Source organism: Pipistrellus kuhlii, unplaced genomic scaffold (genome assembly GCF_014108245.1).
Source record: "Pipistrellus kuhlii isolate mPipKuh1 unplaced genomic scaffold, mPipKuh1.p scaffold_m20_p_5, whole genome shotgun sequence".
Classification (NCBI taxonomy): domain Eukaryota; kingdom Metazoa; phylum Chordata; class Mammalia; order Chiroptera; family Vespertilionidae; genus Pipistrellus; species Pipistrellus kuhlii.
In genome coordinates, this window is record NW_023425551.1 from 65,752,284 (window position 1) to 65,824,372 (window position 72,089).

The following is a 72,089-nucleotide window of genomic DNA, read 5'->3' on the forward strand; positions in this document are numbered from 1 at the left end:
CGTGGCCAAGCTGCCATGTTGCAAAATCACATTACTTAACACAGTTGCCATGGACAGGCGGTGATTTGTGACTCCCAGACAGCGCCTTAAATAGCAAGATCCACCGAGACAAGCGGTTTGGATTAACTTACTGATTTAAAAGTCTATACATTCTTAACAAATGCCCTTATCATTTTTGGCATCAAGTAACATATTGGCCAAACTGACGATGTTTTTTTTTATTTTTTCTATTTTTTTTTATTTTTTATTGATTATGGTCTTACATAATTGTTCTTATTCCCCCATCCCCATTCCAAAACCCTCCCTAGATATGCCCCCTCCCCCAACCCCCGTTGTCCATGGCCACTGGCTAGGCCCATATGTATGCACACAAGTCCTTTGGTTGATCTCTTCCCCTTACTCCCATCCTCCCTTACTATCCCTCTGAGGTTTGAGAGTCTGATCGCTGCTTCTCTTTCTCTGGGTCTGTTTATGTTGTTTATTATTTCCTCTAGATGTGTGAAATCATGTGATCCAAGAAATACCCTTGTGAGGAGCAAGCCCATGGAGCCACAGCTCCCCAAGGAAACAAAATGATTGCCTTACCATTGGCATTAATTGATGTGATTCGTTTGAAGAGAAGGGAATATGCCATCGTCACCCTTCCCCCAATTCTCCCCCAATACCCCCACCCCCACCCCCAAAAATACTGTGAGTCGCCGATATTTTGTTATAGACCTGGGCAGGAAAGATACATCTATTCAAAAACATATTAAGTTGCAAACTCAGAAAGAAAAATTAAGAGGAGATTCTTCAGGAATACCTAACTAGAGAAAACTAGTCTTCAGAAGAAAAAAAACAACAAGGTAGTTAATCATTCACCTCCAATGAGGACATTCAAAGATGTGTTCTTCCCTTCTTTCCCTTTTAGGAAAGAGACTTTCTCCAAGTCCCACATCAAACTTCCAGTGCCGTCTCATTGGCCAGAATTTAGTCACTTGACCAAGGGAACTTAGAAAAGGTAATCTTTCAGCTAGAAAGGAGAAAGAAAGAAAGAAAAAAAAGAAAGATGAATACCGTAGATATTAGGAAATTTCTAGAAATATCTATTACAACCAGAACAATCACCTAGATAAAGTAATGAAAAAATAGATAATTTGGTGTTGTTTTTTTTTAAAGCTAATGAAAATAATACTCCCAGGAGATGCATATTAGGGTATAAAGAAAATTAAGAAATGTTATTGAAAGACAGAAATGAGACTTAAATGAAGGCATTGGATGACCCAGAATTCAAAGATTTCTGCCCAAATTGAGCAATAAAGTAAATGTAATGCCAATCACATTTGCAAGAGAATTATCTTATGAAATTTTTCAAAATTGTTATGTTCATATGGAGGATCAAGTTCACAGTATGGAAGATAAAATTCACAAGAAGATAAACATTGGCAGAGAAAAACAGTGAAGGAACAATTGCTGTCTCAGATATCAAACCTACTCTGAAGCTGTTACAATGAAAATTGTGTAGTATTTGACTTAGAATAGACACGTAGACCAATAGGACATTGTATTTATGAGAATCTATTTATGCTCATTTAATATTTGTTAATAAGAAAGCATTTCTTTTTATGTGGTAAAAGATCATTTTTTAACAAATACATTGAAACAATTAGAAAAACAATCAGGCTGGACCTATATGTTTTCTTATTTAATTCTCAACTTCACCAGTTATGTGTTACATTAAAATGGGGCATTTAACTAAGGAATGACAGAAGCAGAGAGAGAGAGGAGATACACTGTATAGTTCTGCTGACACTTTCAATTATATTGTCTGTGGCTACCTTTCAGACATATGATTTTCGTGTGATCCCCTCCACTAAAGTTATGGTGCATGGAAAGAAAAGAAACAACATAACAGCTTTAGTTCAAGTCATAAATAAAATATGCATTTTGCATATGGACTAGTGATCAGATGGATTAATGAATGTCAGATCTATGCAAGAAATGATAATAAGCAGCCCCAAATGAAGAGGATGGACTGCATTTCCAGGTGAGCTCCAGGTCCCCTGAGTAACTGCCAGCCAGGTTAGAATGTGCCTTCTTTAATCAGAACAAAACAATCACGGTTAAAAGAGCAGGATTAATATCTTACAATTCTAGATGATTCCCCAACATTCTATTTCTGCCCCTATCACAAGGACTGCTTTATTTGATATTTTTTGTGTGTGTGATTTGATTTTAAAAAATATATATTTTATTGATTTTTTTACAGAGAGGAAGGGAGAGAAATAAAGTGTTAAAAATAAGGATGAGAGAAAAACATCGATCAGTTGCCTCCTGCACACCCCCTACTGGAATTGAACCTGGGACCCTTCAGTCCACAGGCCGATGCTCTATCCACTGAGCCAAACCGGTTAGAGCTGATTTGATTTTTTTTTAAATCTTCATAAAATATAAAGAATGAAAGATTTTTATCTTTTATTATATAAATGTCTATATTGTTTTACTCTTGTCTTTTTCAAACATTTGTTTTAGCGTAAGTATTCAAAACTCAATGTCTCTGAATCAGCCCGTTTCTTAACTTTCCTGCCTTCACTGGGATCCAACCTTACCACCACCTCACCTCTGTTTATCAAAGATTCCTGAAGAGCTTTCAGGAAGGAGCGATGCCTGGGCTCCATCTCAGAACATGGAAGTAAGAATCTCAGGGGTCTGCAGAACAGCAGCATCAATAGCACCTGAGAGCTTATTAAAAATGTAGAATCTCAGGTCCCACCCAGACCTATTCCATCAAAATATGCATTTTAAATCATATCCCCCTGGTGATTCATTTGCATAGTAGAGATTAAGAAGTACTGACTGTTTCACTTATGGGCCTAGAGTGCACTCTAGTTTGCTCAACTGTGAAATGGGGATGGGGGAGGGGGATATCTGTGAAAGGAAACTGGCTTACATGTGTGAAGTGCCCAGTGTCCGCCTGGCACATAGTAGTTTCTCAGTATGTGGTAGCTTTTTTATGCGGGCTACTTCAACCTTGCACCTCAGAAGTAGAGGCTCACTCAGTTGACCTCCACTGGATAATCCTGTGCTCTCCATTCCCTCTGAGAGATATACTTCCAATGCTTGGGATACTTAAGGGCTCACAGTAGTGGCTACTCTCAAGTACGCCCATGGGCTTCTGCTCCCACAAGTTCAACTGTGTGTTTGCCCAGAGGCAGCTGGGTGTGTTCTCAAATCTGTTTATGCCAGTTGTACTTGTACTTATTACTGAATCACATAATTTCATTAAATATTATATAAATCAATGAAATGTAAGCACAAAAAGAACATTGTTTCTATGAAATGCTGTTAAAAGACATGATAAACTCAAGTCTCTAAAAATGGATGTGGGTGAGACAATTGTAAAACACAAGAAACAAACAAATCATATTCACTTATTACTATATTCAGGATACTTTGCAAGTTTCTTAAAATTTTTACTCCAATGTAAAGAAACCAAAATTGGAACTCGCAATTGATGTTTTGTGGGTGAGTTTAAGAAAGACCCATTCATCTGTGCTCACACAGAAGGCCTTGGCTCTATACCAAAAGATTGGGGATGATTGTACATTTCTATGTTTTAAGTCAAAATAAAAGGTTTCAAACATAGCTAGGTATTTCTATGACAGATTTCACATATGATCTGGTTACCTAAGGCATGGCTCTCAACAGGTACAAAGAGTAAGGTCTTTGTCTTCTTTCCAACCTCTCCTCCTGTGCGCCCATTGAATGGGCTGATTCATTCCCTGTCCCTATGTGAAATCTCACACAGCTCTTTCAGTCCCTCTTCGGTGTTAAATGTCCTGAGGTCACCTTGGTCTTAAGGAAGTCTTGTTTTAGTAATCAAAATGTTCAGTGTAGTATAATAAACAAACTCCAAAATTTTTCCCTTCCCTGAACTGAAACCTGCTTCAAGCCAAGAAGCCTTGGGTGGAGTCTTGGGAGTCAGAGGCACACGGGCCATTAGAGCAGATTGGCATCTTTCCTCTTCCAATATCTTCCCTCATTAGCTGTCTTTCCAACCCCTCTAGGGTTGGGCCCGGGCAAATGGGTTAGGACAAAGGACACAGTCTTGCATGGATGGTTCCTCTGTGATCTGTTGTTATTGTTCATTGGACGTGGTGGGTGCTCAGGTTTGATTCTCTTGAGAGAGACTTTTCGCCATGGAGAGTCCCCACTTTAAGCTCCATTGGACAGGGGAGATAACTCCTCTGCCTGTCCACTTTCACTGCCAGGGCTCAATCCTCAGGCTTCTAGTTTGAGCAACCCTCTAGAATAGTGGTTCTCAACCTTCCTAATGCCACAACCCTCTAATACAGTTCCTCATGATATGGTGACCCCCAACCATAAAATTATTTTCGTTGCTACTTCAGAACTATAATTTTGCTACTGTTATGAATCATAATCATATATCTGTGTTTTCCGATGGTTTTAGGTGATCACTGTGAAAGGGGTCATGAACCTCAGGTTGAGAACCACTGTCAGGGGTTGCCTAAGACCATCAGAAAACACAGATATTTACATTATGACTCAAAATAGTAGCAAAATTACAGTTACAAAGTAGGAACAAAAATAGTTTTATGGTTGGGGGTCACTACAACATGAGGAACTGTATTAGAGAGTCGTGGCATTAGGAAGGTTGAGAACCACTGCTCTAGAAGGATCTTTTTTGGAGGAGAGGTGGGATCGATCTTCTTAAGAAACCTCCAGGCCAGCTCCCCCTCACACACCCACACAACCAATCAGAAACTTTCAACTCCCTGTCCCATAGTTCGTGCAAATACACCCCCCCACACACACACACCACACACACACACACATGCTATTGCATAACTGCAGCTCTGGCCATAGTAGCTTGCATCTTGTAGAGTTAGACACTTGAGTTTCCCAGTACAGCTGTGCAGATTGTAAACATGGTTGTCAATGTGACTGGCACCCTCTAGAACTGTGCAGTGCACAACCTGAACAGCCATCCTCAGAAATCAGACACTAGTCCACTGACTTCCAGAGGGCCCAGATCAAGCTACTCAAGTGACTCCCTCAAAGACTTTCTCATATTGGTTGAGAAAAGAGGAAGCACACCTCTCTACCAATGAAAATACAATAATAGTGGGAAATGTCATGGATCTCCAAGGACCTTCTCCATAAAAATTCTTTCTCTTTGATCTCTAGCTTTCTTCCCAACCTCCTAGCTCCATTTTAAATTACTTCTAAGGGTCACAAAAAACAAGCAAACAGATTTTTGGCCACCTGATTTACATGGGACACTTTGGAATGTGAGTTTATGTTTGTTCTTATACCTCCCTTCAAATGAGACAGAAACTACTCACGTTACATCTTGAAGTGACTTTTAAAATTAGCTGTCCAAATGTGGACCCAGTTACTACTGAACATGGGAACACTATGTGTAGGAGGGTGAGCCATCAGAAGGAAGTCAGCCATGCAGAGATACTTCACTGAAATTCTATTTTCCATGAACACAATTGAGATTGACCTTGAAACATCTGCCAGAACTAGTCTGGATAGATTGGTAAGGGAGCCAGGCTGATGGTCATATTAGTGTATAGACTGACTTTGAATGTCCATATTCACTCAAATTATGTCATCATCTCTGCTAAAACTTGGTCTGGCAGACATCGAAAAGACATAAGAATGGAGTGGTCTTACTGTTTCTTACTGCTCTATTTTTAGAAAAATAGTTTAAGAAGTCTCCGGCCAAATATTTACTAATCTGTGTCATGCAATAGCTCTGAACTCCATCAAAGGATCATGACCCTTAAACCACCTAGGATGTGGCAAGAGCCATTTGTAATCTTATAACTCCTGTCTGTTCTCTTCCTTAAATCATCATATTGTTGATTGGAATCTGTGTCTTCCTCTTCAGATAATCCTATGTCATATTTAGAAAATGCTTTTGATAAGATATAAAACAAATAGTAACTTCTACATTCAGAGAAGGGAAAATAAAAGATGACATATTACCTGCTCAACTACTATTTTTGCAAATCCCACATGGGAGAAAATTTTGATGCTATAGTTCTGCTATAGGTTTTGGGGATTGACTAGTTAATTTCCTTAGAAGCTTCATACTGATTCTGAGACTAGCATATACATAGATAAAATGACTGGCACCATGGAATTTTTTAAAGAATTGGGTTTTTCTCTTCCCTTTCAATGACTTTATCACATAATGCACTCAACTACAATAGAAAGTGCTGGGGCCAAAACTGGTTTGGCTCAATGGATAGAGCGTCGGCTTGGGGACTGAAAGGTCCCGGGTTCGATTCCAGTCAAGGGCATGTACCTTGGTTGCGGGCATATCCCCCAGACCAGTAGGGGGTGTGCAAGAGGCAGCTGATCGATGATGACTCTCATTGATGTTTCTAACTCTCTATCTCTCTCCCTTCCTCTCTGTACAAAATCAATAAAATATATTTTAAAAAACGTGCTGGGAAGTAGAAACTTTATTCTAGGTGGCAGTGGGCCTAGCTAAAAATTGGGTAATGCTATTACTACTAAATGAAAGCAGAAAAGCATTTTAAGGGAAGTAAGTATATACCTTTGCTATAATCTGTTTCTTTCTCTTTAGCCCTCTCTTCATCCAAACTCCCAGATTTTGCAAATCAAAAAGGTTTTAGCACTCATAAAGGCATCAGTCCTACAAACTGGCAGAGAAAATGAAAAATTCCAAAGTCTCCATTACCATCATTACGTGGTCTTGGTCATATGACAACATGCTGCACCTCTGTGCTGGAGCCATGAGGAGATTGCTCTCCAGGTCCATACTCCCAAGCTCAGCAACATCTCCCAAGGCTGAGCACTGCACCCGCATGGCTGGGTCCTGGTGGGTGTCAGCCCCAATGCCAAGCTTCTCCAGAGCCAGGCTCCCTTGTATGATCTCAGGCCAGTGGCCAGAATACCTCTTCTTCCTGTTGAGTTCCCCTTGGGCCCTTGTTGTCCTGTTTGGTCAGCGTTTTATATTAGGGTTAGCACTGCAAGAAGCAAATTTCCTTCAAGCCTTTCCAACTGCAGTGAATCTATGTGGCCACTAAGTAGATAACAAAGCTTTCCTTAATGGCCTGGAGATCCTAAGATACTAAGAGTAGGAATTGCAAACTCTTCTGTTTAGAAGTAACTTGTGCAACTGAAAACTATTTTAAGACAACACACAATGACCTCAACTTGCATAAGCACAAGCTACTATGTTTTGTGATTTGCAGGCAAATCAAAGAAAGGAATAAAAAATGATTGCTAAAACTTTTTTTTAAAAGGTTCACATCTTTCCTTCGAGCTTTTATACATTTTTTATAATGATAATAGCTTTTGATTATGGTGACAAAGGAGAAATATTTTAACACAGTTGAAGCTCAGACAAATAGCTGGGTGAGTGAAAAGGAAAAGTTGGCAGGCAACACAGAATGAGGGAGAGCAAATTTTTAGTCTTTCAATTAACTTTTTAAGGTAATTGGACAATGCAACTAAGGAGAAAGATGAAAATCTAATATTTAGGATCTTGTTTAATTCCAGAGTTAGTCATTAATGCAAGCAAATGGGTCATTCCTAGAGTGACAAGCTTTCCTGAGCACAGCCATATACCAGGCACCATTTTTTTAAATGGACGCTACAAGAACCTTATTTTCCAGGATTTCACAGCCAGGAAGGAGAAAGGCACATTATCATGTGTTAAGTGCCACAAGAGACAGCTATATCCATGGCATTATAAGAACACTAGAGGCCTGATGTAGGAAGATTCGTGCAATAGACCTTCCTTCCCCTGGCTGCTGGCACCCGTAACCAGACCTTCGCTCTGGCTGCCGCCTTCTGCCTTCATTCCAGCTCTGCTGCCCTTCTGTAGCTCCCTCTACTCCCTGCCTTCCCCTTCATAGCAGGCACCCCACCCTGCCCTGGCCTCTCCGTGCCTGCACACATGCACTGCCCAGAGGTCTGGAGCGGCCAGGGCAGGGCAGAATGCTTGTGTTGTCATAGCAACGATGCAAGCATCCTGGCTTGGCTGCCCCCATCTTTGTCACGTCAATTTGCATATTTCCTCCTTATTGGCTGTGGGTGCCTCCAAATTTTCTTGCAGAGTGATGTTCAATTTGCATATCACCCTTTTATTAGATAGGATGAGCACCTGATACAGTCTGGGAGGTGAGTCAGAAAGGGGAGGAGGGATGTTAGGAAAAGAGTCTATGAGAAGCAGATAATTGATGGAGAAGATGTACCATTCAAAAGCTTGTCAATAAAGAAAGTTATATTATTTTAACTCTGTATGGTCACAGGAACCAGTCTCTAACATTTATTAAGCCAACCACTTTGCAGGAAAGCAAGTTCTCCACATGACAGGCTTCTGCATTTTAGGAGGGTTGACTCCTCAATGGTGCCACAGCAGGTGAGAGTGAGTCCTCAGGTTCACATGTGGACTGTTCTTATTTGATACCTAACAGCAGCTCTCAGTGACTATTCACTTACAAGCCATTGGAGAACCATGCTCTGTGTTTTGAAAACTATATCATACTTTTAGAAGTGATTGCAATTAGCCAGTTAGTGTGGTTCAGTGTTGACCTGTGAACCAGGAGGTCATAGTTCAATTTCTGGTCAGGGCACATGCTCAGGTTATGGGTTTGATCCCCAGTAGGAGGCTGTGCCTGTCAATGATTTTCTCTCATTGATGTTTCTCTCTTTCTCTCCCTCTCCTTTCTTCTCTGAAATCAATAAAAATATAGAGAAGCTTAAAAAAAACAAAAACAAACAAACAAACAAAAAACAACCACAAGGCTTCTCAAGTTCCTCTATTTAAAATAAAGAAGAAGAAGCCCTAACCAGTTTGGCTCAGTGGATAGAGTGTCAGCCTGTGGACTGAAGGGTCCCAGGTTTGATTCCAGTCAAGGGCATGTACCTTGCATGCAGGCACATCCCCAATAGGAGGGTGTGCAGGAGGCAACTGATCGATGTTTCTAACTATTTATCTCTCTATCTTCCTCTCTGTAAAAAAATAAATAAAGTACATTTTTTTAAAAAAGAAAAAAAAAAAGAAATGCTTGCAATGAACATGTTTACTTCTTTACAAGTATGTCTTATCCAACAGTACTGCTGCCTTTAAAATGTCACAACAGAGCACGTGGCTTACATGTATCCTCTTACGTCAAGAGCCTCTTAACTATATTGAGCAGGGCCCAAGCACTACTGGCATTTCTAGATGCTATTGGCATAGGTTGTCTGAATTCACTGAAATCACTGCAGTTTCCATTAAGGTTTTACTTCATTGATCAACCTCATTGTTTATTTTCCAAAAGAGTTGAGTTGGACCTTTGAACATTCCTGTGCTTTTGGATTGATCTTACCATAATCAATACTTCCTGCTTAAAATCTGTGCTTGAATAACAAAAACATATCTCTTTGTGTCACCTTGAAAAGGCAATGCTTCCAGCCTATTATCTGAAAATTCTTGGCATGAACTCTCCTAGCCATGCCTGTCCCATTTGTTTTGTGGAGTCACTAAGAGCTCCTCTTGCAGGCAAAGATTACTACTCCCCCAGTAAAGATGGAAACAGCATCTGTTGTTCCCTTTGACCGATCCCTGAACCAGTCCTTCTGAGTGAAGACAAATAGATTAATATTGGTGTGACCCAGAAGTCAGCTGAGGTCTCCAAGCCTTTTTGATATTTAAAGAAAAGTGGGTTTGACCTTTCTAAGTCACAACCACTGGGAAATTCCATGCCCTCACCAGGATTTTAGGGAGTTGCCCAGAGCAATTACCTGTGACTCCAAGTTACTGCTCTGTTGAACTCTCCCTCATAGCCCATATCCACAGCTCTCCTGTCATTTCTACTCTGTGCCAACCTGGGTGACTTCATTGATTTCCACTCAAAATACCTATGCAGGGCACTTACATATAACAGACTCGACTGAAACTTTTGTGTCATGGGGAGTATTTACAGTGCAGAAATGCAAGCAGGTGAATATGGATCATTAGGCACCTTTGTTGTTACAGGTCCTTCAGCCACCCTGTCACCAGAAATTCCTCACTAACTTCTCATTTTCCAGACTACAGCTTTGTGTCATGTAGTATAGCCCCCGTCTCTATCAAGAATCCCACCATCTCTATCCTCCCCTGTCTTCCAGGCTGCCTCCTCTCAGCTTTTGTCCTTCAGTTCCCCTCATTTTATTGTGCAGAAGAGCTGAGCTCCTGAACTAGTCTATTGAGTAACTAAAGAAGAAAGGAACCTTTTGAAAGGCCACTGGCAGCTCACAGAACCAATGCTGGAGGGGAGTGAATGAAAAGCACCTGTAATTTTCAGGACTAGCATGCCTGAAGAACTCATATCACAAAATGAAAAGAAGCCTTTGAGACCAAAGAGGCACAGTCGTGCTGAGACTACTTTATAAAATTTGCTTGCATAAACAACAGAAACGCTATTCACCATTCATCGAGCAATTTTCTAAATGAAGTAATCAATTAATTAATCAGATATTAAGCACTACTATGTGCCAAATACTGTGTTGTTGATTGGGACTACAGTTATGAACTCAAAGTCACTGCCATCATGCAATTGAGTAATTTAAAGCACAGGCTCTGGAACCTGACAATATGGGTGCAAATTTTGGCTCCATCTCTCATCAGCACGTGCTCTAGAATAAGTGAAAGCTGCTCCAGTTTTCTTGTAAATCAGAAATCCTGTCTGTTAAAGATGGTATGAGGATTACATTAGTTGATACATGAAAATCTCATAGAAGGGTACTGTATTAGTTACCTATTGCTGCATAACTTAACAGCTTAAAACAACATCCATTTGCTATATCATAGTTTCTATGGGCCAGGGATCCAGGCAGAGCTTGACTAAGTCTCAGCTTTAGGGCCTTTCACAAGGCTGCAACCAAGATACTGGCCACTGATGTCTCATCTGAAGGCTCATCTAAGGAAGGATCCACTTGCAAGTTAATATAGTGGTAGTTGGCAGGATTCAGATCTTTGGGGGATTTGAGACTAAGGGCTTCATTTTATTATTATTATTTTTATTATTATTATTATTATTATTATTATTATTATTATTATTATTTTTAGCTGGCTGTGTTTGGCCTGGGCATCTCCAGCATGGCACTGGGCTTCATCAAAGCCAGCAAGAGAGAAAGACTGCTATGAAGATGGAAGTCAATCTTTTGTAGCCTAATCCAGAAGTCACATCCCCTCAACTTTGAGGTATTCTATTATGGAGAAAGAAGTTGCTAAATGTGAGGAGATCACATAAGGCTATAAATCCCAAGAGGCAAAGATCATTTGGGGTCATCTTAGAAGCTACCTACCACAGAGACCTCATGCAGAGTAAGTACCAATACATGCTAACTTTTGTTATTTATGTCACTTATTGTCCATTGAGGAGTTGTTGAATTGTGACATGGAAGAGGAAATAGAAGGCACTGTAGAAGCATAGAATGTGTGATAAAAATTCAAGCAAAGACTTTTTGAGTAAGTGATATTTAAGCTAAGATGCAAAGGATGAGTTAGGAGTCCTTAGACAGAATGAGGAGAAAGACCCCTCAGGCAGCTGGGAGAGCAAGTATGAAGACCTTACACAGGACAGTGAGTGTGGTATATTTGAAGCAATTGGAGGGGACTGGTTTTGCTAGAGCATGAAGAGATTGCAGATGTAGAAGAGATTGCAGATTGCAGACTTTCAGGTGGCTGAAAGTCACTGCAAGCCAGAGAAGGATTTGGGATCTTATCCTGAGGAAATGCAAAGCTGTTGAATTTTCTGCAGGGGAATTACATGATCACATTTGAAAATATCATTTCAGTTACACTGTATGGAAAATGGATGGCAGAGAAGCAATAGTGGACATAGAAAGGCTATTCAGGAGGATTTTGCACTGTTTCAGGTAAGAAGTGGTGATGTCTTGGACCACAACGATAGCATTGGGGCAGGAGAGGGAGGGAATTACAGATGTAATAACAGGATGTGGTGATTAAGCAGATTGGCTATACGAGTATAGGGTGGTGAAGAAGAGGTAAATGATGAGGCAGATTTACCCATTAAGGAACTGGGTTGTTTACTATCAAAGCGACTGTTATAGGAGGAATATATTTTGGGGGAAAGAATGTCTTTTGGAAATAATGAGTTTATGGGGCCTGTGAGACATTTAAGAGTGTATGCACTCATCCGCTGGATGCAGTTTTGAGGATCAAAGAGAGTCTAGGATAGCTCCCAAGCATTTTAATCTTCAAGTGTTGGGTAGAAGATTTTCCACTAGGAAGCTGAGCAGAAACAACCAGGGCAGTTGAAGAAAACAAAAACCAATGGGAAAAGAGCACTTTTAGTAGGAATGATTAGTCAGTCAACTGTGTGGAATACTTCTGAAAGGTCAAGTACTGCCAAATATCCAAAAGAAGTTAGTGACTCCATGTTATTCATGACTTTGGCCAACCCACTTTGATAGAGGATAACCAGAGATGCCTGCTTGGATTGAGTTGATGGGGGAAATGGGAAGCAACATGATAGGGGTAGCAGGTGTAGATACATATAACATAGTTGAGAATTTTTCTTATGAAAGAGTGGAGAGAAATATGGCATTACATGGAGGTGAAGAAATGAAGACTAAATTAAAAGTTGTGATTGTTGTATTTGTTTTAAATAGGTGAGTTTGTGTACCATTAGTGCTAGAAATTGCCTGGCAGATATAAAGAGTTGGGTACTGGTGAGGGGGGAGAATTGAATAGATTGTATCTGTAATCAAAAGCACTAGTAGAGGGGCTGGGTTTAGAAGGAGGGCTGTTCCATTTTAACAAATTAAAGAAGGAAAGACTGGGGACTTCTTCCAGGTAGAGTTGAAGATTTGGTGTTGAAATATTGAGTGCATTCTGACGGAATGGTTTCTATTGCCTTTTTGACAAACCCTTTCCCTTCAAATATTTAATAGCCAAGTACTCTAAATCCTTGCTGCTCTAAGTATGGTCTTTAGACCAGCAATATCAGCATTACCTGTGAGTTTAATAGAAAAGCAGATATTGGGCCCCCTCCAGATATACCTTATCAAAATTGATATTTAACAAGGTCCCCAAGTAATTCCTATGTACATTAAAGTTTGAGAAGCAGCATACAGATTGACTTCCCATTGGTGGTATGAGTTGAGAAATTGCTAAATTATCAGAGCTATAATCTACAGCAGAAAGGTTTATTTTGAGGACCATGGGTTATTGTCCCACTTTTCTTTCTTTTCTTTAAAAAAAAACATTTGTTTTGTTTTGTTTGCTAGAGAACCCTGTGAATTGCTATAAGAAGCAACTAGAATAAGTACAAGCAAAATATCATGATACTTTTCATCTTTGTATTTTATTCTGTTGTCAGTATTATTTTTTTTATTCAACAAATATTTATTGAGTACCTAGTATATGCTAGGCATTCTCTTGGTTCTGGGGTTATAGTCGTTAACAAGAAGTCCTTGCCTTTGGGACTTCATTTCTCTCATTTAGCTCACTTTTACACCTGCCATTGTAATAGTTCATTGTATACTTCAACTCTCTTGTCCTCTAACTTTATCTTATTCATCTTATTCAATATTCATTAATTCATTCATCCTTTTATCCACTTAATAAACAATTATTTATCATCTACTATGTGCCAGACACTGTTTTAGGCATTTGAGATTCATTAGTTTTATCAAAATAGATAAAGATCTCTGCCCTCATGGAGCTTATATTTAAGTTTATCTGTGGCAGAAGGTAGTAGGAAGTTGCTGAAGGAGAGATAGGCACTAACAATGAAAACAAATAAATTGCCCACCTTGAAAAATTCCTTATCCAGTTAAATTCAACTCTCTGGTTTGTCAGCAGCTGAATTTGGCTTTAAAAAAATACAGAGAAGCTGACGGGTCTCAGACCAACAGTATGGCTGCTATCCTCAAGTGGGTCTCCTAACCTGCCTAGTCATTCTGACCAACGTTCTCCCTCACTCTTCCAGACAATGTGATATCTTCTCCTCCTCAAACAACTGATACCACCTACTCTATCCCAGTAACTTACCTAATATTTTAATACTAGAGGCCCAGTGTGCAAAATTCCTCGAGACCCAGAGTCCTGCCACACCAGCAGTACCGAGTCCCACCACTCTGTGGGACCCAGAGACCTGCCATGCCACAATTTCATCAATGTACCTCCTAGTGACCAGACGTTTGGTTGTTTCAGAGTTATGGTCACTGGCCTTTTATAATATACTGTAGATTTTCATAAAACTAAATTCTGCTAAGATTATACTCCCCAAATGCCACAACATTCTTTCTAATGTTGTGGGGAGAAATATGGCATTATTGCACACTTTTTAAAAACATAAACATTAATAAGTAGGCCCCATTGCTTTAAGGATAAAATCAAATTTCTAATACATTGCAGTTATCCAGACTCTTTACCCATGTTTCATGTCTCCAATATTTCCAGCATATCAACCATAGCAGTAATTGAATGCTTGCATGTGGTAGCTACTCTTTAAATGTGTTTTTGATTGAAATTTTTTTTTAGATTTTCCATTTTGCTTCCAATTGCGTTCATAACACTACCTCAAATAATATTCTATTAAAAGGAGTGTTGTTCCAGTAAAACTGAAAGTAATCATCTTGAACCATTGAAGGCAATAGTGTTGGTTCCAACACCTATTTCTTTGAAGGCCATTTTCATCATCATTCAGCATTATCATAAATACTGATACAAGGCTGATTTTTATCATAGTCAGAGTAGAGTTTAATGCTGTGGGCCTTTGTTGGAGTTGAAGAGGTGGAAACAAGAAGGATCCTTGGGAATCATTCTTTATTAGCTTGATATAAACCATAGAATTAAGTACTCCTGATTTACTTCTGATTCATTCTGAGTCAGAGATCTATGGGTGGAAGCAAAGAATGAAAAACACAACAAAAATAATTATCCCTACTAAAGAGCTGGCTGTAATTCAAACAGAATGGGTAACTAAGATGCTATCCAATGAGTTGAGAGGTATCAGAAGAACTGAAACCGAACACTTAAGAGTCTTAAGAGTTTTGGAAAATACTAGCGATGATCCAGTGCAAGGTCCCAGCCAGAGTGAGAGTCCCCTCTATATCACCCCAGTCCCATAGCTTCTTTTACTTCCATCCTTTTAATCATTGGAAACTGGCTTCTTTTCTTCATTAGAACCCAGTTGTCATCAGAGTTTTCTTTCCTTGTTTTTAAATCAGTTCCCCGGAATGTCTACCCATTGGGCCTAATTTCTGACACATTAAGCTACAAAAATTGTAAATGAATGTCCTTGCTGCACAACACCCCCTAAAACACTAGCACTCAGAAGTCTCATGTGTCCCAAGTCCTCTCTTAGTCCTACCTTTTTGCAGATGGACCCAATATGCACAGCTCTGAAGTCCTCTTCATTCCAGCACCTTCAGGGTGCAGAATAATTTCTCAGTGTGCCAAGGCATCAAGGCAATACTTAACATGAAGAAAAATCAGAACATTTATTTTTTTATGACTTTTATTAATTTTTAAAGATTTAAAATTTTATCTTTTAAAGGGAGAGGAGGAGAGAGAGGAACAGCCATGTGAGAAGGAAACATTGTCGCTGCCTCCTACACACCCCCTACCAGGGATGGAGCCTGCAACACAGGCATGTGCTGGTTTGTCAGCAGCTGATGGCGAATCAAACCAGCAACCCTTTGGTGCACAAAATGACACTCAACCAACTGAGCCTGGGCCTGAACATTTATTTTCCATGATCTCTTTTTTCTATTATTGCAGCCTAATACCAAGCTAACTTTTTTAGCATCCATTTCACACTCTTGGTGCCTATTAAAAGCTTATGGTCAATTATAATTCTCTGAATTTTCTTTTTCACTTGCAGTGTTGCCAAAGTAGATATTGTTTCCATCCTGCATGGGTACCAGAGTATGTGTTAATCCTAGACCTCCCTATGAATCACTGGATAATCAAGGACTGGTCGTGAACTTCACTCTATGAACTAGACATTGACTCTAATGATGCAAGTGCCATATATTAGGTACCATAGACAGCACCTGGTCCTCCCTAAACATGTGCTCTTCTTTTAAAGAGCAGTCCATTTATAAACTCAGTCTTTTCCAGGACCTGAGGTCACCAAGTGACTTACCTTTCTAGAAGCTAATTTTTATCCACAACCTTCCTTTCCTCTTATGAAGTACATTCACTCTAATCCAGCTCCCATCAATTAAATACACACCTGATTAATTTTCTTTCCTCACACCAAGATTGATTGCACTCTTTATTTTTTTAAAAACACACAAACAAACAAAAACAATACACAAAATCGATTCCCCCTCCGGCTGGTGTGACTTAATGGTTGATCATCAACCTATGAACCAGGAGGTAACAGTTTGATTTTGGTCAGAGCACACGCCCAGGTTTCCGGCTCTATCCCCAGTTGGGGAGGTGTGCAGGAGTCAGCGAATCAATAATTCTCTCTCATCATTGAGGTTTCTATTTCTCTCTTTTCCTCTCTGAAATCAATTAAAAAAACACACACACACCAAGGAAACAAAAAACTACTGGGCAGGTCAAGAAACCCAACTCCCCTCCTCCAACCAGAGCTCCGCCCTCTGCTCGGGTAGCCTGAAGTTGAAGGCCAAAGAGGGAGAGGAGGACTCACACTGCTGCTGGGGCGACAGTGCAGGCTCAGCTGCTTCAGCCAGTGGGACTGCAAAGGGTCACTCTAAAAATTGCTGCTGGGGCTTGTCAGGTGGCTGCTGGTGGCTCCCCTTCTTCCTTCTCTCCCCACAGATTGCTTCCCAAGGGGAGTCTGCTGCTGACACTTCATCATCACAAGTCGGGGACACCACTCAACACAGGAGGGTAAGGAGCTGGGGCCACACTCTCCAACGCTTGTCTTCCAGATTCTGGGGGTGTGTGGCTCTGTGGGTGGGAGAGGGTGGCGTGTCTGAGTGTTTGCAGAGCGATTTCACTGAAGGAGTCTGCAGCTGGGTCAGATTGCCCAGGTCCCTGATTTGAATTTGGGAACCAAAAGCCATTTTCTTGAAATCGAAGGAATGTGATACATTAGGCAAAGGTCAGACAGAGTCATAGAAATTCATGAGAGGATGCTTTAGAAGAGTAGCATTACTTGTAATTTTTAACAATCATTTTAAGTCTCCAAAGTCCGATGTGTGTTTTTCTTCCTCTGTTTTATAGAGAAAAAAAAAGATGGGGAAATTAAAAATTTTAGTATTGTTCACAGAGCTTAACATTTCTTCTCCATTTTATCAGGAATCAGGTACACATTTGGTACCCAATAATTTTAGGTAAAATTAATTCAATGTAATGAGATTGGTAGAAAAAAAAATGGAAACTTTTCAAATTCCCAGAAATATAACCTACTGACAAAATACAAACAAACAATAAAATGAACAAATTTGTAATTTAACTGTAAAATAAAGTTTGTGTTCTAAATGTGCACATATGGTTATACGGACATAGGTTTTAGATTAGAAATCATGTTGGAAACGAAACGGTAAAGTGGAATCCCCTCACCCCACCCCCCTCATGCTGGACTTAACTTAAAATGGCAAGCAGCAGGGCCTGAGCCCAGCGATTCTATTCCGGGAGTCGGTGCTGATGAGCCGGGACAGATGCAGCGCTTGGAATGTGGCGGGACCCGGAGCTGGGGCAGCTGATTCGCCTCGTTGGCAGGAAGACATTTTGGGATCCCAGCTCACTCTGGCATGGGAGTGACAGTGACACTTTAGCACACATGGCTTTTCAGCTTGCCCTGTATAGTCGCTCCCTGGTGGCAAGAGTGGAGGGTAGCAGGAGAAAGAATGTTCTTAAATATAAAGTGACAATTCTTTTCTATAATCAGACCTAGGAGCTTTTCATCTGAGATCCGTTTCAGGGCAGGAGGAACTTGGTTCAAGGGTGACACTTGCACATGGACTTGCCCACTTGGAGAAGAGGGTAGAATTGTGTTACCCATTCCACGGCAGCATCGTGGTTCTGGGTCTGTTTTGAGTTGTGGACCTTTTTGAGAACCTTGTGAAAGCTTTGGGCCCACGCTACAGAAAAATGCACATAAACACACATGCACAACCTGTTTTATAGTATTCCCGAAAATGTCATGGAATGCATGGACTCACCAACCCAGGTAAAGTTTGCTAGATAAACCACATGACACCAGGTACATTTGAATTTTAGATAAATCATAAACCAGTTGTTAGTATAAGTATGTCTCAAATATTGCATGGGATATACTTATACTAAAATGTGATTTGTGGTTTATTTGAAATTCAGCTTTAACTGGAAATCATGTATTTAGTTATGCTATTAGGGGTAGTGAAGATATGAAACTCATACAAAATACATAATTTCCAGTTAAATTTACATGATTTCCAGTTAAATCTGAATTTCAGATATACTACAAATCACATTTTAGTGTAAGTATGGCATGTGTCCTTGACCCAGACATCTATGTGTGGCTTCCAGGTGAAGAATCCTCTGTCTCGGTTGCATTATCCATTTGTGAGTCTATTCCTAGATTCTAGAAGCCATATGGGGGGAGAAGTCATACAGAGCCAGTGTTTATTCTTAACTCTGTAAAATTTTAGAACTGGAAGGCACCCATCTCCTCATTTGGCAGGTGGCTAACCTGAAATCCTAAAAGGTTGAGTGTTTTGCTGCAGGTCTATCGGCTGGTTAGAGCACAGTGAACACTAAGACCCAATTTTCATTTCTATAACAACCAAAGAGACATTAGTCTTAGAAACTATATTTCCAATCCTCCTTCCCACCCAACAATCTCCTCTCCCTAACCTTGAACACACACAGCAGACTAGGAAAGAGAAAGAGCTATTTTAGTAGAATTTGCAACTAAACCAAAACCAAAAATTTAGCACTGGCTTCTTGCATCGTGTATCAAGGATTGGAAAATAGAAGTTAACTTGATGTGTAGTCTGTATACTTTATCAGTAAAAATTAGGCACAGGCCTCTAGCTAAGTTGAACCATAAAAAATTGATACTATTTGTCTTTAAACAAAAATTCATAATAGTCAACACAATTTGTTGACTATTCTCTGGTCAACAAATTCATAAAACCTGTTTCTATTTTTGGCTTATTCACCTATTGGAGTTTCATATCTTTTTAAAATTATTATTAGTTTCAGAGAGGAAGGGAGAGGGAGAGAGAGATAGAAACATCAATAATTAAAGAGAATCATTGATTAGCTGCCTCCTGCATGCCCCCCACTGGGAATCGAGTCCAATACCTGGGCATGTGTCCTTGACCAGAATTAAATCCGGGATCCTTCAGTCCCCAAGCCAATGCTCTATCCACTGAGCCAAACCACCCAAGGCTGGAATTTCATATCTTCATTACCCCTAATAGCATAACTAAATCCACAGACTCTGCCTGAAAATAAATGTATCTTACATTTAAAAGGGCAATGCATTTATTTCAATGTTTGGGGCTATAAAGAACCAATTCATGTTCTCTATATTCAAATTTTGAATTTATAAACCTCAGTCCTACTTCACTCAGTCTCTATCTTCTCCTATTGGAAAGAGCTAACTTTTTAAACTGCTATAGATTTTAACCTGCCCTGGATTTAAAGGAGGCAATTTAAGGGGTCAGGGTTCAATCTGGGTTTGATTGTGACCTTGTGTGACCTTGAGTACATTTTTAAAACTCTCTCTGACCTTAATTTCTTCATCTGTAAATGAATTTAATATAACCTACATTTTAGAATTTTAGTGAGACTTAAATTCAAAAAAATAAAACAGGGTTCAGCACACAGTAAGCCCTCAATTAATAAATGCTAGCTATATAATTATTATTCTAGGTAGAAATGGGGGTAACAATTTTCATTTGATTCATCATATAGATTCATGCTTGGAAATTTATATTTAGGAATTATTTATTAACATACTTAAAACTGGAAAATACGAAAGATGATGAAAATTGTGATGGCTCACATAACGGCCCAGCTATTTATTAGGTGTTGGATATATGACATGGCCATCATAGAAATGACATAAGAGCCAAGATCTGCAGTGGGCAGAGGGAGAAGAGCATGGAATTGCATCTCTGTTACACTTCTGCCCAGTTTCTAATGGAGAAGACCCAAGACGCTGCTCTGGGTGATAGTGGGTGGAGCAGCAAGGGGAGGAGGCCGTGGTGTCCATGACCAGAGAAGGAGAATTCTCTGAGTGCCCTCCACAGAGTGAAGGGATAGCCTGGTAGCATGGGGAGCCTTCTACAGCCCTCTGCACCCTGTGGAAAGTCTCTTCTTTCACTCACAAAAGGGGAGGGACAGGAAGGGACTGGAAATGCCTCCAAATGGCTGCTTATCTCATTACACAACCTCAGCTGCTGTGGCCAGACCAATTCTTTGCACCATGGTAGGGGCCGTGTGAAAAGTGCAAACCACTAGTAGACCCGGGAGGGGTGGAAGGTGGAGAAAAGCTCTGTATTGATCTTCCTTTCTTTGACTCCAAAAGGCCATTTATTAGAGTCTGCTGTGTTGGGAAGGAGACTCAAATCCTTTGTGCTTTGGAGAAAACAGAAAACCAGTCTTGAAAGTCTCCCAGCCATGGGCAACTCCGCAAGGCTTTCCTCCTCACCATAGATCATAACCGCAGTCAAATCCATCCCTTGAGTATGGTAACCATGGTGATTGCCCTGGCTACCAAGCCTGTAGATTTCCCTGAGCAGATGGCTACAAAGCAGTCACTTGTTTAAAAAATTAAATAAATAAAAAACAACAATGATAATTAAAATGCCCTTCCAATTTCTAGTTAATATATAATTGAATCAGTAAGAATGAAATGCTTTCAGAATTTATTACTCAATGTCTAGGCTATGCTTTAGGTTATTTATGAATATATACATCATTTTTGTAACCTTTTTCTTGAAGCCACATTTTTACTATCATTACTATCATTGGTAATCACTAATAATATGACCCAGGGGTGCAGAGTGAACATTTGTAAAATTGTAGGAAAAACAGTGAGAGTTCCTGTACAAATCGCTTTTGACTACATGCTCACATATGACCTAGTGACTAACACTTTTTTTTGCAAATATTCAGGTATTTTTCTATTCAGCCTCTATTTGCCCATAATATCAGCCTCAAAGTCCAGCACCATCACCAAATGAGTAAATAAAGTTAATTAAATTGTTCCATTTTACTTTCACACATCTACTCCTAGGCTGTCTTTTCTTTCACAATTCCTTCCTTTTAAGCTTGCCATTGCTCTTCATTTAAATGTGATTGCGGAAAAATGCTGGTTGATCAAGTGAGTGTGTGTGTGTGTGTATTTGTGTGTTTATGTGTACCTAGTGTGACAACCTTGAGTCTGTACTCTCCAGAAAGGCCCCCCGTAGGAGGGGGCCTACAGAATTCTTGAGGGCTTCCCTGTCTACTAGTGAGAACAAAGCCTCTTGGGTTTTGATCCCCCATAATGAGGAAGGCAGTCTTTTCTGCTGTAGGGCCCGGAGCACATAGTGCAGCTGCCCTTACCATTCTTACTGGCTTGCAATCCTCCTTCAACTGAGAAAGCGGTGACTGGAGCTCCAAGAGGGAAAGGAAGAGCAGGGCCGGTGGAAAGGCATTTACCAAGCTATCGGAGCCAGTGTACATCTCTGCAGCCTGAAGGACATCAGAACTTTGTTCAGCTTCGAAGAAGTGGCCCTGATCCTCACACTCCTCTGAGGGGTCTGCAGGACCTTATTGGAGGGTCATGGCACAGACTGAGAACACCTGGGCAGGTGGATGACAGCTTCACCCTCAAGGTGCGAACCTAGGAACAGGATGTCATGGTAGCCTGTACGGCATGGGTCAGCGGTTGAGCATCGACCTATTAAGCATGAGGTCACGGTTCAATTCCCAGGCAGGGCACATGACCAGTTTGCAGACTCGATTCCCAGTGGGGGGCTTGCAGGAGACAGCCAATCAGGTCTCTCTCATCATTGATGCTTCTTTCTATCTCTCTCTCCCTCTCCCTGCCTCTCTGAAATTAATTTTTTTAAAAAATTTGTTTTTAAAAGAATGTTATGACAGCTCTAGTAAAGACAGGCAATTTATGAGCACATCTGGAAAAATATTTCCACCAGGATGTGATTTTATTTTTAAAAATATATATTTTATTGATTTTTTTACAGAGAGGAAGGGAGAGGGATAGAGAGCCAGAAACATCGAGGGGAGAGAAACATCGATCAGTTGCTTCCTGCACACCTCCCACCGGGGATGTGCCCGTAACCAAGGTACATGCCCTTGACCGGAATCGAACCCGGGACCCTTCAGTCCGCAGGCCGATGCTGTATCTACTGAGCCAAACCAGTTAGGGCAAGGCTGTGATTTTAATAGTCTCTTTTTTCATATTTACAAAAAAAAGTATTTTACTAAGTGTTTGAGATTATAGGTCACCTCTACTTATGGTGATTAATTAAAAATTCATCAGGAATCTGAAGATGGTTAGGTTAGAACCTCACATCCTACTCCTGTTTTATTTTTATGATGATAATGGTTTTTTTTTTTCATTGAATTTATTGGAGTTACATTAGTTGATAAAGTTATATAGGTTTCAAGTCCTATAACATATCATATTGTACTGTGTGTTCACCTTCCAAGGTCTAGTCTTACATCACTTTGTCTCCTTCCAGTTTCTCTCTCTACCTCCCCTAGAGAGAGCTAAAGAAGACAGTTATTTCTACAGAGTGATTTTGAGGACTCTAAAAGCCCTTTCTTATTTTAAACATAGATATTAAAAATACTATTCAAATATTAATTAATAATATTGTTAAAATTAAGTATTATTTAGAGCATAAAATATATATACAGTGGTAGGCTAAAGTAGGTTTACAATTGTGAGTATGCAAAATTATTATTCTTGTATTATTTATTAATTATTGTTGATTTTTTACTGTACAAAAAACTGTAAACCTACTTTTGCGTGCGTGTGTGTGTGTGTGTGTGTGTGTGTGTATTCCACAGTGGCAACTCTTGGAAATTTGTATGTGAGTCATAGAACACTGATAAAATATAAATTAATTTAAAATCCACCAAAAAGCATATATATCTGGGAGGAAGAGTATATGTGTTCATTAATTGATTGGCTTGAAACATTTGTCAGACTAATTAATGTATTACTAGGTAGGGCCCTAGAGAAATGAGACACAGGCAAGACCATTCAGATAGAGAGGGGCATGAGGGGTTCCATGTCAATGCCAAGGTCAACACGAAGGCCAGTCAATGAAGGGAAGAGAAGTGGCAACAGGAAATAAGAGAAGGAAGGCCATGGAAGGACTTTCACTGATTTCATCAGGTTGATCTCTTCCTTCATGGAGATTTCTGAATCCTTCTCCATTACATACTAACTTACTATGTTCCAGCCTTCCTGGCATACAAGAGCCTGTACGGCTTGGCCTAATATTATCTGCCCAACTGTCTCCCTCATGACTTCAGGCATCTTTGTCTGCACATCCTATGCTGAGTCATGACTTCCTGCTTCAGGTATCTCCTCCACTTCCAATGGCCTCTGCCTCCTGTACCCATTCCTCTTAAAAAACACTTTCGTACCAGGACTGGCAAGATTCTTATCTGCAAAATTAGCCATCCTAACACCACCCCATCAAAATAGTTCCTTTAATTTGAATCTTCAGTCTATTCCATGTAATCTGTTGTTTTGCTTATACAACCTATAACCAAATGTCACAGGTTTTCCAAACTTCCAGAATTATCCTTATCATTTATATAAAAATAAAAATAATCTATTCTTCAGCCTATCTAATTGCACACATTCCCTTTTCTCCTCTGGTATTTTCAAAAATCCCTTGGAAATATTTACATATTCCAGAAATTCCCCTGGTTGCCATTTGCCCGTTCTCAAGCTGGGTCACTCTGGATGCTTGTCCCATGTCATCTCCTGCTCCTCATGATTGCTTCTCCATGATGTGGCAGCTTTCTCTGATTCGCTTCACCCCAAAGCTTAAACTTGCTTCACTCCCAAAGTTGATGGTAATGAAAATGATTCAAATTTTTTTGAACACTCACTTGTTGCCAGATTCTCTTCCAAATGCTGTATGCATATTTCTTTCTTTCTTTCTTTTTTTAATATATATTTTATTGATTTTGTACAGAGAGGAATGGAGAGAGATAGAGAGTTAGAAACATCGATGAGAGAGAGTCATCGATCAGCTGCCTCTTGCACACCCCCTACTGGGGATATGCCCGCAACCAAGGTACATGCCCTTGACCGGAATCGAACCTGGGACCCTTCAGTCCCCAAGCCGACGCTCTATCCATTGAGCCAAACCAGTCTCGGCTGTATGCATATTTCTTCACCAAGTTTTCACTGACAACCCTATAGGCAGACACTATTATTATCTTCACTTTAAAAGATAGGTCAATGGAGACTCTTAGAGGTTAGATAATTTATCTATTGCAAGTCACACTTCAGGTAAGTAGTGGATATGGTATTTATATTATATTCTATTTTCATTTTTATTCACTTTGAAATATTATTTAATTTCCTTTGTGATTTCTTCTTTGATTCATGGATTAGTTAGAAGTATAATATATTATTTAATATCCAAATTGTGGTGGCTTTCCTAGATAGTTCATTGTTATTAATTTCTAATTTAATTACAATATGATCAGAGAACATACTGTGTATGACTTCAATGCTTTTAAATTTACTAAGACATGTTTTGAGATCCAACACAGAATCTGCCTTGGTGAATGTGCTATATACACTTGAGAAGAATTGTTAGGTATGATGTTCTAGAATCAATTAAATCTGGGTGATTATAATGTTCAGATAATCTATACCTTTACTGGTACATTGGTTGTGGGAATCGAACCCAGGACCCTTCAGTCCGCAGGCCGACGCTCTATCCACTGAGCCAAACCGGTTTCGGCTTATGCCTACTATTTCTGTGGTAAATCTTTTTCTAGCCATTTTTTCCCCCCATGTCTCTATGTTTATAGTAAATCTCTTATAGATAGCATGTATTTTTGGGTTTGCTTTTTCCTTTTAATTAAAATGCTTCATCCATTAACATTTAAAATAATTATTCATATAATTGGATTTAGGATTACATTAAATTATTTTTTGGTTTGTCCCCTCTAATTTTTATTCCTCTGTTACAACTTTCCTGCCCTCTTTTGAATTTCATCTAAATATATCTATTGGTTTTTCAGATATACTTTGCATTCTTAAGGAGGTTGTTGTAGGGCTCTGCTGTCCAATGCATGGTTGTCAGGGAGCAGGCCTAAACTAACAGGCAAACATGACTGTGAGAGGGTGAAGGTCAGGCTGAGGGGACCCCCACTGTCCCCCCCTGAACCCCCTCCCCACCTCCAGGGCATGAATCTCATGCACCAGGCCTTTAGTTTGTTTATAAGGGTAATATGCAAATCCATTCCGTTGTTCAGTTGATTTGCATATTACCCTTTTATTATATAGAATATAAGTGTGAATTTGAGAATTTGAGCTTAATGAGAACGATAAAAGCCCTTATATCTCTATAAGATGCATTCCTAGATTTAGAATTTTAGTGTCAAAGTATAAATATAGTTTTTATTTATAATAGGCTGCCAAATTATCATTCAAGACTGTATCAATTATATTCCTATTAACTGTATATAGAGAGCACCACATCAATATTTGATGTTATGAATATTTAAAATATTTTAACCATCAAACAAACGAATTTTGACCTCAAAAAATGAAAGTGTTTCAATTGACAGTTTCCTAATAATTATTAGTTTATTTTAAAAAAATATTTATTAACTATTTGTGTTTTATCTTCTTTAAATGTCCTAGTTACCTGATCATAGTTTTTGCCTGTTTTTTTAATTGATTTGTAGGAACTCTTTAAATATTGTATCAAATGGCCTTTTATCTGGCAGAAAGTTTTCATTGTTTTTCTATATTCAGATATTTCAGTCTTTTCTTTCATGGCTTCTGAATTTTGTGCTATACTTAATAGGGTCTTTCTCACTCTAAGATTAAGTGGGGAGGAAACTACTATGCCCTAGTTTATGTGTAAATTTTGTGTGTGAGAGAGAAAGAGATATAGATATTTAACTCATTTGGAAATTATCTCAGTGAATATGTAGAGTAAAAATCAACTGAACTAATGCTATAATTACAAGTCCTTCCCCATTGATTTTTTAAGTGCTACATTTATGTAGAATATATATATATATTTTATGTAGAATATATATATATATTTATGTAGAATATATATATATATATATATATATATATATATATATATATATTTTACATTTTATATGGATTCCTGAATTTTAGTATTTTATTGAGGAAAACTTCAGAATAGTTATAACTCACTTTTTCATGGGAGTAAACCAAGCCCTTCAAATGATGTTTAACTACTATTCCATAATTATTGTACAGCTATATCAGATAATATTTGTTTTTTTCTACTTGGCAATATGGCTATGGAATGGTCTTATTTAATAAGATAAAGATTGTCTTGATGCTGAAGTAAATTGTCAATAAAATATGCATCTAGTGTAATGTAAGTTCTTAAATCTATTTTTGAGGATTAAAAATATTTAATTAAAAAACACATGCTTCATAATGTAACAATTCAAAATTCATAGAACAATTAAAATAAAATAACAAAGTGGAGACAGATGCATGGATACAGAGAACAGAGAGACAACTGTCAGAGGGGAGAGGGTTGGGGGCTGAGTGAGAAGGGTGAAGATGTTAAGCAAAGGAAAAAAAAAAAGAAAGACTCATGGACACAATCACTGTATGGTGATTGTTAGAGGGAAGAAGCAAAAGTGGGTGTAAATAGTGATAGAGGGATACTTGATTGGGAGTGGTAAATACATAATAATACAATATACAGATGATGTAGTGTAGAATTGTATACCTGCAACCTGTGTAATTTTATTAACCAACTAGAGGCGCAATGCACAAAAATTTGTGTAAGAGTAGGTCTTCCTTCCTCCAGTGGCTGGCACTGGCTTCCCTCTGGCACCTGGGACCCAGGCTGCTTCCCTTCTCTGGCCATCCAAAGGCACCCAGGACCTGACTGGCTTCCCTCCACCCTGGCTTGGTCAGGAAGGATGTCTGGAATGACATCAGGAAGACATCCGCTCTAATTAGCATATTACCCTTTTATTATTATAGATGTCATCCCAATAAATTAAATAAAAAATAAATGAAATAAAAATAATACTATTCCTTTTTTTCTTTTTCTAGCAAGCTCTTAACTGTGATCGTGTGTTTGCCAACATGGCCCCCAAAAAGAAGACTGTCAGAAAGAACAAAGGAGAAATCAATGAGATGACCATAATTGTAGAAGACAGCCCCCTAAGCAAACTAAATGCTTTGAATGCGATCCTAGAGGGAGGCAATGGCCTTAGCTGCATTTCTTCTGAATTAACAGATGCTTCTTATGGCCCAAACCTCTTGGAAGGTTTAAGCAAAATGCGCCAAGAGAGCTTCCTTTGCGACTTAGTCATTGGCACCAAAACCAAATCCTTTGATGTTCACAAGTCAGTGATGGCTTCATGCAGTGAGTACTTTTACAACATCCTAAAAAAAGACCCATCTACTCAAAGGGTAGATCTCAACGATATCTCACCGCTGGGCCTGGCCACTGTCATTGCATATGCCTACACCGGAAAGCTGACTCTCTCTTTGTACACAATAGGAAGCATTATTTCTGCTGCTGTTTATCTTCAGATCCATACCCTTGTAAAGATGTGTAGTGATTTTCTGATACGAGAGATGAATGTTGAGAATTGTATGTATATTGCTAACATTGCTGAGACGTACTCTCTGAAAAATGCAAAAGCAGCAGCCCAAAAATTTATCCGGGATAACTTCCTTGAATTTGCAGAGTCAGATCAGTTTATGAAACTTACATTTGAGCAAATTAACGAACTCCTTATAGATGACGACTTACAGTTGCCTTCTGAAGTAGTAGCATTCCAGACTGCTATAAAGTGGTTAGAATTTGACCAAAAGAGAATGAAATATGCTGCAGACCTTTTGAGCAATATTCGCTTTGGTACCATCTCTGCACAAGACCTGGTCAATTATGTTCAGTCTGTACCAAGAATGATGCAAGATGCTGATTGTCACAAACTTCTTGTGGATGCTATGAATTACCACTTACTTCCGTATCATCAAAACACATTGCAGTCTAGGCGCACGAGGATCCGCGGGGGCTGCCGGGTCCTCATCACTGTTGGGGGACGCCCAGGCCTTACTGAGAAATCCCTTAGTAGAGACGTTTTGTACAGAGACCCTGAAAATGGATGGAGCAAGCTTACAGAGATGCCTGCCAAGAGTTTTAATCAGTGTGTGGCTGTGATGGATGGATTTCTCTATGTGGCTGGTGGTGAAGACCAGAATGATGCAAGAAATCAAGCCAAACATGCAGTCAGCAATTTCTGCAGGTACTTGATCCTTTACTAGTAATTGAAATGGTCCAATATTATGAGGAAATTGCCCTGACATAGAAGTAAATTAGTCAGGCCTATTAGCTTAATTCATTAGCTCAGTAAATTAATAATAATAATGGGACATCCTATCTAATAAAAGAGTAATATGCAGATTGACCATCACTCCAACACACAAGATCAAGATAGCTGCCTCTATGTGGTCAAAGATCCTGCCCCCATGTGGACACAAGATGGCCACCACAAGATGGCCAGCAGGGGAGGGCAGTTGGGAGGAACTAGGCCTGCAAGGGAGGACAGTTGAAGGGACCAGGCCTGCAAGGGAGGGCAGTTGGAGGCAATCAATCCTGCAGGGGAGGGCAGTTAGGGATGACCAGGCCAGCAAGGGAGGGCAGTTGGAGGCAATCAATCCTGCAGGAGAGGGCAGTTAGGGATGACCAGGCCAGCAAAGGAGGGAAGTTGGGGGCAAACAGGCTGTCAGGGGAGCAGTTAGACATCAATCAGGCTGGCATGGGAGTGGTTAGGGGGTGATCAGGCTGGCAGGCAGAAGAGGTTAGGAACAATCAGGAAGGCAGGCAGGTGAGCAGTTGGGAGCCAGCATTCCTGGATTGTGAGAGGGATGTCCGACTGCCCTCTTCCAGGCCTAAACAGACAGTCAGACATCCCCCAAGGGGTCCCAGATTGGAGAAGGTGCAGGCTGGGCACCTTCTATGCACGAATTTCGTGCACTGGGCCTCTAGTTTTATATATAACACTTCACATTATGTAAAATGGATTCAAGTACTGTAGATTTCTGAATAAGCCTGTGAAGTGAGCAGAGAAAGTAGGATTATTCTGATTTTCCATGTGAAAAATTTGATGCCCAGAAAGGTTACACCCCTAATAAATGGCAATTCACATTTTCTCATTTCTGGTCTGGTGCTCTTCACAATGTACTGCTTTTCTGAAAGACACTGTGTAAGAATTTAGTTTTTAATACTAATGTCGAAAGAAAGATTAAAATAATACATTTCTTTTAAGTGACTTATTGATGACTGTCAGATTTATAATTAGCAAATAGAATGAGCTCATTAAAAAAGTGGCAGCTAATTAATTTAAAATACATATTTGAAGACTAATCCCAGAGAAAATGTAAGTATTTCTTAAATATGAAGAGTAAAAAAACATAATAAATCCTTCAGAAAAGCCTTCAAATGCCATATTATTTTTGTATATTTATGATAAAAAATTAAACTTCCACATGTATGAAATGTTTAGGAAGTTATGCTTACAAAATCGAATATAACTAATGAGCAAGATCTGAAAATGTGTACAAGTATATGAAGAAGCAATTCTTCATTTTATTGTGTTACTTTAATGAATTCAAACAATTAATGGATTTTTAATTTTTAATTTACAACTTTAGTTAAGTTTCAATTTAGGGGTTAAAAGGGACAAAGATGGATGAACATCAAACTGATGGAGTGAATTCTGTGTTTATAATACTTCAGGAAAGCATAATTTACTATAACTACTGATTTTCCTCCACTGACAATTCAACTATTGGTACTCAAATCATTGTTTTTGCAATTTTGATTTTAATGCTTATGGTATACTTACTGTAACACTGAACCCTAAAAAAATATATCCCTCGACTAAAATAATATTACCTGCTAAAACGTGGTAGAAAATAGACAAGTATCAAAAGTTATGGCTTTGTTGATGCTTTTGAACATTGATCTCATTCTAAACAGACGATAGAAGACTTGGTTGAGTAACTCAGAGTACTGCTGCAATGGCCAGGACAGATGCATGAGGGGGGCTATGAGACAGGGAGAAATCCAATTAGTCAACTCCCATCTTAATTTAGCAGTGAGAATGAGCTAGGGATGTTGGTGTCTGAAGATCTGTGGAGTTGACTTTAATGTGGCCGTGTTCCCTTTTTCTGATTGCCACAAATACCCAGTTTCCCCCCTAACCCCACCCGTAGTAGACCCTACCTGATGAGGGATATGCGAATATGGAGGAAAGGGGACTGACAGACCTGTCTCTGTAGGGTCTTCTCCAAAGGGCCCAATAAAAGGAAGTAAATTTATTAACAGGAGGAGGAGGCTCACCAATGCCTTCCTTGTTTTCCCCAAGGGTCACACTTTTATACTGGCCTCTGGGCTAGGCGCTGCGCATAGTCAGAAGCCTCCTTGCGTGGGTGGTGTCACAATCCCCACTCCCTCCCCGGTGGTGGTTCGTGGAGTAACTGGGGTTCCCTGGCGGAGTAACTAACTGGGGTTCCCTGGCTGTCACTACAAGGCTGTCGCATTCCCTCTGCCCTTCCCAGATACGACCCCCGCTTCAACTCCTGGCTCCACCTGGCCAGCATGACCCAGAAGCGCACGCACTTCAGCCTGAGCGTGTTCAACGGGCTCCTCTACGCCGTGGGCGGCCGCAACATCGAGGGCAGCCTGGCCTCCACGGAGTGCTACGTGCCCTCCACCAACCAGTGGCAGCCCAAGGCGCCCCTGGAGGTGGCGCGCTGCTGCCACGCCAGCGCGGTCGCCGACGGCCGAGTGCTGGTGACGGGCGGCTACATCGGCAACGCGTACTCGCGCTCCGTGTGCGCCTACGACCCGGCCGGAGACTCGTGGCAGGAGCTGCCGAGCCTGAGCACGCCGCGCGGCTGGCACTGCGCCGTCGCGCTGGGCGACAGGGTGTATGTGATGGGGGGCAGCCAAGTGGATGCGCGCGGGGAGCGCGTGGACGTGCTGGCCGTGGAGTGCTACAGCCCCGCCGCCCGCCAGTGGAGCCACGCGGCGCCGCTGCCCGTGGGCGTGAGCACGGCGGGCGCCTCGGCGCTGCTCGGCCGCGCCTACCTGGTGGGCGGCTGGAACGAGGGCCAGAAGAAGTACAAGAAGTGCATCCAGTGCTTCCACCCCGAGCTCAACGAGTGGACGGAGGACGACGAGCTGCCCGAGGCCACCGTGGGCGTGTCCTGCTGCGCCCTGGCGATGCCCAACCACGTGGCCCGGGAGTCCCGCGCCAGCTCCGTGTCCTCCGTGCCAGTCAGTATCTGACGGCCAGGCAGAGGCGGAAGAACAACTGTTGATTCGTGGTGAACCTCTGAGCTAGCGCAAAGGAAAATATGTAACATTTACTGCAACGGTTGTAGTTTCAAATATATCGAGGCACGCGTCTTGATGGTTTTAATTCCTGGTATGGCATGATCTACCTCCTTTTTTTTTCTTCTTTTTTTCCTTTTTTTCTTTTTCTTTTTTTTTTAAGCAAAATTCAGGGCCTTTGCCAACAAAGAAAAGTAGAATTTACTCCAGCGGCCACTGGGTGGCAGGCAGAGTCGTTGTAGGCACTCTCCCACGTGGCATGTTTCCCAAACGTATAGCGGTTACACCCACATTTGAGAAGTTCCCTCTTTGCTTAAGTACTTACTACTTAGGACCCTTAGGTGAGTGATTGGTTTCATGTACATGGTTATTTCCCCCTCTCTTTTCTTTTAGGAAGCCGAAAATAGTCATTGATAGGTTTTATTGTAAAATGGAACTCCATAATGAGACTTAAGGTTTGATTCCCTATTTTAGTGAAGTTCCTTTTCCTGTCCATGACTGAGTGAAGGATCTTGAAACACATCCCATGACCACATCCTAAAGCTTATGGCAAATTCTGACTGGAAAGTAAGGGGATTCCACCCGGGGTTGTCAAGGTGACGCCTTAGGGTTATCCCTAAGCCATTTCTTCCCTATGCCTCAAGCCCTGGTGTATTCCACTATATGAGTCTGCTCTCAAAGTAGGAACTGATGCTAGTCATCTAGTTTCTGGTGTAAATTTGAGTCACTTGTCCTTTCGCCTAGAAGTATTTGCACTTTAAGCCATGCTCCCTATTAAAGGAATTGCAAGTACCTTGGGAGCCTTACTCTCACCCTAAAAACCCATGCCAAGATGACTAAAAGCAACCTTGACCCTAATGTACTAGGTATGCTCCAGGAAGAACACCAAATAAAACTATGTCCTTAAGGATCATTAGCTTCAAGCTTATATAGCCTGAAGGTTATATAAGCTAATAACAATAATTTGATTTCGCCCACACTTTTACATAGATGAAAATGGAAACATATGGAATTCTTGGATAACAGGACGAGTGGGTTGTACTGTTGGTAAATGCCATTGTTTCTCATATTATAGCAGTCCTGATTTTTAAAAATATATATTTTATTGATTTTTTTACAAAAAGGAAGGGAGAAGGATACAGAGGTAGAAATACTGATGAGAGAAACATCAACCAACTGCCTCCTGCACACTCCCTACTGGGGATGTGCCCGCAACCAATGTACATGCCCTTGACCGGAATCAAACCTGGGACCTTTCAGTCCGCAGATCAACACTCTCCACTGAGCAAAACCAGTTTCGGCAATCTTCCTGATTTTTTAATTAAAAACATAATACATCCATTTCACATGGAAGCATTAAAATAACATGTGAATATTCTTATATATATTATTATCCCCATCTGCTCCAAATTAGCTTTGCAAATTAATGTGTATCCTCTTGATATCATTTTTTTTTTTTTTTACATATTTGCCAAATTTTGGAGCCAGGGAACGAATGTAGTAAATTATACATATTTTCCTTTCTTATAATTTATCACTTTATTCTTTGATAGTTTATTTGTTTTGGAGAGGAAGCAGCCTTTCAATTATGGGCTCTATGCAATTGGTCTTTGAAAAAGAAAACACACTATTAAAATGTGAGCTGAACGGGAATGTAACTGGGTTTTCATTAATCCTCTCCCACCTTGTGTAGATAGGTTGTTGCTAGAGTTACAATATTTATATTTAAAATATTTTATTCGAACTGTGAAAATTGGTTCATATAGTACACTTTGTGGAACAATTTTATGTCATTGCCCCTTATGAAAAGTTCAGTCTCTGTGTATTTACTGGTAACACTCTGGTAAAGGCTAAAACACTAAGTTAAGTATAAGTTAAGTACAAGACATTATTCATAATTAAAAACCACAGGGCTGTTTCTTCACCCCACACAGAGCACGAGGCACTTCCCCAAGCACAGAGCAGGTCCCTTTCTTCTTATCCATCCAGGCCGGGAAGGAGAGCTGTGCGAGAAGCCAGTGTGTGGAGCAGCTGAATCGCTGAGCTCTTAAATTCCAATGCACAAACAGAGAGCATCTTTTATCCTTGCAGCACCGTTGGTAAAAATAAACTTTTCCTATTTCATCAGTTATTTTGGCCACAACTTACAAAGCTTATGTGAGGTGACTGTAACATCTTTTAGTTTGGTATAAATGCGTGTTCTCATGCAATTGAGGAGCCTGTAGTATACTGTTAATTTAGAAAGAAAAAAAAAAGAGGGGATTTATTACGGATTACAGATCATAAGTGGCAAATAAACATAATTCCTTCATGCACACTACCGTAGTAGGTCTGTCTCCCATTGAAATCCCAGAAGTATTGTAACGTGGAGGACCTAAGGCATAAAATGAAATAAGAATCAATCACTTGTGACAATTTATCACAGAGGAATGAAGAGAGATGCTGAACATAGAGGCTTTTGCATCTGTTGGATCTTAATAAGCTAGGTGGTGCAAACACTTGGCAGTGGCTTTCTAGAAATGAAACTGGAAACATGTTAGAGCTGGAAAAATCATTTCAAATGACTATTTGATGTATTTTTCTACATTGTTTGTCTGAAGACTCAGATAAATACACATACCTGGGCTTACAGGTGCCTGGGTACATTGCAGTTCGATCTTTTGCTTCAACAATTATGTCGAAAATTAAAGATCACGATGAGTTTGGCATGCCAGAATTTCTGACAGAACAAATTGGAACATAAGGAGCATGGAACATAAGGGTTGGTGAAAGTTTTATATCCTGGAACCTCCTGCACTGACAACTGAAAGAGGTGAAAATATTATATACAGAATCAAAATATTATGCGTCACCTTTCACGTGTAAGTGAAATATACTCTTTAACTATTGGGTCGGCAACTAAGTAATTGCGGGTTCCACACATATATGGCTTCAGTTGAATTTTTAGGTTTGCAGACGTAGTACAAATGTAAAACACATTTTGTTATTTGATAGTTGGCTATTCAGCTGTTAATCAGTAAAAAAAGTTTTTTGATATGTTTTGTAGTTTTCGTTTGGCGTTCGTTGAAAAATGGAAAATCAAAAGGAACATTTTCGTCATATTTTGCTTTTTTATTTCCGCAAAGGGAAAAACGCATCGCAAGCTCATAAAAAGTTATGTGCTGTTTATGGTGACGAAGCCTTAAAAGAACGGCAGTGTCAAAATTGGTTTGCCAAATTTCATTCTGGTGATTTTTCACTCAAAGATGAAAAATGCTCTGGTCGTCCAGTTGAAGTTGATGACGCCCTAATCAAAGCAATAATCAATTCGGACTGTCACAGTACAACATGTGAGATTGCAGAGAAGCTTCATGTACCACATACATGCATTGAAAATCACTTAAAACAACTTGGCTATGTTCAAAAACTCGATACATGGGTTCCTCGCGAACTGAAAGAATCACAGTTAACGCAACGCATTAGCAGCTGCGATTTGCTAAAGAAACGTAATGAAAATGATCCATTTTTAAAACGACTGATAACTGGCGATGAAAAATGGGTTGTTTACAACAATATCAAGCGGAAAAGATCGTGGAGCAGGCCAGGTGAACCAACTCAAACAACATCAAAAGCTGATATTCATCAAAAGAAGGTTTTGTTATCAGTTTGGTGGGATTACAAAGGAATTGTCTACTTTGAACTCTTACCACCCAACTGAACGATCAATTCTGATGTCTACATTGAACAACTAACGAAATTAAACAATGCAGTTGAAGAAAAGCGGCCCGAATTGACAAATCGAAAAGGTGTTGTATTCCATCATGACAATGCAAGGCCACACACATCTTTGGTCACTCGGCAAAAATTAATGGAGCTTTGTTGGGATGTTTTGCCACATCCATCATATAGTCCTGACCTTGTACCATCTGATTACTTTTTGTTTCGATCTTTACAAAACTCCTTGAATGGTAAAAATTTCAATAATGATGATGATGTCAAATCGTACCTGATTCAGTTTTTTGCTAATAAAAACCAGAAGTTTTTTGAACGTGGGATTATGATGCTGAATGGGCCAGAGACCTGGTGTGGGAGTCTCCAGGAAGCCAGAGTTAATGCAGTCGGTCCATTTTTAGGAAGGCTCTTGGTGCCCAGGTGTCATCCCTGATGCCCTAGTTGCTTTCAGTGGCTTTGAATGAGTTTTTGTTTTACTTCCCATGATGTAAGAATGGTTATGAGTAGATAGTCAGTGGTGGTACCAATTCATATAATTCTAAGCGAGGATTAGATAATAGTAGAATGTTATGAGTGCAGAGGGATAACTGAGGTAATAAGGAAGTGAGATGTACTGAACGGCTCTATGATTGGAGGCAGAACAGCGAGCATAGTAAGTGTGTTTCATAAACATGCATGTAAATAGAGGTTTACCTGGAAATAGGTGTTAAAAACATCAATTTTTTGCTGGTTATCCTGACCAAATACCTTCAGAATGTATCCAAGTTGCTAGATAAAAGAAACTGAAATCACTTCATTGTTTTTTTCCTTGCATTTCAAAGAAATGAATTTCTAGAACCTTCTCTGAACAAATGTTCTTTGAGTGAGTTCGATGCCTATCCCAGCCACTGATAACTGTTGTCTAGCGCAGCATTAAAAGAAATTATTTTTCAGTATCTCTTTTCATATGAGTAAGAACTTTAGTGTAGTTTCCTAAACACTCCTCCATGGTAATTATGACAACTGAAGGTTATAAATAATAAAAAAATTACCCTCTAGCACATTCAGAGGGCAAAGGTCATTTACATTTCCCTCTCAGGGAATTTGAAATAAAATACTTGCCTTGGACACTCTTTAAAAAACTTATTTATTTAGCAAATTTTGGGGAATTATTTTTTGTTTTGTTTGCTTAAAACATTCTGGTACTATATAAGGAACAACAAATTAAAATGTATGTAGTGTTTATAACCTCATCACTATCAATAAAGCTGCATTCAAAAAGAGCTTGTCAGTGGTCACATGGGGAAGGTTATGAAGTGTCTTCTTATGATGGTTAGGGTGGGTTTTTCCACCCCTCTGTTTAGTTTTCATGATGATTTACCCCAACAAACACAACAACAAAAGAAGAAATGCTATCCAGAGACAGGGAAGCATCAAACAAACTGTCAAACTTCAGAGGGAAGGCAGAGGAGGGTGGAGGTTGGGGGTAAGAGATCAACCAAAGGACTTGTATGCATGCATATAAGCATAACCAATGGACACAGACACTGAGGGGTGGAGGTGAAGGCATGTGCTGGGAGTTGGGAGTAGCCGGGGAGAGGCCAATAGTGGGAAAAGGAGACACATGTAATACCTTAATCAATAAAGAAAAAAAAAAAGAAATGACACATATTGAAAAGCTGCTCCAATAGCCTGAAGACAAATGAAATAAAAAGGTATAAAACACCAGTAGTGACTTGGCTTATAAACTCACACAAAAGCCAATTCAGACAAAAGTTCAAGTCTGGTCTATTTCCCCTGATCACTTAGAAGTCATAGGTCAAGTGTGGTTTCCCGTCTCATTTCCACCCTGACCACAGCCACCCTGGCACAGACTCAGATCCATCATCATTTGCAAGAGACCACTTTCCAGGAGATGAAAACGTCCACACAAACCCTAGTGGCTTTTCTCTGCCACCTCACCTTCCAAATGAGCAAATGGCGTGTAACCAAGACAAAGTTCTCAGCCTTTGATCTGATTTAGTAGCTAAGTAACAACACTTAGTTGAGGCCAGCTTTGTCATTTCTAGGAAACTCTAAATGGTAGCCACACTTTTTCTTACATTTCTCCAAGTCTTGCAACCATTGCAGGGGTAGGGAACATCGGCCTGCGGGCCGTGAAAAGTGTGACCCTGCCAAGGCATCAGGGGTGAATTAATTGCATGTTTGACCAGATAGCAGGCTAATTTTTAAGTTGATATTTTTGCATGGCCTGCGGATGATGTTATAATATCCAAATGGTCCTTGGTAGCAAAAAGGTTCCCCACCCTTTATTTAAAGAGATAAGCTCAACCCAAACAGTCTCTGAATTCCCAGTTTTGAGCAGTCCTCAGAGTTCCTTGGCATTTTCTTTGAACTCCCACATGGCTCCAAGCTTCACTACGGGTTTGAACTCCCTTCCACATGTGCACATAATCCATCCAGTCCAATTCATGGCACACGTGAAATTACCTATGGATACTGATGACATCCATGGCACCCTAGTATGTATCCAAAGAATGACCATTTTGTACCCTCTGTATTTGGCAAGCTTGGTAGATAGGCTAGAGATGAAAAGATATTCAAAGCCACCTCTAGGCTTTCCTCTTGTGTGTGTGTGTGTGTGTGTGTGTGTGTGTGTGTGTGTGTAAGTGCATCCGAAGACCCATTTCTGGAGAGAGAGGCCTTGAAGGAAAAAGCAATTCCAACACACATCTCCTAGAAATACCCTACTCGGCCCCTCTGTTTTCCTTTCTAACCACAGCCACAGGTTGGTTTATGAACCCAAATGTAAGCAGCCTTACTCCTCTGCCAGCACCAGTCTCCCACCAGACATGCTCCCCAGGGAGTGGCGAGGAAGGGAAGCACTCTCCTCCAACCTGATTAGCCTAAAGAGCCTATGTGGCTCCTTTCCTTATCTTGTCCAAGGAAGTTTCTTATGAAGTCAGGCTGAGTCATCCTGGAGAAACTGCCAGTCAGACTTTGCCTTGATATTCATCCTAGCTATGGAAGTGACTTGCAATTTTCAAAAGGGAAATTGAAAACTACCATTATTTAGCCTAGAAGGGCTGATATATTAAAATGGAAGAAGCAAGACCCACCCCCACCCCACCATTGGGAGGGAAATGTCCAGTGATATGAATGGAAACCTTATGCCTTTTCTTCTGGTGGTTTTTGCTTTGTGCTCACATCTAGGTTATCACCATAGGCTCAACATTCAGAAATTCTGTCTCTTTCCATCTTGGGGATATCTCTACCCTCAGTTAGAGGGGACAACTGAGCAGAATCTATTTGGGTGGGCCAAGTTTGGAAGCAGCATGTGGGCAGCACTAGGCATATGGCCTTACCTAGGTGCAAAGAAGCTGGGGGAAAAGAAAAGTTTCTTTTATGCATTTTCTCTGCATAAGAAATGATTACATTTTGGAAACCATGGCTCTCATCTGTCCAGGGAGCAAGGCGCTTCCCAGGCAAACTGCCTCCCCTCAACCTCACCCTTTTGAATCGCCTCAAACCATAGCAAGTGCCTCCCCTTCCTCACTTTTGTTGAGTCATATTATATCTTGTCTTTTCCCTTCTGAAGGACAAGTCCAGACAACTCCTGAAGCCTTTCTCCACTCAGAGTTTTTACAGGTCTACAACATATATTAAATGTATTCTGTAAACCTTAGTGTTTGCATAAATCTGGTTCAACAAACTACTAAGGAGATTCCTCTAATATCAGAACCACCCTCCTGATCCCACCCTTCCTGAGTCTCTTGTCCCCCTACTCCTAAAATACTCTAAACTCTCCTTGATTTTACTTCATCTAAACAATATTGACTGGAAATTCCTCTCCAGCCTTAAGAGGAGGTCCCAGTACATGATAGTTTGGGGAGAAGAGAACATTATATAGAGTTTGGTTTTACAAAGACAAAATACATGCCTCTGTTCTCAGTCACCATAAGAGAAGCTTTCTCTGGGAGAGAGGGAGAAGGAGATTAACATGTTGTAATCTGTCCCCCAAGTCTTCTTCTCCAACATTTATGAAGTCTTTCCATGTAGAGAAATGTTTTAACTCATCACAATTCTGCTTGTGAGTAACAAAGGAAATTCTGCCTGCAGAAAGAATCCTTTCCCTGTTTAGCACATGGTCATTGGACATATCCATGCACCAGGCTCCCTGCTGGAATACCCTAGGACAGTGAAGAACCAGAATCTCCCCCCACCTCCTGGGGGACTCTGATGCCTGAGGCACACACATTTTTAATTTAGATCTGGCAGAGCCAACTCCACAAACTGCAATTAAATTAACAAGCGTTTAGTTTTTGCCAAGTTTTGGCTAGTTGGATCCTGTGGGGCAGAGAAAGGTAAATCAAACTTAGCGCTTGCCCTCAAGGAGCTCAGAGGTGGTAAAAGTTTCCACTTGACTATAACTGGATTCCTGGGATCAGGGCACCTGCAGCTGAAACCTGGTACCCTTCAGAACCCTCAGACCTGCCTCCATCAGTGGTTCTTCCATTTTCCTTGTGGATGAAGATACTGAGGATAAGTCACTTGAGGCAGAGTCCTGGGTGATGAACAGTAAGGATCTGGGCCTGAGTCTGCCAGAGATACTAGGAGAGTAAGATATAAAAAATAAATAAAATTTATTTCAGGTGGGAAATCCAACTGAAAGAAGGAGCTGCTGCTACACTTCAGAGGCATACTTCTAAAGGTGATGGGGGTGCTGGAGACCAACCCTAGGCAATGTTGGGAACCGTGTGCCAAGTGACAAGGCCATTTGAGGAGTGTCTTCCTTCGAGGAATGCTTTGGAGTGAATGGGGACAAACTGGCTTCACTGAAAATCCATGGAATGTTAAGATATTGTCCGTTCCCCTTGATTTCTCCTGAATTCTTCCAGCTGAAATCCAGCTCAATAAGTTAGTGCCTTAGGAGAAGCCCTTCAGATCCCTGTCCCAGCCCAGAGGCAGGTTCAAGAGCTTTGATGGAATATATAAATACTACTGAACTGTACCAAGAATATTCAAATACTGAACTGTACCAAAAATATCTGAGGAGCAGTAGATGAGGGGATAAAAGAGCTGTGGTAAATTTACACTATGGAATACTATGCAGCAGTAAAAAAGAAGGGCCTCTTACCCTTTGAGATAACATGGGGAAATCTGGAGAGTATTATGCTAATCAAAATAAGCCAATCAGAGAAAGACCAGTATCACATGATCTCATTCATATGTGGAATCTAATAGACAAAATAGATCCAGACATATAGAAGCATAGAACAGACTGTGGAATCTCAGAGGGAAGGAGGAGGGCAGGTGGGTGGGAAGATATTAACCAAAGAATTTGTATGCATATATGCATAGTTCATGGGCACAGACTATAGGGGGGTGAAGGCCTGAGGTAGGGGGCAAGGGGAGGGCTAGAAGGAGGGATCAATGGGGGTAGAAGGGAGACATATGTAATACTTTCAACAATAAAGATTTCATTTTAAAAATAAGAATATGTGGAAAACTACAGAAAACCAATCGAGGAAGTAATTTAGAAAAAGAGGAAAAACTTCCTAAAATGCAGGAAAGCATCAGCAATATAAATCAAAAGCACAACTCCACCAGGATGATGGCCAAAGACCTAGAGAAAGAATTGCAGTGAACATCTTCCCGCTGCAAAAGCTGGTTTGATCATCTCCTATGAGGGAAAAAACGCTCAAGGAAACTCATTTGGCAGCTTTGTCAACTGAGAGAAAGGTCAACAAGCTAAGAAGAAGAGGGGGGGAAAAAATGGTCACAACAGGCAAAATTTGGCTGCAACAGAGTTTAAATTCCAGTATTCACAAGTGGTCCTATAATAGGCAGATTAATGTCCACACTCCAATGCCTGGGTTCTGTGCACATATTATGTTACATGGCAAAAGGGGTTTCACAAGTGTAAGGAAGGTTATGGATCTTGAGGTGAGAAGTGGCCTGGGTTAACACGTGAACTCAATCTAATCGCTTGAGCCTTTAAAACAAATACATTTCTCTGGCTGGAGACAGGGTGGAAGATGAAGTCAGTGAGTTCCCAAGTGTGAGGAGGATTCACTACACTATCTGTGGCTCTGGGATGCAGGTGTCCATGTGTGAACACCAGAGAAAAAGGCCTCTAGAAGCGATAGCCAGACCCCAGTTAGCAAGGAAACATAGACCTCAGTCCTCCAACTGCAAGGAACTGGCTTTTGCTAACAATAACCCCAACAAGTGTGGGAGGAGCCTCCCCTTGCTTATCCAATTTGAACTTGGATGACAACCTTACGAAACCTGGAGCACAGGCACTAGCCAAGCTCACCCAGACTTCTCCAGAACTATAAGACTGTAAATGTGGGTTGTTTTAAGGCACTGAGTTGGGGGAGTCTGTCCAACAGCACTAGGAAATCAATGACCCCACTATTCAACAAGCAGCCTTGGTCTTAGGCCAGAGAGAATTAGAGCATTCCTGTCTCATCAGGTCCCCAGGGCCCGGGAGGTTGAGTTGTGAGGAGTCTGCAATCCAGGGTCACAGGCAGCTTTGATTCCACTTTCAAAGCACCTGAGCCCTGCATATCTGTGGCTGCAGATGTGCCTTCTCCCGCTTTGTCATTTTGATTTCTCTTTTTTTAGTTTAGCTGCTGTTATTTAATCGATGCTACATTTTCTCTGATAGAATTATAATTCCTAAGGCAGTGTTTTTCAAATACAAGAATGGAAAAATTAAGTTTACAGTTGTAGTAATAATGCAATAATTAATAAATAATAATACAAGAATGTTTCACGTACTCACAATTGTAAACCTACTTTGCCTATCCTGTATGGTGTTTGTTAAAATTCTTATGTATATATTATTTTTACTTCAGTGGACCATTTAGAGTATAGATCACATAAATATTATATGTTGCCTAAAGTTAAAGGTGGAGACATTCGCAAGAATAAAGACCATTTCTCTATGCTAAGAACTGTTATTAGAAATTGTAAACGTAGGTCAATATTTACCTCAAAAAAATTTATTGGTTTTTGAAACAACACACATGCGTTTTTGTGCATGCACACACAAATAACAATACTACCACCAGCTAAACTTAATATTTTTATTATTACTAATTCATAGATTACAGAAGAGTTGATGTTTTGTAAACATTTATTTCTTCTTCTTTTTTCTTTCCAATTTTACTTATTTATTTATTTATTTATTGCTGCAAAAAGCTTTTTTGTTTCATTTGGTCCACTGCATGGGAGAGGGCTTCAGGGTGCTTATAGAATGGCTAGTAGTTTGGGGAACAGGCTCAGGTAAAGCCAGACACCAGGGGAATGCAGCGGGACCCCCACAAATGCTCCTAGTGGAGCTTGAAGGTGAGCCTTTTGAATAGATACTCGCCCAGCCCAGCCTGGGGGCGGGCCAGCCTGCGGGGTGAGCCAGGTGCGGCCCATCTTCTTGGTGAGTTTCACCTGCTCCCCCAGGAAGTGGTTCTCCCGGAAGTCAGAGCTGAGGGCCTGCGCAGTAAAACCCAGGGCCTGTAACTCCAGAAGGGCCTGGCACAGGTTCCTCTCCAGGACCAGGGCGGTTTCCATGGCAGCTGCCTTGGCGTCCTGAGTTTTGCCCACTCATCTTGGCGGGGGGCGGCTTCAGCACATCCTGGAGGAGAATGCGCCTCCACCCCCCCCACCCCCCCCAGCCGACGCTGGTTTTGCAACTTTAAGAGATGCTCAGCACCCTCGGCTTCTTCTCCCATGGAAGAAGAGGTTCATGCCCTCGGGAGCCACATCTTCGTGGTCAAAATAGAAGCCGGGAGAGAGGTACGTGTGGGGCCCCCAGAGGCTGTTGGCCAGGCAGTTGACTGCAGCCTCCACCTCGGTTCGGTAATTCTGGAGAATCTGGGAGCTCACAGTTGTTTGGCAGTAAGGAGTTAAGGCAGAAAAAAAAACACACAAAAAAAAACCCCCGATATATTGGCTGGTCTCAGAGGTGGTTCTGAAGGTGGTGACGGGATAAGACGCAGGAGAGTGGCCGGAGGCTGGAAGAAGGGCGTCCCTAGGTGGTTCCATCCAAACACTGGTGAAGCAAGAAATACCTAGGACCACGAGGGCACTATCTGCAATTTCCTTTTAACCTTTATTTTGTTGAGGATATGTTTTCCTCTTTAAATATTTCTAAATTTTATGGACTCAAAATAAGTTTTTTGCCCTAACCCAGTGGTCAGCAAACCACGGCTCACGAGCCATATGCGGCTCTTTGGCTCCTTGAGTGTGGCTCTTCCATAAAATACTAAGTGCGGGGGCGCATGTACAGTGTGATTAAAACTTCGTGGTCCATGTGCAGAAGTCAGTTTGTGACTCTCAAAAGAAATGTCAATCTTTGTACTATTGATATTTGGCTCTGTTGACTAATGAGTTTGCCGACCACTGTCCTAACCAGTTTGGCTCAGTGAATAAGAGTGTCGGCCTGCGGACTGAAAAGTCCCAGGTTTGATTCCGGTCAAGGGCATGTACCTTGGTTATGGGCACATTCCCAGAGGGAAGTGTGCAGGAGGCAGCTGATCAATGTTTCTCTCTCATCAATGTTTCTAACTCTCTATACCTCTCCCTTCCTCTCTGTTAAAAAAAAAATCAATAAAATATATTTAAAAAAATAAGTTCTTTTATGAATAAAATAAAAAAAAACCTTCGTGGGCTTTTGTTATGTCTAGCCACCTGCTAGGTGCTGGAGACCAAAGATGACCATGGGTGAGTGGGTTGGGGGAGAGAAAAGAGGCTGGGGAGACAGATGGGTAAACAAATTATTGCTGGACGATGCAATATGTGCGATCACAGCGTACGTGCAGAGCTTTGTGGGACTGCTGTAGGAGTAACAAATCCCTTGCAAGAGGCAAGCTTACAACTCAATTTTTAAAAAGATTTAGAAGCTCAGTGTTACTGTGGAATATGAACTATGTTCAAAGAGCCTTAAAAAGTCTGTACGTTTGCCTCTCCTGGATTTTGCCCGGATATTTAGCTAGGTGTCACCTAATTGCCTCTCCTATGGTCTTGGGAAAGAAGAGTCTAAACCAAGAGTTTGGAAGACTGGAATTTTATATGTTGGTCCGGCATTTTCTAAACCACATGTGTCAAACACAAGGCCTGCGGGCCAAATCCGTCCCGCCAGGCCTTGCAATGTGGCCCGCACCGCACTGTCATCACTGCACTCCGCTGTGTTTCCATCACAATGACAGTTTATGACTGTTCAGTAAACCATTCGGCCCACGATTTAGGCTGGATTTTAGATTTTGGCCCCTTCTCTGATTGAGTTCGACACCCCTATTCTAAACAAATGGTATGGGTCTCAGTTTCTGTAAAATGGCAATTAATCATAACCACTCTGCTTGCTTCATGGGATGACTGTAAAGATTAAATTAGATCATGTATATGAAAACTATAAATTAATCTAGGTTGCAACATTTCTTTATACTGAATTGCCTGTGGCCAATAATAATTAATAACTACTATGTATTATATGAGCAGATAAATCAGAGTAGTAAAAATATGTGATTCCTTGGAGTTCCATTGCACTTTTTCGTCTGAGGTTTAATGCATCTGTTTCCTCTTTGGCCTCCTGATGTCTTTCCGGGATAGGCTGGGGCTTGTGCTTCACCTGAGAATGGCGGAAGGAGGAGGAACTTGAGGTAATGAAGCCCAGGATCCACAGGGTGGAATCAGGACAAGCTCCGGCTCCTAATTCAGACCATTCCTTTGCACACATAGTGCACGCAGAGCCAAGTGGGAATGACACCGGGACTTTTTTTTCAAGTTCTCTCTTTAAAAAAAATATTTTTTAAAATTGATTTCAGAGAAGAAGGGAGAGGGGAAGAGAGATAAACATCAGTGATGAGAGAGAATCATCGACCAGCTGCCTCCTGCACATCCCCCACTGGGGATGTGCCCGCAACCAAGGTACATGCCCTTGACCGGAATCGAACCCGGGACCCTTCAGTCCGCAAGCCGACGCTCTATCCACTGAGCCAAACCAGTTTTGCTATAGGAGCTTTTTAACAAATGATTTTAATAGCCATCCAGAAAAGCTAAAGATATATTTATTCCAATTACGAATGCTCAAAGATAAAGGTCACTCTCTTTCATATTCAGCTGGGGGTGGAATCAGGCCTCTGAAGTTTAAAAGCAGAGACCATCTCTCCTTGTGCCCCAGGCTTCATCTTCCTGCCAATGGTTGGCACATTGGGGCGTTCCTGCTGCTGTTCTGCTCCTGCCATTCCAAGCACAGAATATGCTTCTCCATCTCCACCTGTGGTGGATTCTGCCCATCCATCAGCTCTGCTCCAATGCCAATGCCCCCTGACCTCAGCTGCCAGCAATATCTCCCTCTCTTGAAGCTGCTTTATTTTAAACTAGGCCTTAGACTAGTGGGTAGAACCCAGGCCTCAGGATAGTCCGCCTGCCTCTGAACCTCAGCTTGTTACTTCCTAGCAACCTCTCTCTGCCTCTTGTTCCTTATCTGTGAGTGGGAGGCTGTGTTGGCAATGCTAATAATAGCAGGATCATTATAGGCCTATTAAAAAGACTAATAATGCATGCAGAGCACACCTGATGACATGTGGCAACCAATATTAGCTGTCAGGTTTTCTATTCCTGTGCAGGTGTTTTATCCTGCATCAGGCCGCCCGTTTTCTGAGGATGGGAGCTGGTCCATAGCGCCCTTACCCAGTCTGCCATTTATGAGCTCTGCAAGCTTGGCCTATCATATAATTTCTTTAAGTCTCCATCCCTCATGTGTAAAATGGGGATAGAAAAAAATTAAAGCCAACAATATATATTAAAGCACATGGCATAATGCTGTTGTATGGTAAGCAATATATTTTAGCCATTATTTGGTGTTTAAGAGTATATTAAAATTACACTATGGGTTAAGGCTCTGATGTGACAATGTTTCTCAGACAATATTTTCTTTTTTCTAAAGTTTATTGTTATGAGAGAGAAAGAGGGAGGGAAATCCATTTGTTGTTCCATTGGTTGAGTCTTATATGAACCCACAACCTTAGTGTGTTGGGATGATGCTCTGAGTCTATCCAACTAAACTACTGGCCAGGGGCAAGGCAGCTGCTTTATTTTTAAACAAGAAAGTGGTATGAGCAACTGTGACATGAGTCCTCCTAACATGAGGACTGCCCCCTACTCCCTACCGGTAGTTGGGAGAAGAGTCCTGTCACCTGCTTACACCTGTGCACAGGTAGGTGTGGCCTTGACCACAATCTGCATAAAGTCTTGGCATCAGGTCCTAACAGGGGCGGCCAGGCAGAGACACAGGCACACGCGGCCAGAGTGTGGCTAGAGTGGAGTGCGGGTGCTGGCACAGGGCCATGGGAGTGGAGAAAAGGCATTCCCACAGTGGCTTCTACGTAAAAATCAGGCTTATGGCTCTTTCCACAGACAATCTCTCAAAGGGACAGAAAAGTGAGGAGGACAAGGTAGCGGTAGGTTTCCTGCCGCTGTCACGCTCAGGACCACCCCGGGCAAGGGGTGTGCTGGTCCCAGGGGCACCACTATGCTTCTGTGCCCAGAACGCCATGTACTGCCCCTGAGCCTTGGAGTGGTCTGCAGGCCAGTTGTCAGACAATATTTTCTAACATATACAGTTGAAATTACAAATCAAAATTGGGAGGCTGGAGAAAGAAAGAGAGAGCGGGGACACATGTGCAGTGTCAGGAGGCTCAGGGCTGGGAGGTCAGCAGCTGGCAGTGTTAGGAAATTCATTCTCCACAAGACACACGGAGCCCTCAACTCTGCTCTTAGAAGAGGCTATCACCTCGTCCCTGATGAGAAGAGAAAGGAGGAGGACATTGGGAAAAGCAGAGTAAGGTGGGGAGAAGGTAAGGGAACAAGTAAGGTGTGAGGACGAGTGATAGAGGGAAAGATGAGAGGAGTGGAGGGGAAGAGGAGCAAGGGAGAGAGACCGAGAGGACAGGGGACAGGAGAGATTTGCAAATAGGAAAGCACTAGCCTAACGGGAGTTGTTTGGAGTACTTTGACCCATACCAGATATTGTGGAAACAATGAAGGGCGGATCTGGTAGATACCTGAAATGCATGGCATGCTCCCACAACTCAAAGAATAGTCCCACATCCTGCCTAACTGTAGAATGAATTCAAGTAGGTGACAATTCCAGGACCCAACTCTATTTTTCACACCAACACATAGTATATTTTGCTTGGTTACATATAGGCTGAATGCCCCAGTAATAACACTAGAGGGAAATTTGTGTGTTGCTTTGTTGATGACTTTTTTTCTAATTAGGGGAAGATTATACATTGTTTTGCTAGTAACTTTATTTAGATTATTCGCCACAAGGAAAGCTCCTCTCCTGTGGTGAGACCCCCTCGTGGTATGTGAGTCACACACACACTTGACTCAGTGCATATTTACAGATGTTGCATTTGCCGAGTTTGTATGTGGGTGCAAGCATTTGACTCATCATATGATTTTAACTGTAGTCAACCCTGAGCAATAAATATCAAATGACTTAATATCCATGTATCCTGCCAAAACCAGTTTGGCTCAGTGGATAGAGCATCGGCCTCCAGACTGAAAGGTCCCGGGTTCGATTCCGGTCAAGGGCATGTATCTTGGTTGCGGGCACATCCCCGGTGGGGGGGTGGGGGGTGCAAGAGGCAGCTGGACGATGTTTCTCTCTCATTGATGTTTCTAACTCTCTATCCCTCTCAATTCCTCTCTGTGTGAAATCAATAATATATATATATTTTTAAATATCCATGTATCCTTTTGTTTTGTTTCCTTATGTTTCAGTTGGGGCATTATATTGATTTTTTAAAATTGATTTCAGAAAGGAAGGAAGAGAGAGAAATAGAAACATCAAAGATGAGAGAGAATCATTGATGGGCTGCCTCCTGCACGCCCCCTACTGCGGATCAAGCCTTGACCTTCAAGTTCATAGGTGGATGCTCAACCACTGAGCAACACTGGCCAGACTATATTGATTTTTCATTGTGTATATAAGTAGGTTACATAATCTATGAAAAATCACTTTAGGATAGTTTTAAATATTTTTGTTAGATTGGAGGGATTGGGTGATGGAATTGAACCGCTGTCCTAGGAGCAGTTCTAACCCATCCTTAAGCCTTTTCCCTCTTGACCACCTCAACTGTTAAGAGCTGCTGGCCTGCAGGAGCTCTCAGAACAGGTGCTGGCCTCTATCCCTCTCTTTCCTGGGTCTCTAACACCCTTCCCCCAAACATGTGTTCTGTAAATATGTAAGCAGACCTATAAATGGTCACAGGCACTGATTTTATTGTATAATAACATGATAAAAATAAAACATTACATTTTGAGAAAGTTGTGATCTTTTCAGTGAGTTGGCCTAGTTGGAGAAAACGAAACTGCTTTAAAATGGTGCCCATGTGGCTGTGATCATTCAGAAATCAAAAGCTCCATACCATACTCCAATCAAAAATCTCCTAAAGCTGGACCCCAGAGCCCATCCTAATTCAGTCCCCTTCTGGCGAAGGTGGTCCTGCAACCTTGGGCAAGTACACAGTTCTATCTTTTGCATTTGCTGAAAAGGACATAAACACCACTGCTTTTCAGCGAGGAAAATATTGTAACACTTAGATCCAAGATGGGGTGTTTTGCAGGTAGAATGCCAACAGAATAATGATTAAGGTAAAGACTTTGCAGCCAGACCGCCTGGGTTCATCTTAGCCCTAGTCCTCACCAGCCTTGTGACCTTGGGCCAGTTTTCCTTACCCTGTCATTCAGGTGTAAAGTGAGGATAACAATAGCACCTGCCTCATGGGGAGGTTTCTTGTGAGAATGAAAAGAGTTAGCTTCTGTCAAGCACTAGAAGAGTGTTCGGCACACAAGAATTAATTACACAAGAATTAATCAACAAATGTTGGCTATTCTTCTTCTTCTTCCTGGAAAATGTCCTCCCTTTGACTCTCCAGTGGGCCTATTGTAGCAATGGAATGCTGCAGAGTGACTTGAGCAGCGCTTATGTGCAAGTCTGCTATACCAGATACCTGGTGTTCTTTACAACTGTGTCATCAAGTATGGATCAAATTAGAGGGGAAAGCTCTAGAGGAAAACAAAGGCGGCAGCAGAGGCGCCCTTTGACAGGCACAGGCTAAGACAAAAGCAGTTATGTGAACACGAACTGTATATTCAGAAGAGTTCAGACAATACTGTGCTTTGTTATATTTCATGAGTTCATAGCACCCAGAGAAGGGAATACAGTAGAACAATAGCTGACATATCAGGTTTTTCAGTCCTATTATCGGTTGCTGACAGTTTGCCAAACTGCCCTCTGAATTCACATGGCAAAACAAGGGAAAGAATTAAAATGATCACTTTCAGCCAAAACCGGTTTGGCTCAGTGGATAGAGTGTTGACCTGCTGACTGAAAGGTCCCAGGTTCGATTCTGGTCAAGGACATGTACCGTGGTTGCGGGCACATCCCCAGTAAGGGGTGTGCAAGAGGCAGCTGATCAATGATTCTCTCTCATTGATGTTTGTAACTCTCTATTCCTCTTCCTTCCTCTCTGTAAAAAATCAATAAAATATATTTTTAAAAATAAATAAATAAATAAAATGATCACTTCCAGTTGAGTTTAAGAGTCCAGATTACCTGGAAAAAAATGAGTCCAAATAAAACCAGAAGCTAAGCTGTGCGTATGATGACAGGATGATTAAGTTGATTCCATTGTTGAGGTATCTAAATAGAAGGGGAAGATGCTTAACAAACGTGAGTTGAGGGGAACACACTACAGAATTTGAGTTGCCATTTTATGCCAGCCCAAGGGTAGTGTATTTGTTTTCTAGAGCTGCCATAACAAATGACCACCCATTGGGTGGCTTAAAACTATAGAAATTTATTCTTTTGTACTTCTGCAGGCTGTACGTCCAAAGTCCAGGTGCTAGCAAGGTTGTTTCCTTCTGGAGGCATCTGAGGGAAAGTCTGTCTCCTACCGTAGCTTCTGGAGATTTCCTTGGCATTTCTTAGCTTGTAGCTACACCACTCAGTCTCTATGTCTGTGTTTTCACCTGGTGTGCTTCTCTGTATGTGTCTCTGTGCCCAAATTTCCTTCTGATAAAAACCTAGTCGTATTAGATGAGGACCTACCCTAATGACCTCAATGTACTTGATTACATATGCCAAGATCCTATTTCCAAGTAAGGTGACATTCACAGGTACCAGGAGCTAGGATTTCAACATATCTTTTGGGAGGTCACAACTCAACCAATAACAGGTGGTGAATTGGCTAAATGCTAAAAAGAATTAGGGTTAAGTTCTTCCCATTAGTCTGAACATCTTCATTCCTTGGATAAGGAGAGCAAACATGTTTCACCTTTGGACTTGACTCATGGAGGGTTTTTCACTCAAGTTCTGTTTTGGTGCTTTTTTGGGGTTTTAGAAGAAAGGGTGTCTGCTTTGTCTTTATAGCTATTAACTCTATCTAGTCACCCTAGAGACGGTAAAATGACAAAGGTAGTTTAGTGGCTCATTGGTACCAAAGAAGTGTGAAGGAGAAAGAATCCAGGCTGCCGAGACCAGTTTTGTTCTGTGGATAGAGCATCGGCCTGCGGACTGAAAGATTCCAGGTTTGATTCCGGTCAAGGGCATGTACCTTGGTTGTGGGCACATCCCCAATATGGGGTGTGCAGGAGGAAGCTGGTCGATGATTCTCTCATTGATGTTTCTAATTCTTTATCCCTCTCTCTTCCTCTCTGTAAAAAATTAATAAAAATATATTAGAAAAAAGAATCCAGGCCACCTGAAAGAAGTTTCTCAACTCTCACCAGGGCCTCTGTATGCAGAGATCTTCACTAGATGGAGGGGGAAATAGCAAATGGGGTCCCTCTCTTTAAAGAAAACCTGGAACAACATATTCCAGCCCTTCCATGGCTTGCGAGCATACAGGAAGTTTGGTTTAAGGCTGTTAGCTTTCAAAGTTACAAATGTAAGACAGAAGAGAAGTGATAAAAAAAAAAAAAATCACTCATGGAAACTGTGAAACTTATTTGTTTTTTTTGGTCTACCCATTAACTTATATCCTGGGTCAGCAACCGTGGCCCATGCCAAATCTGATTGCTGCCTGTTTGAGAATAAAATTTTATTGAAACACAGCCACTGCTTCCTACTACAATGGCAGAAATGAGCATTGCCAGCAAAGCCTAAAATATTTCCCATTTGACCCTTAACAGAAAAAGTTTGCAAACCCTTTATTTATTAATACATATAGGGAGTGAGGAACAAAAAATGCCACAATGCACCAAACAGACTACACATGGATTGTAAGTAGCAACTTGCAGTGGTAAAAGCTCAGCATTAGCACCTATTGGTACAAACCAGATAGGGTTTAAACAACTGCAAGCCCCTAGTCATCATAGGATTGCCAAATAGTACTATCCCAGAACCGATATAATGGACTGGGTGACAGTCCAATGGATCCTCAAGCTTGAAGCAGGAGGTAAAATCCTGAAATCTGACATGACTGCTATTGTGGTTCTTGCACTTTGTCCTTTTCTTTGCCTAAATCACCAAATCATGGGAACAAACACCCACATACTGCTGGAGACGTCTTCACAGGCTCCTTCCAGGGCACCCCAGACACCAGTGCTCTTTAAAAAGTGCCTGCCAACAGGCTGTATGAACCAGGAGGGCACAGTTCAATTCCCAGTTAGGGCACATGCCTGGGTTGTTGGCTCGATCCCCAGCAGGAGGCAGCCATTCAATGATTTTCTCTCTTTCTCTCTCTCTCTCTCTCTCTCTCTCTCTCTCTCTCTCTCTCTCTCTCTCTCTCTCTCTCTCTCTCTCCTTTCCACTCTGAAATCAATAAAAATATAGTAAAAAAGTAAATAAGACACCTGTCATGTCCCTAGGACTGAGGCCTCTCTGCAGGCTTCTGTACCCTGTTCCCAGCCTCTGTCTTAGCTCTGGTATGCCCATATTCTCATCTCAAACTGCCTTTCTGGCCAGTCCCTATGGATGGATGCCTCTGTCTAGTTGTCTGCCTGGCTTCCCATCAGATCATCTTTACATAATCCAGGCTCTGTGGCAACAGCGCCAGACCCCATCAGTCCCCGTCTGTTCCGACCTCATCATTTTCCCCGAAGGGCACCATGTCCAGTCTCCACCTCTAAACCACATGGGCTTCTATGTAATATGTCAGCTATTCCCTTTTTGCCAAATCTGTCTTTCCGTGAACATGACAGAAACTGAAAGGGTCTGCTAATTCTTTATATCCTAAGAAAATAAATAAATTAGCAAATACACAGCACTTAGGAGTGTACCAGACTATAATAAGTATGTACCTAATACATGTTATGTTAGCTATTATTTGATCAAGGTCTAAGCCAGTGATTACAGTTTCTTCAGTGCCATGTGATGTTCAGAAAGCATCTATTTCTAAGAACAGTTTTCGTCTTCAAGTTGGTAAAACTCTAGTATCTCTTTTGAATATTTCCCAATTCCTGCTTTCAGATGACGAAGAAGGCTTCAGAAATGTGCCTGTAAATGGAATGAGAAGGCAAGAATACCTGTATTTATTTTTCTTATTATTAAGCCACTGAAAGCCTGTTTGGCCAACAGACAAGTGATCCTTGAACCTTCACAAGCTTTGTCTAAACAGAAGCAGGTTCCCCCCTCCCCCCTTTCATCTTAACAGTGCGCCTTTTATCATTTGGTATGCAGGGAGAACTATTTTTCCCCAGATACTAGTACAGCAAGAACTGCTAACAGACATAGCCTATTTATCCAGGGTAAACTGTGGGGATCATCCGCTTTCCTGTGCTGCTAGGTTACCCCTGGTTAAGATGTGCTGGCTGTTTGCTGATCTCTTGAGCTCAGGGCTCTCCCTTGCTTGTGTCTTGCCCTTTGAGTTCTTCAACCAACTGGCTCTGGGACACAGGGCTGCAGGGAGTGTGATAGGAATCAGGAAGCAAAGATACCGGTTCCCCAGCAACTGCCAGACTGGGAACTGTCTGTTTCAAAGATCATCTGGGACAAACACATGCTGTACTGTTCCTGACACCCCTGCCAGGTGTCCGCTGCAGAAGTAGCAATGTGGATGCATGATAATGAATGGGCCTGAGGGACCAGACCCATAGCTCGGGAGCCGCTGGGACATTTCAGACTGTGGGCATGGTTCCAGACAGGAGATCATCTGTGATGCTCGGAGTCAGGTCTCATTTAGAATTATTGGAGCTGGGCATACACTGGCCTGCAGGGAAAGGGCGCCCAGAGACATTTTGTCGGACACAAAGCCCAGAAGATTTCTTATGTCTATACTTGCTTTATTGTTGCCCTTATCACACAACATCATATTACATATCTATCTCTATTCCCCATGAAACTCTGAGCTCCTTAAGATTTATGAATGTGTAATTTTCATGTCTAAATCCTCAGTGTTCATGAATCAATCAATTCATCAATCAATTAATCAATTAATGTTAGGTTAAAAAGAACACTGTACTTTACAGTGTTAGGCCAAACAGGTGAGACAATAATGGGGCTTTAGGGAGTTCTTCAGGATGGATTAAAAGTGATGTCTTGCCCTAGCCAGTTTGGCTCAGTAGATAGAGCAATGGCCTGTGGACTGAAGGGTCACAGGTTTGATTTCTGTCAAGGGCACATGCCTGGGTTGCTGGCTTGATCCCCGGTAGGGGGCGTGCAGGAAGCAGCCAATCTATGAGGCTCTCTCATCATTGATGTTTCTGTCTGTCTCTCCCTCTCTCTTCCTCTCTGAAATCAATATATATATATATATATATATATATATATATATATATATATATATATTTATATATATATTTATAAAAGTGATGTCTGGCCCTCCCCTGCCTCATTCTCTGAGGTCTCTTACAAATGGACTGGGAATGTTGGTCCCACTCTTGCCTTACAACTGACAGGCTCTAGATGCACGGCCCTGGAAGGACACATAGGACTAATGAAACCTCCCACCCGCCTGCCAGTGGCATGAACTTCCTCCAAGCCTAGAGGGGTTCATCCAAATGCTTGCTGTCATCTATTGTATCATCCTTTCCTAGGAAAGGAGAAAAGTGCTAAAATATCTCTGTGTTGCTGAATGTTCTTTATCTAATCTGACCAACGTCTGGACCATGTCGTGAAGTATGGTAGCAATCATCTCAGGTAGAAACTGCTGTTTGGGTTCTATACTTATTTGTTTGCTAAAACAATAGAAAGTTATTTTGATTTTCCAGACTTATGTATGATTGAATACTCCCTTGATGGCAGTACGAATATCCCATTGATTGTGATCTCACTGGTCATTGAAGCACATTCCTGGGACTCAAGACAGATCAATTATCCTAAATTGCCTCAGTAGCTACATATAGTGCATTCCTGTTGACTCGGTGATCCCAGAATCTGGACAGCACAATTATTTTAAATTGTCCCGGTGGTCCTAGATAATGTGTTTCTGTTGATTCAGTGATTCATAGATACTGTAGATAACTAACTTCTGTAAAATCACGAAACAGGTTCCTCATTCCAGACCCAAAGATGCAATCGATACCTTTGTGATGTTCTGCCAATATAAATAAGCCAGAGTGGCAAGCTGTTCGGGGCTGCGAGATTTGGAACTTTAACCCCTTGTATGCCATCGGCCATTAATAAATGACTCCATAATTTGACTTTTTTGAGGTATCCTTTGTAAGATGGGGGTTACACTACAAGAATAGTACTTCCCATGTCCCCCTGACCAAATACTCCAGAAGTTGCCCAACTCAAGTCTCACCTTGTAAGTTACAACAGTGACATGGACAGGATGGTAAGGCTGGAGTCTTTGCAATATAAGTGGCCAACCTGTCATTTACCAGGAAACCAAAACTACTGCAAGTTCTTTCCATCATCCATCCTCTTGAATACTTAATATATATATATATATATATATATATATATATATATATATATATATATTATTAATTTTTTACAGAGAGGAAGGGAGAAAGATAAGAGAGTTAGAAACATCGATCAGCTGCCTCCTGCACACCCACCACTGGGGATGCGCCACAACCAAGGTACATGCCCTTGACCGGAATCAAACCTGGGACCTTTCAGTCCGCAGGCTGATGCTCTGTCCACCGAGCCAAACTGGTTTCAGCTGATAATCTCTTTGTTTTTATTTCAAATGTGCCTTTCATTTCCTTCATCTTAGCCTTTCACTCTAAATCTCTTTAGATTTAATGCCCTTCATGTAGCTATTTACAACCCACCGGTTGGTTTACCATCTGAGCTTGACGTTCTGTACTCTGCCCTCTGGTCTAATATTTGATATGAGATGAAGATCAGACTCGATAAGAACCAGAACAACACACCCAACCCTTAACGAGTCATCATGTATCTCAGAAGTAACTATTGATATTTGGATATTATTAGGGTAAACAGAAAAACCTTGCACACCACAATCCCCTGGTTAAATTGAGACAGGATAAAAAGGGGGCAGGAAAGAGAGGAAAGGATAGAAGGGAACGAATTATGAGGTATGTTGGCTCCGAGCCACATGCCTTGTAGAGAAACAAATTCTTTGACCACCCCTTAATGATGACTCCCAACCTCTCTGGAATCTGGGCACCCTATCATTATCCACTTGATTATCAAGTCCTGATATGACTGCCTCCACCCCTGCACTTATATAAAAACATACAGCATGAATTTATTTCTTTTCTTTTAAATGAATGTGAATTAACATGACTTTTATTGCAAATATTTTACAGGATCCCTTGAAACAACTTGCAAGACTTAGGCTAAAAGGAACCCCATTTTTTAAAATAAGCCCTAGATGGTTTGGTTCAGTGGATAGAGTATCAGCCTCAGTGGACTGAAGGGTCCCAGGTTTGATTCTAGTCAAGGGCACATGCCCGGGTTACAGGCTTGACCCAGTAGGGGGTGAGCAGGAGGCAGGCGATCAGTGATTCTCTCTCATCATTGATATTTTTATCTCCTACATGGGGAAGTAGGAATTTTAGGCATGGGGAAGTAGGCAAGGGGGCTGGGGTAGGACTTCATTCTTTGAGCAACAGGTTGTTCATCTTTCCATGATGAACAGTTCTTGAATGGGGATGCCCCTCTTTCCAAGGTTGACTCCTAGGTCCAAGGTTAACTTTCAGGGTCAAAGTTGACTCCTAGGTCCTGAGGGCATACCACTCCCAGCCAGTTTACAGTGTGCTTTCTTTAATCAGAACAAAATAATCAGCATTAACAGAGCATGGGTAGTATTGCTTGTTTTATCTCTTAGTAGCCAATATTCTGTTTCTGCGCCTACCATAACCTCCATCTGGGAGACAATGTGCAAGAGGGAGAATCCCTGGAAGATCCAGACGCACCACCTCCAAAGGTATTCCAAGAGTGATCCTTCCAGTAAACCCCTTTTAGAGGAGCTAGTTTCAATCTTGGCAAACAAATGATTCTTGTCTAGATCATGCTGAGTTGGCATTCAAAAAAAAAAAAGGTACATGGAGGCCAGTAAACAGCTTGACGGGCCCATCGCCTGCCTTCTCTCTTTGACCCTCAGAGCACCCTGTGGGGTGAAAAGTGAAAGAGAGCAGTTACCTCCATGTCTGGAATCACTGGTTTGCTGCCTCATTTTACCATAACCGGCTCTTACACTCACCTGCCTAACAGAGCCATCTACCCATACTTGCAGACTTAAACTCTGGATAAGAGGGGCTATTTTACTTGGCTTCTTTGACTAGTGTCTTTGGATGGAGCAAAGGAAAAAGAGACATTAAATAACAAGGAGAGGGAAAATAAAGCCATGCATGGAGACATGCAGCATTGTATTCCCAAACATGCACGCTCCATTTGACAGAGCCCACAGAAGGCCCCAGATTTGGGAAAAGACTCTGTTTCATGAGAGTAATTCTTCCTGGGCTTTTCAACAAAAACATTTTCATTCTCTAGGCCAGTCCTACACCCTAATTTCTACTATAAAACAAGCTCTAACTGGGTCTGGCAGTAAGGAGGAAAGGTGAAGTTTGAAAAAACAATTTTCTATTATCCACCCCCTAATTCATTGTGGTACCATCCTTGACTCCCACCACCAGGAGCCCGTAACTGCCTTATGTCCTAAATGCCTAAAGCCTGGTCAAGACACAGTGGTGGTGGCCCCTGTCCTCAAAGCTCCGCTTTCTGCCATGAGACTATGGGTGGTGCTAGTCATACTGTCTGTGGTGTAGACAAACTCTTTGGGTTAGACAGGCTGACAGCACACAGCTACGTAATCCAGTGGTTTCTCTGTGTCTGTTTCCTGATGTATAAATGGGTATTTCTTCCCTAGTAAGGTTGTTGACAGGATCCAATGAGACAACAAATGCAAAGCTCCAGGCTGGGCACAGGCACCTGGAAGGCTCCACACAGTGTACCCTGAGGATCCTGGGCTCCTCCCCCATCTCCCCAGGTAACAAAGTACTTGTCTCCTTACTGTTAGTGAGCATGCAATTTTAGGACGAGTTTACAAGGCAGTGAGAAGTGGGCAGGGGATGAGGACTTGCTCAATGCCCTCTCACCCCACTGATTGGATGAATGTGCTTTCATACCGCTACTGTGGACTCAGACCCTCAGAGAGGGCTCAGGAAGCCATTCAGCAGAAAGGCAGGAGGAAGGTGACCAGTAGAAAGCACAATTCTGCATAAAGATCAAAATTGAAATTCTACAGATAAAATTTTTTGTTGCTAATCCTCATCTGAGGGTATTTTTCCCATTGATTTTTAGAGAGTGAAAAGGAGGGAGGGATGTGAGCTAGAGGTAGAGAGAAAGAAAAAAGAAGAAAGGAAGGAAGGAGGGAGGGAGGGGGGGAGGGAGGGAGGGAGGGAGGGAGGGAGGGAGGAAGGAAGGAAGGAAGGAAGGAAGGAAGGAAGGAAGGAAGGAAGGAAGGAAGGAAGGAAGCCGAAACCAGTTTGGCTCAGTGGATAGAGCATCAGCCTGCAGACTGAAGGGTCCCAGGTTCGATTCAGGTCAAGGATTGCGAGCACATCCCCAGTGGGGGGTGTGCAGGAGGCAGCTGATCGATGTTTCTCTCTCATTGATGTTTCTAGCTCTCTATCCCTCTCCCTTCCTTTCTGTAAAAAAAAAAAAAAAAAAAAAAAAAAAAAAAAAAAATCAATAAAATACATTTTAAAAAGAAAGAAAGAAACGTCAATGAGAGAGACACATGAATTGTCGCCTCCCAAACACACCCAAACTGGTGCTGGGGATTGAACCAGCAACCCTTCAGTGTGCAGGCTGATGTTCTAATCACTGAGCAACCGGCCAGGGCTCTACAGATAAAATTTTACTGAGAAAGCAAGATGGGTGCATTAATGAGAGTTATGATTTGATGAAGTTAGGATTCACTGCCGTCTTAGCTGATTTTTAATATATTGAGTTGAAAGAAAGTTTAAAATCATTCTTATTATTGAATGCTTAGCCAATTCAGAGTTCTTTGGGTAAATTAAAATATCTTTTAACATGTCAAGGAAATTAAGTTACATTATTTTAGAGCTTATGATAAATCTATTTGACTCTTTGTTAGCAAAAACTTTACATTCATCATAGATTGAAATTAATTTTATTCATTCAATAACTTTTAATTCCAAGAAATAGCATACTTATTAAACTTTCACCATAGACTTAAACAACCAAATCTAGGCAGTGAATTTGAGTAAATTAAGCTGATGCTGGGGCTGGGAACTTCATTTTCTGAAATATCTTAGAAAATAAAGCCTACAATTGTTAATGTGAGGATAGCAATACATGTGTACATTATTGTGTCAATCTTTCATTTGTTGTAGTTTTTAAATGTAACTTATTAGTTATTCCCACACTATTTTGCATAAAGAATAAAAGATTACTTAGAAGATTTTATAAAATATAGCTTGATAGTGTTACTCATAGGTGAAAAGAGTAGAAAACAAAGATAAGTACATCAAATAGAGTCCAACAAAAAAAAAATGTGTTCTATATTTAGTCACTTTAGTACCAATTTTTTAACCAGATGAGGAAAAAATAGTATAAGTATAAAATGTTTAACCTCTTACTATTTCCAGTTTAAGCTTCACCTATTTAAAGGACATTCTGAAAGTATTCCAGTGTACATCTCTGAATTTCTAAGGAGTCTTCTTAGAATCAAAATCAAATCTTGTTGTAAAGTTAAGTTACTATTTTTTCTGCCCAATCATTAGAAAATCCTGCAAGAACACAAATATCCCCATAGTGTAAACTCCTGGTAAGTGATAGTATTTTCTATTTTAGGGACTGATTTAGAGATACATCTATATCCATATTTTTAAAGATGGAAAAATTTCTGTTTTTTAAGATGGAAAATTGCTTGCAGGTTTATAGGCTTCTAAGACTTTATCCATGTCCTAATCCTCCATATAATGAACTATTTTTGTACTTAAAAGATTTTTCCCAATTAAAGTTTTAGTTTTATCAGCAACAATGGTCACCTTGCAAATTTCAGAAACACGTAGCTCTTAGAGGGAGTTAGCACTCACAATCTTAGATTTTCTAAGTCTTAATTTTAAGTATTCTGTCCTATATTCTGTACCACTGAATCATCAAAATCTCCCCAAAATGTCAGAGTTTTGGCTATATATATATATATATATATATATATATATATATATATTATACCAGTGGATAACTGAAGCTTAATTCTTTTAGGAAAAAGGTGCACACACACACACACCCCTCAGAATTAACCCCCAGGGAGTCGAAGAAGTTTTATTTAGTCAATGATGAAAAGCTGCTTCTGCAGCAGTAATTGCCTGGCGCTTCTGTCCTTCCAACCCTGCAAAATGAGGAGAGCAGCCTCCCCTGGTTCACGGGGGAAAGCTCCTTGGCACAGAGGCAGCTGCTGACACTGGAAGTCAGGCTAAACTCAAGGCACAAGAGATAAGAGTGGGCACCAATGGCATCTGGTATACATGCTCTTTTCCCCCTCTTTGCCATTTCCATGGTGAAGGAGCTGGGTCCCTTTGTCCTGTAGAATTTCCAACATTCTGGATTTTGTTGATTAGATCCACATAGTGTCTCAATATGCTTGCTGTCCCCTGCATTCCCCGCACTCTAGCTCTCTAATGGGCAGGTGCTATAGACTTGATTGGTTAGAAGTTTGGATACTTTAGCAAGAAGACATCATTGATGATAATGACAGGACTTTTCATTAGTGAATATATAATGTCCAGCTGTCTCTCTTTGTGTGATGTTAGACATTTAGCCAAAGTCCATTATTTCATTAGTGTACAAGTGTTCTAATTCTCGTTCCTTACTCATTTACTTCTATGATAGAGAAACCTCCCCTGGCCAACTATTTGATTATTCTGTGATACTCTCAGTACAATAAAGGTAGGATAATTGTTTGATCCTTACCTTGCATTTACCAATTCTCACAATCCTCTATAGGTAATCAGGAGTTCTTTATTTCTTATGAACGCATAGATTTAAACATATCTGCTGTTTCAATCTATTGCTCAAATTGCTCCATTTTTGACCAGTGAAAACCCATTCAAACTGGCTTCTGAATCCTTTTTTGGTTAGTACTTTGGTGGACATGGAAAAGTTCTTGCTTTATCATTTCACTCTGTGTTCCAGGACCTTCTTGATTTTTTCCTGCCCCAATCTTGAGATTGGCTGTTTGCATTGTTTTTCAAGAATCTAGGTTTCTTTCAGTAGGAAATAGTAATAGAGACCACAGTTTGAGTGCCATAAGAGCTCGGTCCTTGTTTCCAGGCCTTGTTGATGGGCGAAGCTAAGAAACGTGGTTGTTGGGTGTTTTGGTCCTTTGTTTTGTGTTTTAAGAGAAATACATCCTGAGCTCATAACTGATGTTTTCAATTCAAGTTAGGACTATATGGTTTTCACTTCTTTGGTTTTATATATTTATTTTTCACATACTAACACCTTGATTTTTAATAATATAAACATAATTATTTATTTGCCATATCTTATATGCCCTAGTTTCAGAACAGCAGTGCTAATATTACTACAGACAATATGATCATTGAAAGTATATGATCATTAAAGTGTATGTCCAATTCTTTTTCTTCTTAGGTTAGATCCCACTAGTTTACACATTAAATTTCTGTTTTTAAAACTCAGTAGATATAGTTATTCTCTATGTAGTTAAATCACTAACTCAATACAGTAATCTGATTTGCTTTCTGTTTCTAGGAATTATTTTTAAAGTTTAATTTGATTATATAATTATGAAAAATCTTTATAAGTCCAATTTATAAAATGGAGTATGATCAGAAAGCATAGTTTCTATCCATGTTTCCTCCACTCTCTTCCCAATATAGGTAACCAATTTTTAATATTTTTTCAGTTTTTAAAATTATGCTCTTCTGCTCTGGCCTGTGTCTCAGTTGGTTGATCATTATCCCATGCACAGAGAGGTCACCAGTCAGGGCACATGCCCAGATTGCAGGCTCGATCCCCAGTAGGGGGCGTGCAGGAGGCATAAGATCCATGTTTCTCAACCTCCCTCTCCTTCTTTCTCTAAAAAATAAATAAAAACATATATTTTAAAAATAAATAAATAAATAAGTTATGCTATTCTTTCATTGTTGTGATTTTATATATTTATATCTCTGCCACCTTTTAAAAAAATAAATGGAAACATATTTTTCTCCATCTATTTTTCCCCCCAGATAATAATACATCCTGAACAGTATATAGAGGTAACAGTATATAAAGACATGCCTGGTGTACAGCTGCATGGTTATCCATTGATATTGTCAGAGTCCTCTGTTGGGTTATTTCCAGCATCTTGTTGTTATGAACAGAGTTGCAATAAATATCCTCTAAATTATAAATGGAGTTTAAAGTTTCAAAAGCATAAATGTTCTAAGACCTTATTTTAGAATTGGTTAGGTAATTAAAGGGTTGAAGAGTTTTGTTTGTTTAAACTGCTCATAGTATATTCTAGTTAGAATCTCATAAATGTGGCTTCCACACTTTCTCATTTTTATTATGCAGTAAAATTCCCTCGTGTCCTAGCATATGACCAGCTGTTGCAAATGGTCCATGGATGCATGAGAAAGGTATAGTCACTGCTGTGAGACTCAAGTTTAATATCTACCAACTGATGCAATTCTATTTTTCAGCATCCACCAAATGCTGTGAAAGATACATTAGTGCCTCTCACAACAATTATATTCCTGCCCATTTCTCCCTAACTTTTCAGAAACTATTTTCCTTTTTAAAATGGATACTACACTAATGGCTCATGCATCTTCATTGTGAATTATATCTTTTAATCAATACAAAATAATTCTTGTTTTTCTGACAAATTTTGCTTTGAATGACAGTAATATTAGTTATTGGCTTCTTTTCTCCCTTGTTCCTTTTTAAATTTTTTATTTTATCATTTACCGCTTTATTTTTAACCTTCACTGAAGAACAGCTGCCCCTTTTTTCTGGCTGATAATGGTCTCGAGGTACATGCTTCTCTACCTCCCTTTCCCTCTCTCTTTAAAAGGGAAGTAGGCAGGGGACTCTCTCAACCTCCAGCAATGCTTTTTGTGTCTGGGCAACGCTTTGACGGCTCCTGACAGGGATTCCCAGTCAAGCTCCATAAGATTTTCACTTAATGATGTTTCCTCTCAGAATCTGGCTGTTGCTCAAGCTTTGTTTCCAGTGTCAGGGTTATGCAGATTCATCATTTTTCAGTGTCTTGAGGAACCCATGGATGTATAAAGTTCGAAAAGTATGTTAGAACGCATTCCATTTTAAACTGGGAGTCATGTTTTGAACATTCCCTGCTACTTGATAGTATAATTTTACTTAACTTTGCATTATAAGAGCTTATCTTAAAAAGAATTTAAAGCTGAATATCACACACACACAAAAATTATATATCACAGGTGATAAAATTTACTTATAGATTTTTTTATTCCATGAATGTGACTATTTCAGAACTAAAGAAAATACATGGCTTTGTCCTTTTACTTCTAGGTATTTTTATATTAAGAACGTATTTATTTTTAAGAACGTTAACATTTTTATATTAAGACCTTCAGATGAATTGTATATTTCAACAATAACTCCATTCATTAGTCTGATATTTGCACAAAAAAAACTTTTTAAAAAAAACCTAGTTATTCAACAAACTGAGTTCTTCAAACAATACAAATGGATCTCTAGGCATTTTAAAAGACTTTATAATAGACAGATGAGAATTAGACTCTTCTATTAACTGATAAATGTAGTTTATTAAATTTTTATTTCTTATATATTTTTATCCTTTTCAAAAGAACTACATTTACTAATGTCCCTTAACTTGTCATCTTTAGAAATTTTTATCTTAAAAACATTTAGAGAGATCCCTCAGACAAAATTTTCCAATTTGCAGCTCAGAAAATATATCATTCCTAAAGACCATAAATTGAAATTCATCCATATTTCAAATTGGAAAACTGAGTCTCCAAATCACAGGACTATTTTTCCCCACTTTTTATTTTTGAAATAATTTCAAATTTATAGAACAGTTGAAAAAATAAGAGAAAGAAAGTAATAGGAGAAAGAGGCCTGTGTATAACCCACATTCATCAAATGTAAACATGTTTTCACATTCACTTTCCCAATCTTTCTTCATCACTCTCTCTTTTCTCTCTTTCCACGTGTGCACACATTTACACATACACACATCACAAGAATAAGAACATTCCCTTACACATTCCCAATTCAGTTATCACAATTAGAAAAAATTTTTTAATTTATTTTTTACAGAGAGGAAGGGAGAGGGACAGAGAGTTAGAAACATCGATGGGAGAGAAACATATTATAGATCAGCTGCCTCCTGCACACCTCCCACTGGGGATGTGCCTGCAACCAAGGTACATGCCCTTGACCGAATCGAACCTGGGACCTTTCAGTTCGCAGGCCGATGCTCTATCCACTGAGCCAACCAGGTTAGGGCCACAATTAGAAATTTAACATCGATATAATAATCATTATTATATCATCCTGTATTCCAATTCTTCTCATTTTTCTAATGTCTGTTATAGCAGGACCATGAACTGCTCTAAGCTGCCATGCCTCTGTAGTCTCCTCTGGCTTGGAGTAGCTCCTCAGCCTTTCCTTGTCTTGCCATCAACAGTTTGGAAGAGTGCAGAGTGTTGTAGAATAGGAACTAGTTCTCATTCTTCTCCACCCATTCTGGAATTGGCTTTGCCTTCACAGATAAAACTTGCTGTGTGCTATTTTAACCTTCCATAATCTATTCCTTAAACATAACTTGTGGTCATGAATCTTTATGTGTTGCATCTGAATCCACATGAACATAGGAAGACTTAAGGCAAATGTAAAAAAGAGTGTGGCTGAGTGTAACATAGTGCTTACTCTGTTACAAACATTCCATCCTCATAGCAATGCTAGGAGGTCAATACAATGATCATCGCCCCCATGCTACAACAGAGGAAACTGAGGAACAGAGAAGTTAAGTAAGTTCGCCAAAACCACACAGCTAGAAAATGGCAAAACCTGAACTTCAACCCCAGCAATCTGGCATGAGAGGCTTCTGTGGGCCCCGTCTTGCCAAAAAAAACACCCATCCCCTCTTTTACAAGCATGCAGCCTGGTGAGTACTTGGTCTTTACGATAGGTTGGCAGGTGTTGTAGGTGACAAAATGCATGAGAACAGCATCCTGCTCTACTGTGCAAGCCCCAGGCTGTACATCTGAGCCAGGGAGGGAAAGATCAGAGCAGCAACAAGTTAGCCATAGAAACAAGTGAGCTCTCTGAAAGCAGGAAATGGCAGTGTCTGGACAAATGGTCAGAGTCATACTTAGGAAGTTAAATATTTACTCAGCTGGCAGCAGTATATATTACATTTTTAATTGTTATCCACGTTAGTCCATATTTAACTAGTGTCCACTGTGTAGGGGAAATCATATAATGCCTTCTAGAAAGTAACCCAAATAGAAGAAAGGGTCTCAGAGAACAATAAGAATTCATGAAAAAGCAAAAGCTTGAAAATATTTTCAAAGGTGTATCCATGTGTTGATAAATTAGCATGCTACAAGGAAAACACTGTTCCCACAATCCTAAGGTTGCTATTCGAATAGGAAACGTTTAAAAAGATAAGTTTTCCCTTGAAGATATAATTTACAAATGGACTTAGAAAACCAGAGGGCCATGTGGCGTTAAGAGGGTCCAGAGGGGGTACTGATCCAGAGCTGGGAGTGGATAGGCAATGGGGTGTGGTGGGCTGACAGGGAGAAGAGCGCTCAGGCTCACCTCAAAAACTGAAGGACAGCAACAGCCAGCATGACAAAAGTCAGTGTTAACGCGTTCGCATTCGTTCTTGAGTTGGGTGAGAACGTTCAGATGTGCCCAGGGTCCCAGATGTCAGGAAGAAAAGTCTCTTTCATAGGAGGGAAAGTGTTGGGTTTCAGTTTTGTTGTTTTTGTTTTTCAAGAATGTTAAAACAAGTAAGTAAGCAAGAAAGAGGGCTATGCAAACAGCCCGCTGGAGCAAAGTCAGAAGAGAAGCACCAAGAGTTTAAGAAAAAGCCCAGTGTTCTGGGAAGTGGTGATGCTAAAGATGGGAGGCAGCAAGTTCAGGTGGAAGAGGGTGGGGAGAATGAGGCGGACACGAGGAAGTCCCCACTCTGTGCGCTTTGTTACAGATAGCTGTGGAAATGAGATGGTGATTGGATGTGGAAGCGAGGTGGTCAAGGGAGGGATATTTTTTTTACGAGGGAGCATACAGACTGGCTACCAGGTCCCTGTCTGAGATTGTGCCTACAGAGCTGTACATGAGAAATCAACTCCCAAGGAATGTTTGCCATGACTTCAGTCCTTGGGAGACTGTTCAGATGAAACAGGAACATTTGTGCAGAAAATAGAGGGGATCATAGATATAAAATTCCAAACTGTTGTGTGAACTGACTGGGAATCAAACCATCACCTCCTGGTTCGTAAGTTGACACTCAACCACTGAGTCATGCTGGCTGGGCAACCTTGAGTAAGTTTCTTAATCAGCAGTGAAGTTCATTCACACAGCTCGCGCTCGCGCGCGCTCTCTCTCTCTCTCTCTCTCTTTCTCTCTCTCTCTCTCTCTCTCTCTCTCTCTCTCTCTCTCTCTCTCTCTCTCTCTCTCCCCCCCCCACCCCCCAGTTCATTTATCCAAATCTCAGTGTCCCGATAGCTGATCATCAATCCTAGCTCCTCCACATGACCCCTGCCTGAGGTTCATAGGTAAATCTAGTCCAAAGCCTTCGAGGCAGCCTGACAGATGCAGTTCACGCAACGCGGCCAGCCTGCCTTGCTCTTTGTGTTTTCTTATGTCAAAAGGAGAAGTGCCATAAATATGAGCTTTAGTGAAGGGAAGGTGATCATGTGGCAGCGTCTCCAGGATTAGTTCAGCAAAAGAAAGGAAGTGAAAGTCAAACTCTCCACTCAAGCTTTTCACTGGAGAATCACCACATCACAGTGACTCAGCACATCAGACTTTTTTCGTCATTGGTACCTGACATTATGCCATGATGACTCAAACATCGCTCCAAACTTGTTATATTGTCACAACTCATCAGGTGGCCAGGAAAACCTACTCAATGCAGGTAAACATGTTTGTTACACCAAAAGCAAAGGTAGAGATTGCATGGCGGAAGCAGGCAGTGATCTGGTAAAGATCAAAGGTCCCTTTTAAAAGGAATTTGTCATTGGCTCACACTCTCACATCTAAGCTCTTGCTGACTTATTGTACACTACTCAAAGCTGCACCCAGCTAGTGTGTAGAAATTCATTGGGGCCAAAGTCCAATATCAAATTTTTGAAAGTATCTGACTTGCCCTACTCATGCCTAGGTATGAGTAATCAGTCTAGGTACACCCACCCACACACAGCATGATTGTAGGAAGACAGAATGATAACTGAACACCAAATGAGGCATAAGTCACCCCTAGATGTGCTTCTGTGTTATGCAGATTCTTTTTTAAGTAAAGGCAACCAAAACCCTTTGGACTCAAGAGAAACTTTGCCACTCCTCTCATCCTCAATTATCTAGAAAAAAAAATTATTTTATTTATTTTTTACAGAGAGGAAGGGAGAGGGAGAGAGAGTCAGAAACATGAATGAGAGAAAAACATTGATCAGCTGCCTCCTGCATACCCACTTACGGGGATGTGCCCGCAACTAAGGAACATGCCCCCGATAGGAATTGAACCTGGGACCCTTCAGTCCACAGACAGTGCTCTATCCACTGAACCAAACCAGTTGGTGCTATCTGGAAGAATTTAAATGAGGGTCTTACTCCTAATAAAATTATCAGGGATAACATTATGGCCTATCTGTATGACAGAGATAACTGCTAATTACTATCTGCTCTTCTTATCATCCCACAATGACCTTCCCCTTTTGAAGCCCCTGGGAACCTTACCTCATTCCTTAGCTCAGAATGCCATGTAACTTCATTTTAACTTCCTGTCATATATACTTCTTGTGCGTGGGGATTCTGACTCTTTCATGTATGAGGGGTTCCCATACCTGTGTACATAATAAAATTTGGTTATTAATCTGCCTCATGTAGATTTAAGTATTAGACCAGTCGAAAAAACTTTGAAGATTAGAGAAAAGTTTCTGCCTTTCCCCACATAGATCAATTAAAGACTATTTTTAATAAGAAATAAGAAAAAACACTAGAGATTGGCCACAACTTCCCACTGCATTGATGTACATACATTTTCTCACACGGAAGCTCCTTTTCAAAAACTTTAAGCCAAATAAAGGGAAACAGTTAAAACTTTAAGACTGTAGGAGTTTATAAAATATTATTGTTTAGTTGTATACAGTAGACCACGTTATCCATGGCTTCACTTTCCTCAGCCTCAGTTATCAGTGGTCCATTGCAGTCTGAAGATATTAGGCGGAAAATTCCAGAAATGAGCAACTCATACATTTTAAATTGCATGTTGTTATGAATAGCACAATAAAATATCCTGCCGTTCCTCACCGTCCGCTCCTTCCTGCCCTAACGGTGAATAATCCTTTTGTCCAGGCTAGTCATGCTGTATAGCTACCTGTCCCAAAGGTCATGGTATCACAGGGCTTGTGCTCAAGTAACCTTATTTCACTTAATGATGGCCCCAAAGCTATCATTACTTTTATTACAGTGTATTGTTGTAAATTGTTCTATTTGATTATTGTTGTTAATCTCTACTGTGCATAATTTATAAATTAAACTTTATCATAGGTATTAACCTAAAAATAAAAGGCCAAAGCTAGGGGCAATGAATTTTTTTATTTTTTTATTTATTTTTTTTTTGAGATCCCAAAGAATAGCTATTAGGAAAGCTCTGTTTTGGGCAGAAATCCAAATAGTGTTCTGATTAGAAGGCAAAGGCAAGGGGTGTTCATGAGAAAGGAAAGGGGGACAATTACACGAGTAGAAGGGAGGAATTCCTATGGGTACAGATAAGCAAACAGTGATGCTAATTCAAAAGAATGTCTTTAATTTTGAGTCCTGATCATAACAGACAGTTGTTTGGCATACTGTGCTGCTTCAGGCCAGACCAAAGGTTAATTTGCCTATTTTAACATTCCGAAGGTCTGGCGAATAAGACGTGCCAGGCAGTTTTTCAAGAATGGCAGTTCTGACTCTATTTTATAGTGACTCTATTTTCATTCTTTTTTACATAGATATGTATGTATGTATGTATGTATGTATGTATAGGAGAAAACAATGTTTCTAGAGTTTACTACTCTCTGAGGTTTCAGGCCTCCATTGGGGGGTCTCAGATGTATCCCTAAAGATAAGGGAGGACTACTGTATATCAATTTCCTTTCTCATTCAAAGTATATACTTTCTAAAATGTATTGAGGTGCAATATACATACGATAACGTGCACAGATGTTAAATGAGAAGCTGCTGAATTTCTCCATGTGCATTTACCTATATAACCACCATCTAATCCATTCAAAATAGAGGACATCTCTGCTCTCCTCCAAGAAAGCTTGCCCCTTTCCAATAAATATCTCTCCATAGATGTCATATTGTGACCTGTATCACCACAATTTGTCTGTTCTTGACATTTGTGTAAGTTAAGTCTGTAAGACACATACTTTAAATTAATTTAATTATCTTAAATACAATATATTCAAAAGGTAAAAAGTATTGTTTATCTTTTTGTCCTTCCTTATCGTGACATTTGCCATAAAGATTTATGCAATTGAATTTTATTGTATAGCTTCTGACCTTTCCACTAAAGGTTATTAAAGAAGGTCCTCCCAGGGATTCTTTTGCTGTTTGAATATTTGGTGTGTTTTTCCCCTCTAATTTTAAAGGACTAGTTCATCTAGAATTTATTTAGGTATAAGGTATAACATATGGCTATGGCTTTATCTTTTTCCAGATGACCATTCAAGCTTACAAATGCCATTTATTAAACAATTGCCTTTTCTCTCTTGACTTGAAATGTCAAATTTGTCATATCCTAACTTTTATTCTTGTTGGGGGTCTATTTCTAGAGTTTCTGACTCCCATTGTAGATCTGAGTTTTTATCTTTCAGAAGTTTCCAGTAGAAAACTCTTTTGTTACCTTTTAAAATATTTTAGTATCTGATAGAGTTAGCACCTTTATTCTGCACCCTCTTTCATTGTCTTTTTCAGAAATTTTCTGTTTATTTTTGCTAGTTGGCTTTTCCATATAAACTTTGAATCAGCTTGTCTAGTTGGTATCTTTATTTGAATCTCATTAAGTTTGTAAATTAATGTAGCATTGGCCGAAACCGGTTTGGCTCAGTGGTAGAGCATCGGTCTGAGGAATGAAAGGTCCCGGGTTCGATTCCGGTTGGGGGCATGTACCTTGGTTGCGGGCACATCCCCGGTAGGGTGTGTGCAAGAGGCAGCTGGTTGATGTTTCTCTCTCATCGACGTTTCTAGCTCTCTGTCTCTCTCCTTTTCTCTCTGTAAAAAAATCAATAAAATATATTTTTTTTAAATTAAAAAAAAATTAATGTAGCATTGGTGTTATCTGTTGTTATCTAGCAAACTACCCCAAAATTTAGCAGCTTATAAATTTATTATATTTTCTCATAATTATATTGGTTAACTATAATTTTCTCATAATTATATTAAGTTGTCTCAGGGGTCTGCAGTCAGGTAAAGACTTCTTCCCTCACATATTTAGTGTCTGAGCTGAGACAAGTAGAACAATTGGGGGCCAGGCAAATAGCTCTCTCTCCACAGAGCCTGTCTACATGGTTAGCTTGGGCTTCCTCACAAAATGGCAGGATCGTGGTAGTCAGACTTCCTACACAGTTGCTAAGACTTCCCCCAGGCCAAGCATTCTAAGAAGCACAGGCAGGAGCTCCAGGGCTTCTCAGGACTTCGCCTCTGAAGCCACACAGTGCCGTCATCTCCACCACAATCTGAATTTCAAAGTAAGTTACAGGGATCCAAGGGGACGGCACCTCACAAAAGTGTGGATAAGGGGCCATTTTTTAATATTAGCTTCCATATTTAGGGAGAATGACAACATGAATGTTTTCAAAGGGAGTTGTCAGTAAGGTTTTATTTTATTTGGTTCATGCTCATACGTAACTTTTAAGCAAAGGGGGTTTTTCATATAAAACTCAAGACAAACATTCATTCACAAGTACTAAGAAATAACTTCTGAACTATATATAGTTCTTAGGAAACTTAGGAAAGAAACTTAGGAAACTGAAAGTAAAACTATGCATGAAATGTTAGTAACGTTTTCATAACATTTGATAGTCCCAAAAATGTTTTCCTCTCCAATCTCAGTTAATTTTCATATCTATACTAGGCAATTTTATTATTCTGATTTCACAGATGGTTAAACGGAGGCCCAGAAGGTTTCTAACTTGCCCAGGTCACCACAAGTTGCTCTGACTCTAGAGCTTTTCTTTCCTGCAGCAGAAAAACTCGAGTGTCTATAGGAGCCAGGCCAATAATTAAAATGAGTTAACTGACCCACGTGTGTTCTTTTGCAAGAGATACATTTTGTCTGAATTTTATGTGAATAAGATATTTTTTTATTTCATCAAATAATTATTCTCCCATGCCTAGTTAAACATGCTGTTGTCGTCATCTACCTTTGGTTTCTCATTATTGATAAAAACAGGGTTGCAAGAGATAGTTCACTTTTTTCTTAAGTCTACAAACAAATTAATACCACAGACCTGGTGGTAAATGGCAAAGGAAGGCTTTGGCATTAAGAGTCAGAGAGTAGAGAGACATGCCAATTGGAAAGGGCATCGGAGTCTAATGAAAGCTGCTTCATCTCTCCAGGTTGCCATGGAGGACGATGGGCCCAGTGTTCCATGTCTTTTGATTTTCAAAAGCTGCTACAAGTCCATATTTTAAGTGGAAATATTGCCAATAAATTCAAAAATTTTTTAAAAGACTGAGTGGCTAACACTAGATAAAACAGACAGAACATATCTGAGGACTGAATAGCCTACGACTGCTACCTTGCAAACTCTCATCTGGTTTTCCTATCCTTATCACTGCACACATAGGTAGCCAAGTTCTCTCAATCTCTCTCCCCACAGTATGAAATCCTCAAACCAAAGGACAAAGGTAGAAATGTATGCAAAAACAGTGAACACCATGGAACCTAACAGTCTGGTTAGGCTTCTGTAACAGAATACCATAGATTGGGTGGCTTTAAAAGAACAGAAATTTATTTCTCACAGTTATGGAGTCTGGGAAGTCCCAGATCAAGGCACCAACAGTTTCAGTGTCTGGTAAGAGCCTTCTCCCTGGTTCATAGATGGCTCTTTTCTCACTATAACTCTACATGATGGGGTATTTGTTATAAGGGCACCAACCCATTCATGAGGACTCTTTCACCCTAATCACCCCCAGATGTGCCACCTCCAAATACTAGGATTTC

General features: G+C 40.6%; 1 protein-coding gene across 1 annotated transcript; it reads left to right on the forward strand.

The window, feature by feature from the left end:
• Positions 1–16,694: 16,694 nt before the first annotated feature.
• Positions 16,695–32,597, forward strand: KLHL31 (kelch like family member 31). Its single transcript, XM_036415032.2, has 3 exons — positions 16,695–16,852; positions 27,231–28,435; positions 30,753–32,597. The coding sequence occupies exons 2-3, from the start codon at positions 27,264–27,266 to the stop codon at positions 31,483–31,485; spliced, it is 1,905 nt and encodes a 634-aa protein (XP_036270925.1). The 5' UTR covers positions 16,695–16,852; positions 27,231–27,263; the 3' UTR covers positions 31,486–32,597.
• Positions 32,598–72,089: the final 39,492 nt, after the last annotated feature.

Excerpts from the sequence above, each read along its gene's own strand:
- KLHL31 (XM_036415032.2), top strand. The coding sequence starts at position 27,264 with ATGGCCCCCAAAAAGAAGACTGTCAGAAAGAACAAAGGAGAAATCAAT. Across the intron at positions 28,436-30,752 it reads GCAGTCAGCAATTTCTGCAG|ATACGACCCCCGCTTCAACT; the intron begins GTACTTGATCCT and ends TGCCCTTCCCAG.